The following is a 72,089-nucleotide window of genomic DNA, read 5'->3' as shown; positions in this document are numbered from 1 at the left end:
TCCATGTCTTGTTGCTTCTCTATCGACTTCCCGTCCGGTCTCAATTTACTTTTACCTCATGGTTCTGTTCCACGATAGCAGATATAGCCAACCGTGCTCCGGTATCCACCTATATCTCGCAGGTGACAGGACATCACCCGACTTCTACCAGTCTAAGCATGGCTAAGCGTATATATTCGATCCTGGACCTATATCGATTAAAGGTGTAATATCTGGACAAGGAATGTACATGCATCAAGTGGTTTCATTCAACTCTTATAACCTAATGCATCAATCATAAATACGTAAGTAAACATTTGTAAATTACTGGGAGACTTATAATGCTCCGGGGCTTGCCTCGCAGAAAGGAAGTAGGGCGATGGTCAGGACACTCCGGAAGCTCTTCAGGGTTGGGCCTTCGGGAGCTGCGGCTTGCAGATCCTCCTGCGGGTTCCCTTCCTCTGCTTCTTCGAATTCCAGCAACGTGATCTCTTCCTCCGATCCTAGATGCATGAGTATGGTATAAGTATTACGAATGCATATATGTTAACAAGTGCATCACGTTGTTTGAGTAGGTGCATATCTCTTCTCGATTACTACTTAACTACTTCTACAATGCATCGACTATGCCACAAACAGTAGCTACTTGTTTCACTCATAACTGGAGTTCTACAAATCCAAAAACAGTGATCCTAGACTTTCTAGAAAGCTTATCAAATTCTCTACAACTTTGTTATTAACCATTTTTACAGTAAACATCAGTTTCAACATGCAACTCATCACACCCTAGAATTAGTCCGGAAACTATTTAACATGCAATATAAAGTAATAACACATCTACTTCATGTAATCATTCAAAATTTGACAACATGGAACCTACCAACAGTTTAAGCATACCAAATACAGTTAAGATAATATAATGGTGAAGCCCAAACTTTTTATTTAATTACCTTTTATTATTTTATTTAGATATCTAGGTTAAATAATAAACATATATCAGATGTACTTCATAAATTCCCAAAAATTTATAGTGCCTTACTAATGCTATCAAAGGACTACTATAAAAATTTCATGTCATTTTACTAAGTAGAACATTCTGTACCAAAAATGATAAGGAAGCAAGGCTTGAAATAGCATAAATGGAAAATCCTATTGAAAAGTGTCAAGCAACAGATTTCTTATTTTTCTTAACATCCATATGGTACTAGTATTACCTCCAACAAATTTCATGAATTTTGGACTCATAAATAATTTATAAAAATTCATGCAAGGATTGACTAGCCATAAAAGAAAAATCTATAATTATAATTCTACACATGCACTGGTCTTCAAATTTTTACCCAAGCTCATATATCCTAAGACTAGATTACCACAAAAATTTCATAATTTTTGGAGCACAGGAACTCTAGATATAAAATAAACAAATTTAAATGCATTCAAAAGCACATTTCAAATCCTGATTTAAATCTCTAGAAATTTCTACGGTTGAAACCAAGAACATATTTTTCTTAAATACTACACTTCCTAAGCAACACAACCATATTTATTTCACAATTTTAGGAGCTACCAAACTGAAGATACAAAATTCACAAAACAAATCAAAAACTGGAATCAAATGAGTTAGCCTTCAAACACTGAGTCACTGATCGGTGGGACCCGGTGGTCAGGGGACCCCACATGTCATTGACTCGAAGCAGAGCAGCGGCGCTGCTGGGCACTGTGCGGCTGCGGCTCGTCGACGGCGAGCTTCGCCGGCGATGACATCTACGCTACGTGATCTACGTGACCTAGCGAACCTACTGAGCCACTTGGCCGGGCCTATTGCCGACCCTAGAGCTGACGGCGGTGACCATGGCGGAGCGGCGGGGCTGGACCACGGCGGTACGCCGGTGTGGGCTACGGTGGTTCAAATTAACGCGTGGACAAGCGTCAGCGGATGCTGGGGAACCTAGCGCGCTAGCTAACGGAGCGGGAGGAGGACTGTGGCGGCGTGGCCACGACAATGGAGTCCGCGGCGGAGCTCCGGTGAGCATTGGCACGGCGCTGGCGCTTACCGAACTCGAATGGCGGGCACGGGAAGAAGCAGTGGTTCGCTGGGGCACTAGTGGATGCGTTGCAGGGGTGGAGAAGCAGCGAGGGCGAGCTGGTGTTGGCTATGGCGACGGCGGAGCTGCGAGAGCTCGGCGGCTGCTGCTACGAGGAAGAAAGGCCGAGGCAACGCGAAAACGGAGTGCGGTTGAGTGCGGGCGGGCGCTGGCGTGATGAAGGCGCGCTCGGGCGCGTCGTGGCCTGGCTAGACAGAGCAGAGGCGACGCGCGGCCGTTTCTCCTCCACGCGGCAGCCATGGCCTGACGGCGGTCGGCCACTGAATCAGCCGATTCAGTTCGTCAGTCGCGAACGGTGATGCCTGACAGCGCGTTTTCAAGTCGACATATCTGCTAATCCGTGGCTCCTTCGTGTAAACATCCTAAACAAATTTTTTAGACTCATGTACCAGCTACAAATGTTGTTCAATGATCGTGTTCCAATTCTCAACGTAAACTGAGTAAAATCCTCCCCAAGGTGAGCCTGTCAGTCGGTCAGTGAAAAAGACTTGGTGAAATTTGCTAAGTGTGGAAATCAGTGATTTGATGATTTTTGAAATCCAATTTCACACATGTTAGGAGCTGAATCAGTCAAAGGCCCAAAAATCAAAGTTGTTCCTTATGTCAAACACTACAACATTGCTTTAGTGAACTCCTCCATGCAAGGTCTCTAACACCTAGTTCAACTTTAGTCAAACATGTCACTTTGAAATCATGATACATACTCAAACCATGGCTAAATGACCAAACTAGCCCTAGCCTTAAATACCAAAGTTGTTCATGATGATATCCTAAGCATGTTTAAGAAATTTTCAAGGTCATCCTATCATTTTATGCAGTGGTCACTCATAGAGCTATCCAGGTCAACACATGAAATATTACTTAAGTGCTTGATCATGAAAGGTGGCCTTCATGAACAAGGTTCCTTTTGTTAACCTAAGTGTAGCTAAGGTGTTTTAGTGACTAGCATTACCCACTTGCATTCATTTGCACATGATCATATGCATATGTTCCAAGAAACACGAGATAACCAGCAATGTTTCATATGTTTCTATCAAATGTTTCAATTGTAAATGATGATTTATGAATGCTTGATGCTCATGCTCATGTTATGCAAGTCAAGTTATGCAAGGCTAACACCCGAGGTGTTACACCACGTGACCCACGTCACCTAGGAGTACCATCGGGTGCGTCCAAAATGATTTCCGAGCCTATGGTATGTTCGGCGCAAACCGTGCACCTATCTTGCACCGACACTGGCTCCCAATGGACCGAAACAAGACTCCACATGACCCACGTCACCTAGGAGTTCCATCGGGTGTGTCCAAAACGATTTCCGAGCCTATGGTATGTTCGACGCAAACCGTGCACCTATCTTGCACCGACACAGGCTCCCAACAGACCGAAACGAGATTCCACATGACCCACGTCACCTAGGAGTACCATCGGGTGCGTCCAAAACGATTTCCGAGCCTATGGTATGTTCAGCGCAAACCATGCACCTATCTTGCACCGACACTGGCTCCCAACGGACCGAAACAAGACTCCACATGACCGACGTCAACTAGGAGTTCCATTGGTTTGTCCAAAACGATTTCCGAGCGTATGGTATGTTCGGCGCCAACCGTGCACCTATCTTGCACCGACACTGGCTCCCAACAGACCGAACCAAGATTCCACTTGACCCATGTCACCTAGGAGTTCCATTGGGTGTGTCCAAAACAATTTTCGAGCCTACGGTACGTTTGGCGCAAACCGTGGACCTATCTTGCCCTGACACAGGCTCCCAACGGAACGAAACAAGATTCAACATGACCCATGTCTCCTAGGAGTACCATCGGGTTCGTCCAAAACAACTTCCGAGCCTATGGTATGTTTGGCACAAACCATGCACCTATCTTGCACCGACACTGGCTCCCAACGGACCGAAACAAGACTCCACATGACCCACGTCACCTAGGAGTTCCATCGGGTGTGTCCAAAATGATTTCCAAGCCTATGGTATGTTCGGCGCAAACCGTGCACCTATCTTGCACCGACACTGGCTCCCAACAGACCGAAACAAGATTCCACATGACCCACGTCACCTAGGAGTACCATCGGGTGCGTCCAAAATGATTTCCGAGCCTATGGTATGTTCAGCGCAAACCGTGCACCTATCTTGCACCGACACTGGCTCCCAACGGACCGAAACAAGACTCCACATGACCCACATCACCTAGGAGTTCCATCGGTTGTGTCCAAAATGATTTCCGAGCCTATGGTATGTTCGGCGCCAACCGTGCAGCTATCTTGCACCGACACTGGCTCCCAACAGACCGAACCAAGATTCCACTTGACCCATGTCACCTAGGAGTTCCATCGGGTGCGTCCAAAACAATTTCCGAGCCTACGGTACGTTCGGGGCAAACCGTGCACCTATCTTGCCCTGACACTGGCTCCCAACGGAACGAAACGAGATTCAACATGACCCACGTCACCTAGGAGTACCATCGGGTTCGTCCAAAACAACTTCTGAGCCTATGGTATGTTCGGCACAAACCGTGCACCTATCTTGCACCGACACTGGCTCCCTACAGACCGAAACGAGATTCCACATGACCCACGTCACCTAGGAGTACCATCGGGTGCGTCCAAAATGATTTCCGATCCTACGGTACGTTTGGCGCAAACCATGCACCTATCTTGCGTCAAGATTAGCACCACCTCCAAATGGACCGAAACGAGCTTTCGCTTGAGCCTCATCACCTACGAGTACCATTGGGTGCGTCCAAAATGATTTCTGAGCCTATGGTACACTCGGCGCAAACCGTGCACCTATCTTGCACCGACACCAACACTGTCTCCCAACAGACCGAAACGAGATTCCACTTGACCCACGTCACCTAGGAGTACCATCGGGTGCGTCCAAAATGATTTCTGAGCCTATGGTATGTTTGGCCCAAACCGTGCACCTATCTTGCACCGACACTGGCTCCCAACAGACCGAAACGAGATTCCACATGACCCACGTCACCTAGGAGTACCATCGGGTGCGTCCAAAATGATTTCTGAGCCTATGGTATGTTCGGCACAAACCGTGCACCTATCTTGCACCGACACTGGCTCCCAACAGACCGAAACAAGACTCCACATGACCCATGTCACCTAGGAGTTCCATCGGGTGTGTCCAAAACGATTTCTGAGCCTATGGTATGTTCGGCGCAAACCGTGCACCTATCTTGGACCGACATTGGCTCCCAACAGACCGAAACGAGATTCCAAATGACCCACGTCACCTAGGAGTACCATCGGGTGCGTCCAAAACAATTTCTGAGCCTATGGTATGTTTGGCGCAAACCGTGCACCTATCTTGCACCAACACTAACACTGTCTCCCAACAGACCGAAACGAGATTCCACTTGACCCACGTCACCTAGGAGTACCATCGGGTGCGTCCAAAATGATTTCTGAGCCTATGGTATGTTCGGCACAAACCGTGCACCTATCTTGCACCGACACTGGCTCCCAACAGACCAAAACGAGATTCCACTTGACCCACGTCACCTAGGAGTACCATCAGGTGCGTCCAAAATGATTTCCGAGCCTATGGTATGTTCAGCGCAAATCGTGCACCTATCTTGCACCGACACTAACACTGTCTCCAAATGGACCGAAACAAGATTCCACATGACCCATGTCACCTAGGAGTTCCATCGGGTGCATCCAAAAGGATTTTTGAGCCTACGGTACGTTCGGCGCAAACCGTGCACATATCTTGCACCGACATTAACACTGTCTCCAAATCGACCGAAACGAGATTCCACATGACCCATGTCACCTAGGAGTTCCATCGGGTGCATCCAAAAGGATTTTTGAGCCTACGGTATGTTCGGCGCAAACCGTGCACCTATCTTGCACCGACACTAGCTCCCAATGGACCGAAACGAGATTCAACATGACCCACGTCACCTAGGAGTACCATCGGGTGCGTCCAAAATGATTTCTGAGCCTATGGTATGTTCGGCACAAACCGTGCAACTATCTTGCACCGACACTGGCTCCCAACAGACCAAAACGAGATTCCACATGACCCACGTCACCTAGGAGTACCATCGGGTGCGTCCAAAACAATTTATGAGCCTATGGTATGTTCGGCGCAAACCGTGCACCTATCTTGCACCAAAACTAACACTGTCTCCCAACAGACCGAAACGAGATTCCACTTGACCCACGTCACCTAGGAGTACCATCGGGTGCGTCCAAAATGATTTCTGAGCCTATGGTATGTTCGGCACAAACCGTGCACCTATCTTGCACCGAGACTGGCTCCCAACAGACCAAAACAAGATTCCACTTGACCCACATCACTTAGGAGTACCATCGGGTGCGTCCAAAATGATTTCCGAGCCTATGGTATGTTCGGCACAAACCGTGCACCTATCTTGCACCGACACTGGCTCCCAACGGACCGAAACAAGACTCTACATGACCCACGTCACCTAGGAGTTCCATCGGTTGTGTCCAAAACAATTTCCGAGCCAATGGTATGTTCGGCGCCAACCGTGCACCTATCTTGCACCGACACTGGCTCCCAACAGACCGAACCAAGATTTCACTTCACCCATGTCACCTAGGAGTTCCATCGGGTGCGTCCAAAACAATTTTCGAGCCTACGGTACGTTCGGCGCAAACCGTGCACCTATCTTGCCCCGACACTGGCTCCCAACGGAACAAAACGAGATTCAATATGACCCACGTCACCTAGGAGTACCATCGGGTTCGTCCAAAACAACTTGCGAGCCTATGGTATGTTCGGCACAAACCGTGCACTTATCTTGCACCGACACTGGCTCCCAACAGACCGAAACAAGATTCCACGTGTCGCAGAACCGACCAATTTATAAGAATACAAGTACAATGGCAATCCGCAAGCGGTCGCACTGTCATACTTGAACTCATATAAACCCGGTAGTCCGTCGAGTACCACGACGGGTCTCGATAAACGATTTACAACAACCAAGATCGTACAGGATTCAACATACATGCCACATGTTACATAAAGTTCACAGATACTTTTCATCATCAGAGTACGAATAAAAGTTATTACAAACCGAGTTTGGTAAATAAGCGGAAGCAAATAAGTTCGAAGATAAAGTTTCCAACATAGTTTGATACAGTGGCAAACCAGATCACGGTCCACAAAAGCAAAGATAGGAATTACTAAAGAAGCCTGCCCAAGGCTTACTCCTCATCCACGGCGGGATAGAAGCAACTCTTGCAATAACCATGATACACAGTGCCATCTGCAACAATGGGAAAATAAACCCTGAGTACGAGAAGGTACTCAGCTAGACTTACCTGTCATGAACCAGAAATAAAATGACTCCAAGGATTATGCAAGGCTGTATAAGTGGACGTAACTTGACAACATTTTGCGAAAAAGGCAACTTACCCATTGTACAATTATGATTCCTTTATCAAGTTAATTATAACTATCCATTTCTAGATTAGCAACTATCCTGTGCCAAACATGTGGTATATCATTTTAGAAACATACAATAGTAACCATAGCAGGTATTGTAATTCCATTTTCATCCGAACCATCCTGTTCCATAACACAGTTACTACGATGTTGGAGCTAGTCAAGTTTCTCACTATCCAGGAGAGACGGCGATTCGAATCGATTTCAACCAGCTGGGAATTTATTCCTAACACAAACCTAGGTCTACCAGCCACGATAGCCTTAGGTCACCTTTGATACAACTCAGGTACACATTTCGCGGGTCCGTATCGTGCCGCACAATCTGGACCACTAGATGCCAGGATGCTCAGGCCAAGCCTGCCCTTGGGCTCAGTCTGATCGTTCCCCGGAAGGAGCGCACAACAAAACGATTCCCGGCCTGAGTTGAATTACTCGGCTTCGCGGTCGGAACGAATTATCCGGCTAGCTAAGTGAGAGGCATGCGTTCAATCTTGTCAGAAGTTCCAACAACGGTACGGTCCTTAATCGACACAAACGGGGATAAGTCCACACCCAAGACCTCCATGTCTTGTTGCTTCTCTATCGACTTCCCGTCCGGTCTCAATTTACTTTTACCTCATGGTTCTGTTCCACGATAGCAGATATAGCCAACCGTGCTCCGGTATCCACCTATATCTCGCAGGTGACAGGACATCACCCGACTTCTACCAGTCTAAGCATGGCTAAGCGTATATATTCGATCCTGGACCTATATCGGTTAAAGGTGTAATATCTGGACAAGGAATGTACATGCATCAAGTGGTTTCATTCAACTCTTATAACCTAATGCATCAATCATAAATACGTAAGTAAACATTTGTAAATTACTGGGAGACTTATAATGCTCCGGGGCTTGCCTCGCAGAAAGGAAGTAGGGCGATGGTCAGGACACTCCGGAAGCTCTTCAGGGTTGGGCCTTCGGGAGCTGCGGCTTGCAGATCCTCCTGCGGGTTCCCTTCCTCTGCTTCTTCGAATTCCAGCAACGTGATCTCTTCCTCCGATCCTAGATGCATGAGTATGGTATAAGTATTACGAATGCATATATGTTAACAAGTGCATCACGTTGTTTGAGTAGGTGCATATCTCTTCTCGATTACTACTTAACTACTTCTACAATGCATCGACTATGCCACAAACAGTAGCTACTTGTTTCACTCATAACTGGAGTTCTACAAATCCAAAAACAGTGATCCTAGACTTTCTAGAAAGCTTATCAAATTCTCTACAACTTTGTTATTAACCATTTTTACAGTAAACATCAGTTTCAACATGCAACTCATCACACCCTAGAATTAGTCCGGAAACTATTTAACATGCAATATAAAGTAATAACACATCTACTTCATGTAATCATTCAAAATTTGACAACATGGAACCTACCAACAGTTTAAGCATACCAAATACAGTTAAGATAATATAATGGTGAAGCCCAAACTTTTTATTTAATTACCTTTTATTATTTTATTTAGATATCTAGGTTAAATAATAAACATATATCAGATGTACTTCATAAATTCCCAAAAATTTATAGTGCCTTACTAATGCTATCAAAGGACTACTATAAAAATTTCATGTCATTTTACTAAGTAGAACATTCTGTACCAAAAATGATAAGGAAGCAAGGCTTGAAATAGCATAAATGGAAAATCCTATTGAAAAGTGTCAAGCAACAGATTTCTTATTTTTCTTAACATCCATATGGTACTAGTATTACCTCCAACAAATTTCATGAATTTTGGACTCATAAATAATTTATAAAAATTCATGCAAGGATTGACTAGCCATAAAAGAAAAATCTATAATTATAATTCTACACATGCACTGGTCTTCAAATTTTTACCCAAGCTCATATATCCTAAGACTAGATTACCACAAAAATTTCATAATTTTTGGAGCACAGGAACTCTAGATATAAAATAAACAAATTTAAATGCATTCAAAAGCACATTTCAAATCCTGATTTAAATCTCTAGAAATTTCTACGGTTGAAACCAAGAACATATTTTTCTTAAATACTACACTTCCTAAGCAACACAACCATATTTATTTCACAATTTTAGGAGCTACCAAACTGAAGATACAAAATTCACAAAACAAATCAAAAACTGGAATCAAATGAGTTAGCCTTCAAACACTGAGTCACTGATCGGTGGGACCCGGTGGTCAGGGGACCCCACATGTCATTGACTCGAAGCAGAGCAGCGGCGCTGCTGGGCACTGTGCGGCTGCGGCTCGTCGACGGCGAGCTTCGCCGGCGATGACATCTACGCTACGTGATCTACGTGACCTAGCGAACCTACTGAGCCACTTGGCCGGGCCTATTGCCGACCCTAGAGCTGACGGCGGTGACCATGGCGGAGCGGCGGGGCTGGACCACGGCGGTACGCCGGTGTGGGCTACGGTGGTTCAAATTAACGCGTGGACAAGCGTCAGCGGATGCTGGGGAACCTAGCACGCTAGCTAACGGAGCGGGAGGAGGACTGTGGCGGCGTGGCCACGACAATGGAGTCCGCGGCGGAGCTCCGGTGAGCATTGGCACGGCGCTGGCGCTTACCGAACTCGAATGGCGGGCACGGGAAGAAGCAGTGGTTCGCTGGGGCACTAGTGGATGCGTTGCAGGGGTGGAGAAGCAGCGAGGGCGAGCTGGTGTTGGCTATGGCGACGGCGGAGCTGCGAGAGCTCGGCGGCTGCTGCTACGAGGAAGAAAGGCCGAGGCAACGCGAAAACGGAGTGCGGTTGAGTGCAGGCGGGCGCTGGCGTGATGAAGGCGCGCTCGGGCGCGTCGTGGCCTGGCTAGACAGAGCAGAGGCGACGCGCGGCCGTTTCTCCTCCACGCGGCAGCCATGGCCTGACGGCGGTCGGCCACTGAATCAGCCGATTCAGTTCGTCAGTCGCGAACGGTGATGCCTGACAGCGCGTTTTCAAGTCGACATATCTGCTAATCCGTGGCTCCTTCGTGTAAACATCCTAAACAAATTTTTTAGACTCATGTACCAGCTACAAATGTTGTTCAATGATCGTGTTCCAATTCTCAACGTAAACTGAGTAAAATCCTCCCCAAGGTGAGCCTGTCAGTCGGTCAGTGAAAAAGACTTGGTGAAATTTGCTAAGTGTGGAAATCAGTGATTTGATGATTTTTGAAATCCAATTTCACACATGTTAGGAGCTGAATCAGTCAAAGGCCCAAAAATCAAAGTTGTTCCTTATGTCAAACACTACAACATTGCTTTAGTGAACTCCTCCATGCAAGGTCTCTAACACCTAGTTCAACTTTAGTCAAACATGTCACTTTGAAATCATGATACATACTCAAACCATGGCTAAATGACCAAACTAGCCCTAGCCTTAAATACCAAAGTTGTTCATGATGATATCCTAAGCATGTTTAAGAAATTTTCAAGGTCATCCTATCATTTTATGCAGTGGTCACTCATAGAGCTATCCAGGTCAACACATGAAATATTACTTAAGTGCTTGATCATGAAAGGTGGCCTTCATGAACAAGGTTCCTTTTGTTAACCTAAGTGTAGCTAAGGTGTTTTAGTGACTAGCATTACCCACTTGCATTCATTTGCACATGATCATATGCATATGTTCCAAGAAACACGAGATAACCAGCAATGTTTCATATGTTTCTATCAAATGTTTCAATTGTAAATGATGATTTATGAATGCTTGATGCTCATGCTCATGTTATGCAAGTCAAGTTATGCAAGGCTAACACCCGAGGTGTTACACCACGTGACCCACGTCACCTAGGAGTACCATCGGGTGCGTCCAAAATGATTTCCGAGCCTATGGTATGTTCGGCGCAAACCGTGCACCTATCTTGCACCGACACTGGCTCCCAATGGACCGAAACAAGACTCCACATGACCCACGTCACCTAGGAGTTCCATCGGGTGTGTCCAAAACGATTTCCGAGCCTATGGTATGTTCGACGCAAACCGTGCACCTATCTTGCACCGACACAGGCTCCCAACAGACCGAAACGAGATTCCACATGACCCACGTCACCTAGGAGTACCATCGGGTGCGTCCAAAACGATTTCCGAGCCTATGGTATGTTTAGCGCAAACCATGCACCTATCTTGCACCGACACTGGCTCCCAACGGACCGAAACAAGACTCCACATGACCGACGTCAACTAGGAGTTCCATTGGTTTGTCCAAAACGATTTCCGAGCGTATGGTATGTTCGGCGCCAACCGTGCACCTATCTTGCACCGACACTGGCTCCCAACAGACCGAACCAAGATTCCACTTGACCCATGTCACCTAGGAGTTCCATTGGGTGTGTCCAAAACAATTTTCGAGCCTACGGTACGTTTGGCGCAAACCGTGGACCTATCTTGCCCTGACACAGGCTCCCAACGGAACGAAACAAGATTCAACATGACCCATGTCACCTAGGAGTACCATCGGGTTCGTCCAAAACAACTTCCGAGCCTATGGTATGTTTGGCACAAATCATGCACCTATCTTGCACCGACACTGGCTCCCAACGGACCGAAACAAGACTCCACATGACCCACGTCACCTAGGAGTTCCATCGGGTGTGTCCAAAATGATTTCCAAGCCTATGGTATGTTCGGCGCAAACCGTGCACCTATCTTGCACCGACACTGGCTCCCAACAGACCGAAACAAGATTCCACATGACCCACGTCACCTAGGAGTACCATCGGGTGCGTCCAAAATGATTTCCGAGCCTATGGTATGTTCAGCGCAAACCGTGCACCTATCTTGCACCGACATTGGCTCCCAACGGACCGAAACAAGACTCCACATGACCCACATCACCTAGGAGTTCCATCGGTTGTGTCCAAAATGATTTCCGAGCCTATGGTATGTTCGGCGCCAACCGTGCAGCTATCTTGCACCGACACTGGCTCCCAACAGACCAAACCAAGATTCCACTTGACCCATGTCACCTAGGAGTTCCATCGGGTGCGTCCAAAACAATTTCCGAGCCTACGGTACGTTCGGGGCAAACCGTGCACCTATCTTGCCCTGACACTGGCTCCCAACGGAACGAAACGAGATTCAACATGACCCACGTCACCTAGGAGTACCATCGGGTTCGTCCAAAACAACTTCTGAGCCTATGGTATGTTCGGCACAAACCGTGCACCTATCTTGCACCGACACTGGCTCCCTACAGACCGAAACGAGATTCCACATGACCCACGTCACCTAGGAGTACCATCGGGTGCGTCCAAAATGATTTCCGATCCTACGGTACGTTTGGCGCAAACCATGCACCTATCTTGCGTCAAGATTAGCACCACCTCCAAATGGACCGAAACGAGCTTTCGCTTGAGCCTCATCACCTACGAGTACCATTGGGTGCGTCAAAATGATTTCTGAGCCTATGGTACACTCGGCGCAAACCGTGCACCTATCTTGCACCGACACCAACACTGTCTCCCAACAGACCGAAACGAGATTCCACTTGACCCACGTCACCTAGGAGTACCATCGGGTGCGTCCAAAATGATTTCTGAGCCTATGGTATGTTCGGCACAAACCGTGCACCTATCTTGCACCGACACTGGCTCCCAACAGACCAAAACGAGATTCCACTTGACCCACGTCATCTAGGAGTACCATCGGGTGCGTCCAAAATGATTTCCGAGCCTATGGTATGTTCGACGCAAATCGTGCACCTATCTTGCACCGACACTAACACTGTCTCCAAATGGACCGAAACAAGATTCCACATGACCCATGTCACCTAGGAGTTCCATCGGGTGCGTCCAAAAAGATTTTCGAGCCTACGGTACGTTTGGCACAAACCGTGCACCTATCTTGCACCGACACTGGCTCCCAACGGACCGAAACGAGATTCAACATGACCCACGTCACCTAGGAGTACCATCGGGTGCGTCCAAAATGATTTTCGAGCCTATGGTATGTTTGGCACAAACCGTGCACCTATCTTGCACCGACACTGGCTCCCAACGGACCGAAACAAGACTCCACATGACCCACATCACCTAGGAGTTCCATCGGGTGTGTCCAAAACGATTTCCGAGCCTATGGTATGTTCGGCGCAAACTGTGCACCTATCTTGGACCGACATTGGCTCCCAATAGACCGAAACGAGATTCCACATGACCCACGTCACCTAGGAGTACCATCGGGTGCGTCCAAAACAATTTCTGAGCCTATGGTATGTTCGGCGCAAACCGTGCACCTATCTTGCACCAACACTAACACTGTCTCCCAACAGACCGAAACGAGATTCCACTTGACCCACGTCACCTAGGAGTACCATCGGGTGCGTCCAAAATGATTTCTGAGCCTACGGTATGTTTGGCACAAACCATGCACCTATCTTGCACCGACACTGGCTCCCAATAGACCAAAACGAGATTCCACTTGACCCACATCACCTAGGAATACCATCGGGTGCGTCCAAAACAATTTCCGAGCCTATGGTATGTTCGGCACAAACCGTGCACCTATCTTGCACCGACACTGGCTCCCAACAGACCGAAATGAGATTCCACATGACCCGCATCACCTAGGAGTACCAACGGGTGTGTCCAAAATGATTTCCGAGCCTATGGTATGTTCGGCGCAAACCGTGCACCTATCTTGCACCGACACTGGCTCCGAACAGACTGAAACACGATTCCACATGACCCACGTCACCTAGGAGTTCCATCGGGTGTGTCCAAAATGATTTCCAAGCCTATGGTATGTTCGGCGCAAACCGTGCACCTATCTTGCACCGACACTGGCTCCCAACGGACCGAAACAAGACTCCACATGACCGACGTCAACTAGGAGTTCCATTGGTTTGTCCAAAACGATTTCCGAGCATATGGTATGTTCGGCGCCAACCGTGCACCAATCTTGCACCGACACTGGCTCCCAACAGACCGAACCAAGATTCCACTTGACCCATGTCACCTAGGAGTTCCATTGGGTGTGTCCAAAACAATTTTCGAGCCTACGGTACGTTTGGCGCAAACCGTGGACCTATCTTGCCCTGACACAGGCTCCCAACGGAACGAAACAAGATTCAACATGACCCATGTCACCTAGGAGTACCATCGGGTTCGTCCAAAACAACTTCCGAGCCTATGGTATGTTTGGCACAAACCATGCACCTATCTTGCACCGACACTGGCTCCCAACGGACCGAAACAAGACTCCACATGACCCACGTCACCTAGGAGTTCCATTGGGTGTGTCCAAAATGATTTCCAAGCCTATGGTATGTTCGGCGCAAACCGTGCACCTATCTTGCACCGACACTGGCTCCCAACAGACCGAAACAAGATTCCACATGACCCACGTCACCTAGGAGTACCATCGGGTGCGTCCAAAATGATTTCCGAGCCTATGGTATGTTCAGCGCAAACCGTGCACCTATCTTGCACCGACACTGGCTCCCAACGGACCGAAACAAGACTCCACATGACCCACGTCACCTAGGAGTTCCATCGGTTGTGTCCAAAATGATTTCCGAGCCTATGGTATGTTCGGCGCCAACCGTGCACCTATCTTGCACCGACACTGGCTCCCAACAGACCGAACCAAGATTTCACTTGACCCATGTCACCTAGGAGTTCCATCGGGTGCGTCCAAAACAATTTTCGAGCCTACGGTACGTTCGGCGCAAACCGTGCACCTATCTTGCCCCGACACTGGCTCCCAACGGAACGAAACGAGATTCAATATGACCCACGTCACCTAGGAGTACCATCGGGTTCGTCCAAAACAACTTGCGAGCCTATGGTATGTTCGGCACAAACCGTGCACTTATCTTGCACCGACACTGGCTCCCAACAGACCGAAACGAGATTCCACGTGTCGCAGAACCGACCAATTTATAAGAATACAAGTACAATGGCAATCCGCAAGCGGTCGCACTGTCATACTTGAACCCATATAAACCCGGTAGTCCGTCGAGTACCACGACGGGTCTCGATAAACGATTTACAACAACCAAGATCGTACAGGATTCAACATACATGCCACATGTTACATAAAGTTCACAGATACTTTTCATCATCAGAGTACGAATAAAAGTTATTACAAACCGAGTTTGGTAAATAAGCGGAAGCAAATAAGTTCGAAGATAAAGTTTCCAACATAGTTTGATACAGTGGCAAACCAGATCACGGTCCACAAAAGCAAAGATAGGAATTACTAAAGAAGCCTGCCCAAGGCTTACTCCTCATCCACGGCGGGATAGAAGCAACTCTTGCAATAACCATGATACACAGTGCCATCTGCAACAATGGGAAAATAAACCCTGAGTACGAGAAGGTACTCAGCTAGACTTACCTGTCATGAACCAGAAATAAAATGACTCCAAGGATTATGCAAGGCTGTATAAGTGGACGTAACTTGACAACATTTTGCGAAAAAGGCAACTTACCCATTGTACAATTATGATTCCTTTATCAAGTTAATTATAACTATCCATTTCTAGATTAGCAACTATCCTGTGCCAAACATGTGGTATATCATTTTAGAAACATACAATAGTAACCATAGCAGGTATTGTAATTCCATTTTCATCCGAACCATCCTGTTCCATAACACAGTTACTACGATGTTGGAGCTAGTCAAGTTTCTCACTATCCAGGAGAGACGGCGATTCGAATCGATTTCAACCAGCTGGGAATTTATTCCTAACACAAACCTAGGTCTACCAGCCACGATAGCCTTAGGTCACCTTTGATACAACTCAGGTACACATTTCGCGGGTCCGTATCGTGCCGCACAATCTGGACCACTAGATGCCAGGATGCTCAGGCCAAGCCTGCCCTTGGGCTCAGTCTGATCGTTCCCCGGAAGGAGCGCACAACAAAACGATTCCCGGCCTGAGTTGAATTACTCGGCTTCGCGGTCGGAACGAATTATCCGGCTAGCTAAGTGAGAGGCATGCGTTCAATCTTGTCAGAAGTTCCAACAACGGTACGGTCCTTAATCGACACAAACGGGGATAAGTCCACACCCAAGACCTCCATGTCTTGTTGCTTCTCTATCGACTTCCCGTCCGGTCTCAATTTACTTTTACCTCATGGTTCTGTTCCACGATAGCAGATATAGCCAACCGTGCTCCGGTATCCACCTATATCTCGCAGGTGACAGGACATCACCCGACTTCTACCAGTCTAAGCATGGCTAAGCGTATATATTCGATCCTGGACCTATATCGGTTAAAGGTGTAATATCTGGACAAGGAATGTACATGCATCAAGTGGTTTCATTCAACTCTTATAACCTAATGCATCAATCATAAATACGTAAGTAAACATTTGTAAATTACTGGGAGACTTATAATGCTCCGGGGCTTGCCTCGCAGAAAGGAAGTAGGGCGATGGTCAGGACACTCCGGAAGCTCTTCAGGGTTGGGCCTTCGGGAGCTGCGGCTTGCAGATCCTCCTGCGGGTTCCCTTCCTCTGCTTCTTCGAATTCCAGCAACGTGATCTCTTCCTCCGATCCTAGATGCATGAGTATGGTATAAGTATTACGAATGCATATATGTTAACAAGTGCATCACGTTGTTTGAGTAGGTGCATATCTCTTCTCGATTACTACTTAACTACTTCTACAATGCATCGACTATGCCACAAACAGTAGCTACTTGTTTCACTCATAACTGGAGTTCTACAAATCCAAAAACAGTGATCCTAGACTTTCTAGAAAGCTTATCAAATTCTCTACAACTTTGTTATTAACCATTTTTACAGTAAACATCAGTTTCAACATGCAACTCATCACACCCTAGAATTAGTCCGGAAACTATTTAACATGCAATATAAAGTAATAACACATCTACTTCATGTAATCATTCAAAATTTGACAACATGGAACCTACCAACAGTTTAAGCATACCAAATACAGTTAAGATAATATAATGGTGAAGCCCAAACTTTTTATTTAATTACCTTTTATTATTTTATTTAGATATCTAGGTTAAATAATAAACATATATCAGATGTACTTCATAAATTCCCAAAAATTTATAGTGCCTTACTAATGCTATCAAAGGACTACTATAAAAATTTCATGTCATTTTACTAAGTAGAACATTCTGTACCAAAAATGATAAGGAAGCAAGGCTTGAAATAGCATAAATGGAAAATCCTATTGAAAAGTGTCAAGCAACAGATTTCTTATTTTTCTTAACATCCATATGGTACTAGTATTACCTCCAACAAATTTCATGAATTTTGGACTCATAAATAATTTATAAAAATTCATGCAAGGATTGACTAGCCATAAAAGAAAAATCTATAATTATAATTCTACACATGCACTGGTCTTCAAATTTTTACCCAAGCTCATATATCCTAAGACTAGATTACCACAAAAATTTCATAATTTTTGGAGCACAGGAACTCTAGATATAAAATAAACAAATTTAAATGCATTCAAAAGCACATTTCAAATCCTGATTTAAATCTCTAGAAATTTCTACGGTTGAAACCAAGAACATATTTTTCTTAAATACTACACTTCCTAAGCAACACAACCATATTTATTTCACAATTTTAGGAGCTACCAAACTGAAGATACAAAATTCACAAAACAAATCAAAAACTGGAATCAAATGAGTTAGCCTTCAAACACTGAGTCACTGATCGGTGGGACCCGGTGGTCAGGGGACCCCACATGTCATTGACTCGAAGCAGAGCAGCGGCGCTGCTGGGCACTGTGCGGCTGCGGCTCGTCGACGGCGAGCTTCGCCGGCGATGACATCTACGCTACGTGATCTACGTGACCTAGCGAACCTACTGAGCCACTTGGCCGGGCCTATTGCCGACCCTAGAGCTGACGGCGGTGACCATGGCGGAGCGGCGGGGCTGGACCACGGCGGTACGCCGGTGTGGGCTACGGTGGTTCAAATTAACGCGTGGACAAGCGTCAGCGGATGCTGGGGAACCTAGCGCGCTAGCTAACGGAGCGGGAGGAGGACTGTGGCGGCGTGGCCACGACAATGGAGTCCGCGGCGGAGCTCCGGTGAGCATTGGCACGGCGCTGGCGCTTACCGAACTCGAATGGCGGGCACGGGAAGAAGCAGTGGTTCGCTGGGGCACTAGTGGATGCGTTGCAGGGGTGGAGAAGCAGCGAGGGCGAGCTGGTGTTGGCTATGGCGACGGCGGAGCTGCGAGAGCTCGGCGGCTGCTGCTACGAGGAAGAAAGGCCGAGGCAACGCGAAAACGGAGTGCGGTTGAGTGCAGGCGGGCGCTGGCGTGATGAAGGCGCGCTCGGGCGCGTCGTGGCCTGGCTAGACAGAGCAGAGGCGACGCGCGGCCGTTTCTCCTCCACGCGGCAGCCATGGCCTGACGGCGGTCGGCCACTGAATCAGCCGATTCAGTTCGTCAGTCGCGAACGGTGATGCCTGACAGCGCGTTTTCAAGTCGACATATCTGCTAATCCGTGGCTCCTTCGTGTAAACATCCTAAACAAATTTTTTAGACTCATGTACCAGCTACAAATGTTGTTCAATGATCGTGTTCCAATTCTCAACGTAAACTGAGTAAAATCCTCCCCAAGGTGAGCCTGTCAGTCGGTCAGTGAAAAAGACTTGGTGAAATTTGCTAAGTGTGGAAATCAGTGATTTGATGATTTTTGAAATCCAATTTCACACATGTTAGGAGCTGAATCAGTCAAAGGCCCAAAAATCAAAGTTGTTCCTTATGTCAAACACTACAACATTGCTTTAGTGAACTCCTCCATGCAAGGTCTCTAACACCTAGTTCAACTTTAGTCAAACATGTCACTTTGAAATCATGATACATACTCAAACCATGGCTAAATGACCAAACTAGCCCTAGCCTTAAATACCAAAGTTGTTCATGATGATATCCTAAGCATGTTTAAGAAATTTTCAAGGTCATCCTATCATTTTATGCAGTGGTCACTCATAGAGCTATCCAGGTCAACACATGAAATATTACTTAAGTGCTTGATCATGAAAGGTGGCCTTCATGAACAAGGTTCCTTTTGTTAACCTAAGTGTAGCTAAGGTGTTTTAGTGACTAGCATTACCCACTTGCATTCATTTGCACATGATCATATGCATATGTTCCAAGAAACACGAGATAACCAGCAATGTTTCATATGTTTCTATCAAATGTTTCAATTGTAAATGATGATTTATGAATGCTTGATGCTCATGCTCATGTTATGCAAGTCAAGTTATGCAAGGCTAACACCCGAGGTGTTACACCACGTGACCCACGTCACCTAGGAGTACCATCGGGTGCGTCCAAAATGATTTCCGAGCCTATGGTATGTTCGGCGCAAACCGTGCACCTATCTTGCACCGACACTGGCTCCCAATGGACCGAAACAAGACTCCACATGACCCACGTCACCTAGGAGTTCCATCGGGTGTGTCCAAAACGATTTCCGAGCCTATGGTATGTTCGACGCAAACCGTGCACCTATCTTGCACCGACACAGGCTCCCAACAGACCGAAACGAGATTCCACATGACCCACGTCACCTAGGAGTACCATCGGGTGCGTCCAAAACGATTTCCGAGCCTATGGTATGTTCAGCGCAAACCATGCACCTATCTTGCACCGACACTGGCTCCCAACGGACCGAAACAAGACTCCACATGACCGACGTCAACTAGGAGTTCCATTGGTTTGTCCAAAACGATTTCCGAGCGTATGGTATGTTCGGCGCCAACCGTGCACCTATCTTGCACCGACACTGGCTCCCAACAGACCGAACCAAGATTCCACTTGACCCATGTCACCTAGGAGTTCCATTGGGTGTGTCCAAAACAATTTTCGAGCCTACGGTACGTTTGGCACAAACCGTGGACCTATCTTGCCCTGACACAGGCTCCCAACAGAACGAAACAAGATTCAACATGACCCATGTCACCTAGGAGTACCATCGGGTTCGTCCAAAACAACTTCCGAGCCTATGGTATGTTTGGCACAAACCATGCACCTATCTTGCACCGACACTGGCTCCCAACGGACCGAAACAAGACTCCACATGACCCACGTCACCTAGGAGTTCCATCGGGTGTGTCCAAAATGATTTCCAAGCCTATGGTATGTTCGGCGCAAACCGTGCACCTATCTTGCACCGACACTAGCTCCCAACAGACCGAAACAAGATTCCACATGACCCACGTCACCTAGGAGTACCATCGGGTGCGTCCAAAATGATTTCCGAGCCTATGGTATGTTCAGCGCAAACCGTGCACCTATCTTGCACCGACACTGGCTCCCAACGGACCGAAACAAGACTCCACATGACCCACATCACCTAGGAGTTCCATCGGTTGTGTCCAAAATGATTTCCGAGCCTATGGTATGTTCGGCGCCAACTGTGCAGCTATCTTGCACCGACACTGGCTCCCAACAGACTGAACCAAGATTCCACTTGACCCATGTCACCTAGGAGTTCCATCGGGTGCGTCCAAAACAATTTCCGAGCCTACGGTACGTTCGGGGCAAACCGTGCACCTATCTTGCCCTGACACTGGCTCCCAACGGAACGAAACGAGATTCAACATGACCCACGTCACCTAGGAGTACCATCGGGTTCGTCCAAAACAACTTCTGAGCCTATGGTATGTTCGGCACAAACCGTGCACCTATCTTGCACCGACACTGGCTCCCTACAGACCGAAACGAGATTCCACATGACCCACGTCACCTAGGAGTACCATCGGGTGCGTCCAAAATGATTTCCGATCCTACGGTACGTTTGGCGCAAACCATGCACCTATCTTGCGTCAAGATTAGCACCACCTCCAAATGGACCGAAACGAGCTTTCGCTTGAGCCTCATCACCTACGAGTACCATTGGGTGCGTCCAAAATGATTTCTGAGCCTATGGTACACTCGGCGCAAACCGTGCACCTATCTTGCACCGACACCAACACTGTCTCCCAACAGACCGAAACGAGATTCCACTTGACCCACGTCACCTAGGAGTACCATCGGGTGCGTCCAAAATGATTTCTGAGCCTATGGTATGTTCGGCACAAACCGTGCACCTATCTTGCACCGACACTGGCTCCCAACAGACCAAAACGAGATTCCACTTGACCCACGTCATCTAGGAGTACCATCGGGTGCGTCCAAAATGATTTCCGAGCCTATGGTATGTTCGACGCAAATCGTGCACCTATCTTGCACCGACACTAACACTGTCTCCAAATGGACCGAAACAAGATTCCACATGACCCATGTCACCTAGGAGTTCCATCGGGTGCGTCCAAAAAGATTTTCGAGCCTACGGTACGTTTGGCACAAACCGTGCACCTATCTTGCACCGACACTGGCTCCCAACGGACCGAAACGAGATTCAACATGACCCACGTCACCTAGGAGTACCATCGGGTGCGTCCAAAATGATTTTCGAGCCTATGGTATGTTTGGCACAAACCGTGCACCTATCTTGCACCGACACTGGCTCCCAACGGACCGAAACAAGACTCCACATGACCCACATCACCTAGGAGTTCCATCGGGTGTGTCCAAAACGATTTCCGAGCCTATGGTATGTTCGGCGCAAACTGTGCACCTATCTTGGACCGACATTGGCTCCCAATAGACCGAAACGAGATTCCACATGACCCATGTCACCTAGGAGTACCATCGGGTGCGTCCAAAACAATTTCTGAGCCTATGGTATGTTCGGCGCAAACCGTGCACCTATCTTGCACCAACACTAACACTGTCTCCCAACAGACCGAAACGAGATTCCACTTGACCCACGTCACCTAGGAGTACCATCGGGTGCGTCCAAAATGATTTCTGAGCCTACGGTATGTTTGGCACAAACCATGCACCTATCTTGCACCGACACTGGCTCCCAATAGACCAAAACGAGATTCCACTTGACCCACATCACCTAGGAATACCATCGGGTGCGTCCAAAACAATTTCCGAGCCTATGGTATGTTCGGCACAAACCGTGCACCTATCTTGCACCGACACTGGCTCCCAACAGACCGAAACGAGATTCCACATGACCCGCATCACCTAGGAGTACCAACGGGTGTGTCCAAAATGATTTCCGAGCCTATGGTATGTTCGGCGCAAACCGTGCACCTATCTTGCACCGACACTGGCTCCGAACAGACTGAAACACGATTCCACATGACCCACGTCACCTAGGAGTTCCATCGGGTGTGTCCAAAATGATTTCCAAGCCTATGGTATGTTCGGCGCAAACCGTGCACCTATCTTGCACCGACACTGGCTCCCAACGGACCGAAACAAGACTCCACATGACCGACGTCAACTAGGAGTTCCATTGGTTTGTCCAAAACGATTTCCGAGCGTATGGTATGTTCGGCGCCAACCGTGCACCAATCTTGCACCGACACTGGCTCCCAACAGACCGAACCAAGATTCCACTTGACCCATGTCACCTAGGAGTTCCATTGGGTGTGTCCAAAACAATTTTCGAGCCTACGGTACGTTTGGCGCAAACCGTGGACCTATCTTGCCCTGACACAGGCTCCCAACGGAACGAAACAAGATTCAACATGACCCATGTCACCTAGGAGTACCATCGGGTTCGTCCAAAACAACTTCCGAGCCTATGGTATGTTTGGCACAAACCATGCACCTATCTTGCACCGACACTGGCTCCCAACGGACCGAAACAAGACTCCACATGACCCACGTCACCTAGGAGTTCCATCGGGTGTGTCCAAAATGATTTCCAAGCCTATGGTATGTTCGGCGCAAACCGTGCACCTATCTTGCACCGACACTGGCTCCCAACAGACCGAAACAAGATTCCACATGACCCACGTCACCTAGGAGTACCATCGGGTGCGTCCAAAATGATTTCCAAGCCTATGGTATGTTCAGCGCAAACCGTGCACCTATCTTGCACCGACACTGGCTCCCAACGGACCAAAACAAGACTCCACATGACCCACGTCACCTAGGAGTTCCATCGGTTGTGTCCAAAATGTTTTCCGAGCCTATGGTATGTTCGGCGCCAACCGTGCAGCTATCTTGCACCGACACTGGCTCCCAACAGACCGAACCAAGATTGCACTTGACCCATGTCACCTAGGAGTTCCATCGGGTGCGTCCAAAACAATTTCCGAGCCTACGGTACGTTCGGCGCAAACCGTGCACCTATCTTGCCCTGACACTGGCTCCCAACGGAACGAAACGAGATTCAACATGACCCACGTCACCTAGGAGTACCATCGGGTTCGTCCAAAACAACTTCTGAGCCTATGGTATGTTCGGCACAAACCGTGCACCTATCTTGCACCGACACTGGCTCCCTATAGACCGAAACGAGATTCCACATGACCCACGTCACCTAGGAGTACCATCGGGTGCGTCCAAAATGATTTCCGATCCTACGGTACGTTTGGCGCAAACCATGCACCTATCTTGCGTCAAGATTAGCACCACCTCCAAATGGACCGAAACGAGCTTTCGCTTGAGCCTCATCACCTACGAGTACCATTGGGTGCGTCCAAAATGATTTCTGAGCCTATGGTACACTCGGCGCAAACCGTGCACCTATCTTGCACCGACACCAACACTGTCTCCCAACAGACCGAAACGAGATTCCACTTGACCCACGTCACCTAGGAGTACCATCGGGTGCGTCCAAAACGATTTCTGAGCCTATGGTATGTTCGGCACAAACCGTGCACCTATCTTGCACCGACACTGGCTCCCAACAGACCAAAACAAGATTCCACTTGACCCACGTCATCTAGGAGTACCATCGGGTGCGTCCAAAATGATTTCCGAGCCTATGGTATGTTCGACGCAAATCGTGCACCTATCTTGCACCGACACTAACACTGTCTCCAAATGGACCGAAACAAGATTCCACATGACCCATGTCACCTAGGAGTTCCATCGGGTGCGTCCAAAAAGATTTTCGAGCCTACGGTACGTTTGGCGCAAACCGTGCACCTATCTTGCACCGACACTGGCTCCCAACGGACCGAAACGAGATTCAACATGACCCACATCACCTAGGAGTACCATCGGGTGCGTCCAAAATGATTTTCGAGCCTATGGTATGTTTGGCACAAACCGTGCACCTATCTTGCACCGACACTGGCTCCCAACGGACCGAAACAAGACTCCACATGACCCACATCACCTAGGAGTTCCATCGGGTGTGTCCAAAACGATTTCCGAGCCTATGGTATGTTCGGCGCAAACTGTGCACCTATCTTGGACCGACATTGGCTCCCAATAGACCGAAACGAGATTCCACATGACCCACGTCACCTAGGAGTACCATCGGGTGCGTCCAAAACAATTTCTGAGCCTATGGTATGTTCGGCGCAAACCGTGCACCTATCTTGCACCAACACTAACACTGTCTCCCAACAGACCGAAACGAGATTCCACTTGACCCACGTCACCTAGGAGTACCATCGGGTGCGTCCAAAATGATTTCTGAGCCTACGGTATGTTCGGCACAAACCATGCACCTATCTTGCACCGACACTGGCTCCCAATAGACCAAAACGAGATTCCACTTGACCCACATCACCTAGGAGTACCATCGGGTGCGTCCAAAACAATTTCCGAGCCTATGGTATGTTCGGCACAAACCGTGCACCTATCTTGCACCGACACTGGCTCCCAACAGACCGAAACGAGATTCCACATGACCCGCATCACCTAGGAGTACCAACGGGTGTGTCCAAAATGATTTCCGAGCCTATGGTATGTTCGGCGCAAACCGTGCACCTATCTTGCACCGACACTGGCTCCGAACAGACTGAAACACGATTCCACATGACCCACGTCATCTAGGAGTACCATCGGGTGCGTCCAAAATGATTTCCGAGCCAATGGTATGTTCGGCACAAACCGTGCACCTATCTTGCACCGGCACTGGCTCCCAACAGACCGAAACAAGACTCCACATGACCCACGTCACCTAGGAGTTCCATCGGGTGTGTCCAAAATGATTTCCGAGCCTATGGTATGTTCGGCACAAACCGTGCACCTATCTTGCACCGACACTGGCTCCCTATAGACCAAAACGAGATTCCACATGACCCACGTCACCTAGGAGTACCATCAGGTGCATCCAAAATGATTTCTGATCCTACGATACGTTTGGCGCAAACCATGCACCTATCTTGCATCAAGATTAGCACCACATCCAAACGGACCGAAACGAGCTTCCGCTTGAGCCTCATCACCTACGAGTACCATTGGGTGCGTCCAAAATGATTTCTGAGCCAATGGTACACTCGGCGCAAACCGTGCAGCTATCTTGCACCGACACCAACACTCTCTCCCAACAGACCGAAACGAGATTCCACTTGACCCACGTCACCTAGGAGTACCATCGGGTGCGTCCAAAACGATTTCTGAGCCTATGGTATGTTCGGCACAAACCGTGCACCTATCTTGCACCGACACTGGCTCCCAACAGACCAAAACGAGATTACACTTGACCCACGTCACCTAGGAGTACCATCGGGTGCGTCCAAAATGATTTCTGAGCCTATGGTATGTTCGACACAAATCGTGCACCTATCTTGCACCGACACTAACACTGTCTCCAAATGGACCGAAACAAGATTCCACATGACCCATGTCACCTAGGAGTTCCATCAGGTGCGTCCAAAAGGATTTTCGAGCCTACGGTACGTTTGGCGCAAACCGTGCACCTATCTTGCACCGACACTGGCTCCCAATGGACCGAAACAAGACTCCACTTGACCCACGTCACCTAGGAGTTCCATCAGGTGCGTCCAAAACAATTTCTGAGCCTATGATATGTTCGGCCCAAACCGTGCACCTATCTTGCACCGACACTAGCTCCCAACAGACCGAAACGCGATTCCACATGACCCACGTCACCTAGGAGTACCATCGGGTGCGTCCAAAATGATTTTCGAGCCTATGGTATGTTCGGCACAAACCGTGCACCTATCTTGCACCGACACTGGCTCCCAACAGACCAAAACAAGACTCCACATGACCCACGTCACCTAGGAGTTCCATCGGGTGTGTCCAAAATGATTTCCGAGCCTATGGTATGTTTGGCTCAAATCGTGCACCTATCTTGCACCGACATTGGCTCCCAACAGACCGAAACGAGATTCCACATGACCCACGTCACCTAGGAGTACCATGGGGTGCGTCCAAAATGATTTCCGAGCCTATGGTATGTTCGGCGCAAACCATGCACCTATCTTGCACCGACACTAACACTATCTCCCAACAGACCGAAATGAGATTCCACTTGACCCACGTCACCTAGGAGTACCATCGGGTGTGTCCAAAACGATTTCTGAGCCTATGGTATTTTCGGCACAAACCGTGCACCTATCTTGCACCGACACTGGCTCCCAACAGACTAAAACGAGATTCCACTTGACCCACGTCACCTAGGAGTACCATCGGGTGCGTCCAAAATGATTTCCGAGCCTATGGTATGTTCGACGCAAACCATGCACCTATCTTGCACCGACACTAACAATGTCTCCAAATGGACCGAAACGAGATTCCACATGACCCATGTCACCTAGGAGTTCCATCGGGTGCGTCCAAAAGGATTTTCGAGCCTACGGTACGTTTGGCGCAAACCGTGCACCTATCTTGCACCGACACTGGCTCCCAACACACTGAAACGAGATTCCACTTGACCCACGTCACCTAGGAGTACCATCGGGTGCGTCCAAAATGATTTCTGAGCCTATGGTATATTCGGCAAAAACCATTCACCTATCTTGCACCGACACTGGCTTCCAACAGACCAAAACGAGATTCCACATGACCCACATCACCTAGGAGTACCATCGGGTGCGTCCAAAATGATTTCCGAGCCAATGGTATGTTCAGCACAAACCGTGCACCTATCTTGCACCGACACTGGCTCCCAACAGACTGAAACAAGACTCCACTTGACCCACGTCACCTAGGAGTTCCATCAGGTGTGTCCAAAATGATTTCCGAGCCTATGGTATGTTCGGCACAAACCATGCACCTATCTTGCACCGACACTGGCTCCCAATAGACCAAAACGAGATTCCACTTGACCCACATCACCTAGGAGTACCATCGGGTGCGTCCAAAACAATTTCCGAGCCTATGGTATGTTCGGCACAAACCGTGCACCTATCTTGCACCGACACTGGCTCCCAACAGACCGAAACGAGATTCCACATGACCCGCATCACCTAGGAGTACCAACGGGTGTGTCCAAAATGATTTCCGAGCCTATGGTATGTTCGGCGCAAACCGTGCACCTATCTTGCACCGACACTGGCTCCGAACAGACTGAAACACGATTCCACATGACCCACGTCATCTAGGAGTACCATCGGGTGCGTCCAAAATGATTTCCGAGCCAATGGTATGTTCGGCACAAACCGTGCACCTATCTTGCACCGGCACTGGCTCCCAACAGACCGAAACAAGACTCCACATGACCCACGTCACCTAGGAGTTCCATCGGGTGTGTCCAAAATGATTTCCGAGCCTATGGTATGTTCGGCACAAACCGTGCACCTATCTTGCACCGACACTGGCTCCCTATAGACCAAAACGAGATTCCACATGACCCACGTCACCTAGGAGTACCATCGGGTGCATCCAAAATGATTTCTGATCCTACGATACGTTTGGCGCAAACCATGCACCTATCTTGCATCAAGATTAGCACCACATCCAAACGGACCGAAACGAGCTTCCGCTTGAGCCTCATCACCTACGAGTACCATTGGGTGCGTCCAAAATGATTTCTGAGCCAATGGTACACTCGGCGCAAACCGTGCAGCTATCTTGCACCGACACCAACACTCTCTCCCAACAGACCGAAACGAGATTCCACTTGACCCACGTCACCTAGGAGTACCATCGGGTGCGTCCAAAACGATTTCTGAGCCTATGGTATGTTCGGCACAAACCGTGCACCTATCTTGCACCGACACTGGCTCCCAACAGACCAAAACGAGATTACACTTGACCCACGTCACCTAGGAGTACCATCGGGTGCGTCCAAAATGATTTCTGAGCCTATGGTATGTTCGACACAAATCGTGCACCTATCTTGCACCGACACTAACACTGTCTCCAAATGGACCGAAACAAGATTCCACATGACCCATGTCACCTAGGAGTTCCATCAGGTGCGTCCAAAAGGATTTTCGAGCCTACGGTACGTTTGGCGCAAACCGTGCACCTATCTTGCACCGACACTGGCTCCCAATGGACCGAAACAAGACTCCACTTGACCCACGTCACCTAGGAGTTCCATCAGGTGCGTCCAAAACAATTTCTGAGCCTATGATATGTTCGGCCCAAACCGTGCACCTATCTTGCACCGACACTAGCTCCCAACAGACCGAAACGCGATTCCACATGACCCACGTCACCTAGGAGTACCATCGGGTGCGTCCAAAATGATTTTCGAGCCTATGGTATGTTCGGCACAAACCGTGCACCTATCTTGCACCGACACTGGCTCCCAACAGACCAAAACAAGACTCCACATGACCCACGTCACCTAGGAGTTCCATCGGGTGTGTCCAAAATGATTTCCGAGCCTATGGTATGTTTGGCTCAAATCGTGCACCTATCTTGCACCGACATTGGCTCCCAACAGACCGAAACGAGATTCCACATGACCCACGTCACCTAGGAGTACCATGGGGTGCGTCCAAAATGATTTCCGAGCCTATGGTATGTTCGGCGCAAACCATGCACCTATCTTGCACCGACACTAACACTATCTCCCAACAGACCGAAATGAGATTCCACTTGACCCACGTCACCTAGGAGTACCATCGGGTGTGTCCAAAACGATTTCTGAGCCTATGGTATTTTCGGCACAAACCGTGCACCTATCTTGCACCGACACTGGCTCCCAACAGACTAAAACGAGATTCCACTTGACCCACGTCACCTAGGAGTACCATCGGGTGCGTCCAAAATGATTTCCGAGCCTATGGTATGTTCGACGCAAACCATGCACCTATCTTGCACCGACACTAACAATGTCTCCAAATGGACCGAAACGAGATTCCACATGACCCATGTCACCTAGGAGTTCCATCGGGTGCGTCCAAAAGGATTTTCGAGCCTACGGTACGTTTGGCGCAAACCGTGCACCTATCTTGCACCGACACTGGCTCCCAACACACTGAAACGAGATTCCACTTGACCCACGTCACCTAGGAGTACCATCGGGTGCGTCCAAAATGATTTCTGAGCCTATGGTATATTCGGCAAAAACCATTCACCTATCTTGCACCGACACTGGCTTCCAACAGACCAAAACGAGATTCCACATGACCCACATCACCTAGGAGTACCATCGGGTGCGTCCAAAATGATTTCCGAGCCAATGGTATGTTCAGCACAAACCGTGCACCTATCTTGCACCGACACTGGCTCCCAACAGACTGAAACAAGACTCCACTTGACCCACGTCACCTAGGAGTTCCATCAGGTGTGTCCAAAATGATTTCCGAGCCTATGGTATGTTCGGTGCAAACCGTGCACCTATCTTGCACCGACACTGGCTCCCAATAGACCAAAACGAGATTCCACTTGACCCACATCACCTAGGAGTACCATCGGGTGCGTCCAAAACAATTTCCGAGCCTATGGTATGTTCGGCACAAAACGTGCACCTATCTTGCACCGACACTGGCTCCCAACAGACCGAAACGAGATTCCACATGACCCGCATCACCTAGGAGTACCAACGGGTGCGTCCAAAATGATTTCCGAGCCTATGGTATGTTCGGCGCAAACCGTGCACCTATCTTGCACCGACACTGGCCTCCGAACAGACTGAAACACGATTCCACATGACCCACGTCATCTAGGAGTACCATCGGGTGCGTCCAAAATGATTTCAGAGCCAATGGTATGTTCGGCACAACCGTGCACCTATCTTGCACCGGCACTGGCTCCCAACAGACCGAAACAAGACTCCACATGACCCACGTCACCTAGGAGTTCCATCGGGTGTGTCCAAAATGATTTCCGAGCCTATGGTATGTTCGGCACAAACCGTGCACCTATCTTGCACCGACACTGGCTCCTATAGACCAAAACGAGATTCCACATGACCCACGTCACCTAGGAGTACCGGCTCCTCATTACCTATCTTGCCCCGACACTGGCTCCCAACGGAAGGAAACAAGATTCAACAAGACCCACGTCACCTAGGAGTACCATCGGGTTCGTCCAAAACAACTTCTGAGCCTATGGTATGTTCGGCACAAACCATGCACCTATCTTGCACCGACACTGGCTCCCTATAGACCAAAACGAGATTCCACATGACCCACGTCACCTAGGAGTACCATCGGGTGCATCCAAAATGATTTCTGATCCTACGGTACGTTTGGCGCAAACCATGCACCTATCTTGCGTCAAGATTAGCACCACATCCAAACGGACCGAAACGAGCTTCCGCTTGAGCCTCATCACCTACGAGTACCATTGGGTGCGTCCAAAATGATTTCTGAGCCAATGGTACACTCGGCGCAAACCGTGCACCTATCTTGCACCGACACCAACACTCTCTCCCAACAGACCGAAACGAGATTCCACTTGACCCACGTCACCTAGGAGTACCATCGGGTGCGTCCAAAACGATTTCTGAGCCTATGGTATGTTCGGCACAAACCGTGCACCTATCTTGCACCGACACTGGCTCCCAACAGACCAAAACGAGATTCCACTTGACCCACGTCACCTAGGAGTACCATCGGGTGTGTCCAAAATGATTTCTCAGCCTATGGTATGTTCGACACAAATCGTGCACCTATCTTGCACCGACACTAACACTGTCTCCAAATGGACCGAAACAAGATTCCACATGACCCATGTCACCTAGGAGTTCCATCAGGTGCGTCCAAAAGGATTTTCGAGCCTACGGTACGTTTGGCGCAAACCGTGCACCTATCTTGCACCGACACTGGCTCCCAATGGACCGAAACAAGACTCCACATGACCCACGTCACCTAGGAGTTCCATCAGGTGCGTCCAAAACAATTTCTGAGCCTATGATATGTTCGGCCCAAACCGTGCACCTATCTTGCACCGACACTAGCTCCCAACAGACCGAAACGCGATTCCACATGACCCACGTCACCTAGGAGTACCATCGGGTGCGTCCAAAATGATTTTCGAGCCTATGGTATGTTCGGCACAAACCGTGCACCTATCTTGCACCGACACTGGCTCCCAACAGACCAAAACAAGACTCCACATGACCCACGTCACCTAGGAGTTCCATCGGGTGTGTCCAAAATGATTTCCGAGCCTATGGTATGTTTGGCTCAAATCGTGCACCTATCTTGCACCGACATTGGCTCCCAACAGACCGAAACGAGATTCCACATGACCCACGTCACCTAGGAGTACCATGGGGTGCGTCCAAAATGATTTCCGAGCCTATGGTATGTTCGGCGCAAACCATGCACCTATCTTGCACCGACACTAACACTATCTCCCAACAGACCGAAATGAGATTCCACTTGACCCACGTCACCTAGGAGTACCATCGGGTGTGTCCAAAACGATTTCTGAGCCTATGGTATTTTCGGCACAAACCGTGCACCTATCTTGCACCGACACTGGCTCCCAATAGACTAAAACGAGATTCCACTTGACCCACGTCACCTAGGAGTACCATCGGGTGCGTCCAAAATGATTTCCGAGCCTATGGTATGTTCGACGCAAACCATGCACCTATCTTGCACCGACACTAACAATGTCTCCAAATGGACCGAAACGAGATTCCACATGACCCATGTCACCTAGGAGTTCCATCGGGTGCGTCCAAAAGGATTTTCGAGCCTACGGTACGTTTGGCGCAAACCGTGCACCTATCTTGCACCGACACTGGCTCCCAACACACTGAAACGAGATTCCACTTGACCCACGTCACCTAGGAGTACCATCGGGTGCGTCCAAAACGATTTCTGAGCCTATGGTATATTCGGCAAAAACCATTCACCTATCTTGCACCGACACTGGCTTCCAACAGACCAAAACGAGATTCCACATGACCCACATCACCTAGGAGTACCATCCGGTGCGTCCAAAATGATTTCCGAGCCTATGGTATGTTCAGCACAAACCGTGCACCTATCTTGCACCGACACTGGCTCCCAACAGACTGAAACAAGACTCCACATGACCCACGTCACCTAGGAGTTCCATCAGGTGTGTCCAAAATGATTTCCGAGCCTATGGTATGTTCGGTGCAAACCGTGCACCTATCTTGCACCGACATTGGCTCCCAACAGACCGAAACGAGATTCCACATGACCAACGTCACCTAGGAGTACTATCGGGTGCGTCCAAAACAATTTCTGAGCCTATGGTATGTTCAGCGCAAACCGTGCACCTATCTTGCACCAACACTAACACTGTCTCCCAACAGACCGAAATGAGATTCCACCTGACCCACGTCACCTAGGAGTACCATCGGGTGCGTCCAAAACGATTTCTGAGTCTATGGTATGTTCGGCACAAACCGTGCACCTATCTTGCACCGACACTGGCTCCCAACAGACCAAAACGAGATTCCACTTGACCCACGTCACCTAGGAGTACCATCGGGTGCGTCCAAAATGATTTCCGAGCCTATGGTATGTTCGGCGCAAATCGTGCACCTATCTTGCACCGACACTAACACTGTCTCCAAATGGACCGAAATGAGATTCCACATGACCCATGTCACCTAGGAGTTCCATCGGGTGCATCCAAAAGGATTTTCGAGCCTACGGTACGTTCGGCGCAAACTGTGCACCTATCTGGCACCGACACTGGCTCCCAACAGACCGAAACGAGATTCCACTTGACCCACGTCACCTAGGAGTACCATCGGGTGCGTCCAAAACAATTTCTGAGCCTATGGTATGTTCGGCGCAAACCGTGCACCTATCTTGCACCGACACTGGCTCCCAACAGACCGAAACGAGATTCCACATGACCCACGTCACCTAGGAGTACCATCGGGTGCGTCCAAAATGATTTCCGAGCCAATGGTATGTTCGGCACAAACCGTGCACCTATCTTGCACCGGCACTGGCTCCCAACAGACCGAAACAAGACTCCACATGACCCACGTCACCTAGGAGTTCCATCGGGTGTGTCCAAAATGATTTCCGAGCCTATGGTATGTTCGGCGCAAACCGTGCACCTATCTTGAACCGACATTGGCTCCCAACATACTGAAACGAGATTCCACATGACCCACGTCACCTAGGAGTACCATCGGGTGCGTCCAAAATAATTTCTGAGCCTATGGTATGTTCGGCGCAAACCGTGCACCTATCTTGCACCGACACTGGCTCCCAACAGACCGAAACGAGATTCCACATGACCCACGTCACCTAGGAGTTCCATCAGTTGTGTCCAAAATGATTTCCGAGCCTATGGTATGTTCGGCGCCAACCATGCACCTATCTTGCACCGACACTGGCTCCTAACAGACCGAACCAATATTCCACTTGACCCATGTCACCTAGGAGTTCCATCGGGTGCGTCCAAAATAATTTTTGAGCCTACAGTACGTTCGGCGCAAACCGTGCACCTATCTTGCCCCGACACTGGCTCCCAACGGAACGAAACGAGATTCAACATGACCCACGCACCTAGGAGTACTATCGGGTTTGTCCAAAACAACTTCCGAGCCTATGGTATGTTTGGCACAAACCGTGCACTTATCATGCACCGACACTGGCTCCCAATGGACCGAAACGAGATTCCACATGACCCACTTCACATAGGAGTAAACTTGGGTGCGTCTGAAATGATTTCTGAGCCTATGGTATGTTCGTTGCATATCATGCACCTATCTTGCACCGACACTAACACTGTCTCCAAATGGACCGAAACGAGATTCCACATGACCCATGTCACCTAGGAGTTACATCAGGTGCATCCAAAATGATTTTCGAGGCTACGGTACGTTCGGCGCAAACCGTGCACCTATCTTGCACCGACACTGGCTCCTAACGGACCAAAACGAGATTCCACATGACCCACGTCACCTAGGAGTAGCATCAGGTGTGTCCAAAATGATTTCCAAGCCTATGGTATGTTCGGCGCCAACCGTGCACCTATCTTGCACCGACACTGGCTCCCAACAAACCAAAACGAGATTCCACTTGACCCACATCACCTAGGAGTACCATCGGGTGCATCCAAAACGATTTCCGAGCCTATGGTATGTTCGGCGCAAACCGTGCACCTATCTTGCACCAACACTAACACTGTCTCCAAATGGACTGAAACGAGATTCCACATGACCCATGTCACCTAGGACTTCCATCGGGTGCATCCAAAAGGATTTTCGAGCCTACGGTATGTTCGGCGCAAACTGTGCACCTATCTTGCACCGACACTAACACTGTCTCCAAATGGACCGAAACGAGATTCCACATGACCCATGTCACCTAGGAGTTCCATTGGGTGCATCCAAAAGGATTTTCGAGCCTACGGTATGTTCGGCGCAAACCGTGCACCTATCTTGCACCGACACTGGCTCCCAATGGACCGAAACGATATTCTACATGACCCACATCACCTAGGAGTACCATCGGGTGCGTCCAAAATGATTTCTGAGCCTGTGGTACACTCGGCGCAAACCGTGCACCTATCTTGCACCGACACTGGCTCCCAACGGACCGAAATGAGATTCAACATGACCCACATCACCTAGGAGTACCATCGGGTTCGTCCAAAACAACTTCTAAGCCTATGGTATGTTCGGCACAAACCATGCACCTATCTTGCACCGACACTGGCTCCCAACAGACCGAAACGAGATTCCACATGACCCACTTCACCTAGGAGTAAAATTGGGTGCGTCCGAAATGATTTCTGAGCCTATGGTATGTTTGGCGCAAACCGTGCACCTATCCTGCACCGACACTGGCTCCCAACAGACCGAAACGAGATTCCACATGACCCGCATCACCTAGGAGTACCAACGGGTGTGTCCAAAATGATTTCCGAGCCTATGGTATGTTCGGCGCAAACCGTGCACCTATCTTGCACCGACACTAGCTCCGAACAGACTGAAACACGATTCCACATGACCCACGTCACCTAGGAGTTCCATCGGGTGTGTCCAAAATGATTTCCAAGCCTATGGTATGTTCGGCGCAAACCGTGCACCTATCTTGCACCGACACTGGCTCCCAATAGACCGAAACAAGATTCCACTTGCCCACGTCACCTAGGAGTACCATCAGGTGTGTCCAAAATGATTTCCAAGCCTATGGTATGTTCAGCGCCAACCGTGCACCTATCTTGCACCGACACTGGCTCCCAATGGACCAAAACAAGAGTCCACATGACCCACGTCACCTTGGATTACCATCGGGTGCGTCCAAATTGATTTCCGAGCCTATGGTATGTTCGGCGCAAACCGTGCACCTATCTTGCACCGACACTGGCTCCCAACAAACCGAAAGGAGATTCCACTTGACCCACATCACCTAGGAGTACCATCAGGTGCGTCCAAAACGATTTCCGAGCCTATGGTATGTTCGGCGCAAACCGTGCACCTATCTTGCACCGACACTAACACTGTCTCCAAATGGACCAAAATGAGATTCCACATGACCCATGTCACCTAGGAGTTCCATCGGGTGCATCCAAAAGGATTTTCGAGCCTATGGTATGTTCGGCGCAAACCGTGCACCTATCTTGCACCGACACTAACACTGTCTCCAAATGGACCGAAATGAGATTCCACATGACCCAAGTCACCTAGGAGGTCCATCGGGTGCATCAAAAAGGATTTTTGAGCCTACGGTACGTTCCGCGCAAACCGTGCACCTATCCTGCACTGACACTAGCTCCCAATGGACTGAAACAATATTCCACATGACCCATATCACCTAGGAGTACCATCGGGTGCGTGCAAAATGATTTCTGAGCCAATGCACTGACACTAGCTCCCAAAGGATTTTTGAGCCTACGGTACGTTCCGCGCAAACCGTGCACCTATCTTGCACCGACACTGGCTCCCAATGGACCGAAATGAGAATCAACATGACCCACATCACCTAGGAGTACCATCGGGTGTGTCCAAAACGATTTCTGAGCCTATGGTATGTTCGGCACAAACCGTGCACCTATCTTGCACCGACACTGGCTCCCAACAGACCAAAATGAGATTCCACTTGACCCAGTACCATCGGGTGCGTCCAAAATGATTTCTGAGCCTATGGTATGTTCGATACAAATCGTGCACCTATCTTGCACCGACATAACACTGTCTCCAAATGGACCGAAACGAGATTCCACATGACCCATGTCACCTAGGAGTTCCATCGGGTGCGTCCAAAAGGATTTTCGAGCCTACGGTATGTTTGGCGCAAACCGTGCACCTATCTTGCACCGACACTGGCTCCCAACACACCAAAACGAGATTCCAATTGACCCACGTCACCTAGGAGTTCCATCGGGTGTGTCCAAAATGATTTCCGAGCCTATGGTATGTTTGGCTCAAATCGTGCACCTATCTTGCACCGACATTGGCTCCCAACAGACCGAAACGAGATTCCACATGACCCACGTCACCTAGGAGTACCATCGGGTGCGTCCAAAATGATTTCCGAGCCTATGGTATGTTCGGCGCAAACCGTGCACCTATCTTGCACCGACACTAACACTATCTCCCAACAGACCGAAATGAGATTCCACTTGACCCACGTCACCTAGGAGTACCATCGGGTGTGTCCAAAACGATTTATGAGCCTATGGTATTTTCGGCACAAACCGTGCACCTATCTTGCACCGACACTGGCTCCCAACAGACTAAAACGAGATTCCACTTGACCCACGTCACCTAGGAGTACCATCGGGTGCGTCCAAAATGATTTCCGAGCCTATGGTATGTTCGACGCAAATCGTGCACCTATCTTGCACCGACACTAACAATGTCTCCAAATGGACCAAAACGAGATTCCACATGACCCATGTCACCTAGGAGTTCCATCGGGTGCGTCCAAAAGGATTTTCGAGCCTACGGTACGTTTGGCGCAAACCGTGCACCTATCTTGCACCGACATTGGCTCCCAACACACCGAAACGAGATTCCAGTTGACCCACGTCACCTAGGAGTACCATCGGGTGCGTCCAAAACGATTTCTGAGCCTATGGTATATTCAGCAAAAACCATTCACCTATCTTGCACCGACACTGTCTCCCAACAGACCGAAACGAGATTCCACTTGACCCACGTCACCTAGGAGTACCATCGGGTGCATCCAAAATGGTTTCTGAGCCTATGGTATGTTCACCACAAACCGTGCACCTATCTTGCACCGACACTGGCTCCCAACAGACCGAAACAAGACTCCACATGACCCACGTCACCTAGGAGTTCCATCAGGTGTGTCCAAAATGATTTCCAAGCCTATGGTATGTTCGGCGCAAACCGTGCACCTATCTTGCACCGACATTGGCTCCCAACAGACCGAAACGAGAATCCACATGACCCACGTCACCTAGGAGTACCATCGGGTGCGTCCAAAACAATTTCTGAGCCTATGGTATGTTCGGCACAAACCGTGCACCTATCTTGCACCGACACTGGCTCCCAACGGACCGAAACAAGACTCCACATGACCCACATCACCTAGGAGTTCCATCGGTTGTGTCCAAAACGATTTCCGAGCCTATGGTATGTTCGGCGCCAACCACGCACCTATCTTGCACCGACACTGGCTCCTAACAGACCGAACCAAGATTCCACTTGACCCATGTCACCTAGGAGTTCCATCGGGTGCGTCCAAAACAATTTTCGAGCGTACGGTACTTTCGGCGCAAACCGTGCACCTATCTTGCCCCGAGACTGGCTCCCAACGGAACGAAACGAGATTCAACATGACCCACGTCAACTAGGAGTACCATCGGGTTCGTCCAAAACAACTTCCGAGCCTATGGTATGTTCGGCACAAACCGTGCACTTATCTTGCACCGACACTGGCTCCCAATGGACCGAAACGAGATTCCACATGACCCACTTCACATAGGAGTAAAATTGGGTGCGTCCGAAATGATTTCTGAGCCTATGGTATGTTCGTTGCATATCATGCACCTATCTTGCACCGACACTAACACTGTCTCCAAATGGACCGAAACGAGATTCCACATGACCCATGTCACCTAGGAGTTACATCAGGTGCGTCCAAAACGATTTTCGAGGCTACGGTACGTTCGGCGCAAACCGTGCACCTATCTTGCACCGACACTGGCTCCCAACGGACCAAAATGAGATTCCACATGACCCACGTCACCTAGGAGTACCATCAGGTGTGTCCAAAATGATTTCCAAGCCTATGGTATGTTCGGCGCCAACCGTGCACCTATCTTGCACCGACACTGGCTCCCAACGGACCAAAACGAGACTCCACATGACCCACGTCACCTAGGAGTACCATCGGGTGCGTCCAAAATGATTTCCGAGCCTATGGTATGTTCGGCATAAACCGTGCACCTATCTTGCACCGACACTGGCTCCCAACGGACTGAAACAAGACTCCACATGACCCACGTCACCTAGGAGTTCCATCGGGTGTGTCCAAAATGATTTCCGAGCCTATGGTATGTTCGACGCAAACCATGCACCTATCTTGCACCGACACAGGCTCCCAACAGACCGAAACGAGATTCCACATGACCCACGTCACCTAGGAGTACCATCGGGTGCGTCCAAAACGATTTCCGAGCCTATGGTATGTTCGGCACCAACCATGCACCTATCTTGCACCGACACTGGCTCCTAACAGACCGAACCAAGATTCCACTTGACCCATGTCACCTAGGAGTTCCATCGGGTGCGTCCAAAATAATTTTTGAGCCTACGGTACGTTCGGCGCAAACCGTGCACCTATCTTGCCCCGACACTGGCTCCCAACGGAACGAAACGAGATTCAACATGACCCACGCACCTAGGAGTACCATCAGGTTCATCCAAAACAACTTCCGAGCCTATGGTATGTTTGGCACAAACCGTGCACTTATCTTGCACCGACACTGGCTCCCAATGGACCGAAACGAGATTCCACATGACCCACTTCACATAGGAGTAAAATTGGGTGCATTCGAAATGATTTCTGAGCCTATGGTATGTTCGTTGCATATCATGCACCTATCTTGCACCGACACTAACACTGTCTCCAAATGGACCGAAACGAGATTCCACATGACCCATGTCACCTAGGAGTTACATCAGGTGCGTCCAAAATGATTTTCGAGGCTACGGTACGTTCGGCGCAAACCGTGCACCTATCTTGCACCAACACTGGCTCCCAACGGACCAAAACGAGATTCCACATGACCCACGTCACCTAGGAGTACCATCAGGTGTGTCCAAAATGATTTCCAAGCCTATGGTATGTTCGGCGCCAACCGTGCACCTATCTTGCACCGACACTGGCTCCCAACGGACCAAAACGAGACTCCACATGACTCACGTCACCTTGGAGTACCATCGGGTGCGTCCAAAATGATTTCCGAGCCTATGGTATGTTCGGCATAAACCGTGCACCTATCTTGCACCGACACTGGCTCCCAACGGACCGAAACAAGACTCCACATGACCCACGTCACCTAGGAGTTCCATCGGGTGTGTCCAAAATGATTTCCGAGCCTATGGTATGTTCGACGCAAACCGTGCACCTATCTTGCACCGACACAGGCTCCCAACAGACCGAAACGAGATTCCACATGACCACGTCACCTAGGAGTACCATCGGGTGCGTCCAAAACGATTTCCGCGCCTATGGTATGTTCAGCGCAAACTGTGCACCTATCTTGCACCGACACTGGCTCCCAATGGACCGAAATAAGACTCCACATGACCCACGTCACCTAGGAGTACCATCGGGTGTGTCCAAAATGATTTCCAAGCCTATGGTATGTTCGGCGCCAACCGTGCACCTATCTTGCACCGACACTGGCTCCCAATGGACCAAAACGAGACTCCACATGACCCACGTCACCTAGGAGTACCATCGGGTGCGTCCAAAATGATTTCCGAGCCTATGGTATGTTCGGCGCATACCGTGCACCTATCTTGCACCGACACTGGCTCCCAACAAACCGAAATGAGATTCCACTTGACCCACATCACCTAGGAGTACCATCGGGTGCATCCAAAACGATTTCCGAGCCTATGGTATGTTCGGCGCAAACCGTGCACCTATCTTGCACCGACACTAACACTGTCTCCAAATGGACTGAAACGAGATTCCACATGACCCATGTCACCTAGGACTTCCATCGGGTGCATCCAAAAGGATTTTCGAGCCTACGGTATGTTCGGCGCAAACTATGCACCTATCTTGCACCGACACTAACACTATCTCCAAATGGACCGAAACGAGATTCCACATGACCCATGTCACCTAGGAGTTCCATTGGGTGCATCCAAAAGGATTTTTGAGCCTACGGTATGTTCGGCGCAAACCGTGCACCTATCTTGCACCGACACTGGCTCCCAATGGACCGAAACGATATTCTACATGACCCACATCACCTAGGAGTACCATCGGGTGCGTCCAAAATGATTTCTGAGCCTGTGGTACACTCGGCGCAAACCGTGCGCCTATCTTGCACCGACACTGGCTCCCAACGGACCGAAATGAGATTCAACATGACCCACATCACCTAGGAGTACCATCGGGTTCGTCCAAAACAACTTCTGAGCCTATGGTATGTTCGGCACAAACCATGCACCTATCTTGCACCGACACTGGCTCCCAACAGACCGAAACAAGATTCCACATGACCCACTTCACCTAGGAGTAAAATTGGGTGCGTCCGAAATGATTTCTGAGCCTATGGTATGTTTGGCGCAAACCGTGCACCTATCTTGCACCGACACTGGCTCCCAACAGACCGAAACGAGATTCCACATGACCCACATCACCTAGGAGTACCATCGGGTGCATCCAAAACGATTTCCGAGCCTATGGTATGTTCGGCACAAACCGTGCACCTATCTTGCACCGACACTGGCTCCCAACAGACTGAAACTAGATTCCACATGACCCGCATCACCTAGGAGTACCATCGGGTGCGTCCAAAACAATTTCTGAGCCTATGGTATGTTCGGCACAAATCGTGCACCTATCTTGCACCGACACTGGCTCCTAATGGACCGAAACAAGACTCCACATGACCCATGTCACCTAGGAGTTCCAACGGGTGTGTCCAAAATGATTTCCGAGCCTATGGTATGTTCGGCGCAAACCGTGCACCTATCTTGCACCGACACTGGCTCCGAACAGACTGAAACACGATTCCACATGACCCACGTCACCTAGGAGTTCCATCGGGTGTGTCCAAAATGATTTCCAAGCCTATGGTATGTTTGGCGCCAACCGTGCACCGACACTGGCTCCCAACAGACCGAAACAAGATTCCACTTGCCCACGTCACCTAGGAGTACCATCAGGTGTGTCCAAAATGATTTCCAAGCTATGGTATGTTCGGCGCCAACCGTGCACCTATCTTGCACCGACACTGGCTCCCAACGGACCAAAACGAGAGTCCACATGACCCACGTCACCTAGGAGTACCATCGGGTGCGTCCAAAATGATTTCCGAGCCTATGGTATGTTTGGCGCAAACCGTGCACCTATCTTGCACCGACACTAGCTCCCAACAAACCGAAACGAGATTCCACTTGACCCACATCACCTAGGAGGACCATCAGGTGCGTCCAAAACGATTTCCGAGCCTATGGTATGTTCGGCGCAAACCGTGCACCTATCTTGCACCGACACTAACACTGTCTCCAAATGGACCGAAACGAGATTCCACATGACCCATGTCACCTAGGAGTTCCATCGGGTGCATCCAAAAGGATTTTCGAGCCTATGGTATGTTCGGCGCAAACCGTGCACCTATCTTGCACCGACACTAACACTGTCTCCAAATGGACCGAAACGAGATTCCACATGACCCAAGTCACCTAGGAGTTCCATCGGGTGCATCCAAAAGGATTTTTGAGCCTACGGTACGTTCTACGCAAACCGTGCACCTATCCTGCACTGACACTAGCTCCCAATGGACTGAAACGATATTCCACATGACCCACATCACCTAGGAGTACCATCGGGTGCGTGCAAAATGATTTCTGAGCCTATGGTACACTTGGCGCAAACCGTGCACCTATCTTGCACCGACACTGGCTCCCAATGGACCGAAATGAGATTCAACATGACCCACATCACCTAGGAGTACCATCGGGTGTGTCCAAAACGATTTTCTGAGCCTATGGTATGTTCGGCACAAACCGTGCACCTATCTTGCACCGACACTGGCTCCCAACAGACCAAAACGAGATTCCACTTGACCCAGTACCATCGGGTGCGTCCAAAATGATTTCCGAGCCTATGGTATGTTCGACGCAAATCGTGCACCTATCTTGCACCGACACTAACACTGTCTCCAAATGGACCGAAACGAGATTCCACATGACCCATGTCACCTAGGAGTTCCATCGGGTGCGTCCAAAAGGATTTTCGAGCCTACGGTACGTTTGGCGCAAACCGTGCACCTATCTTGCACCGACACTGGCTCCCAACGGACCAAAATGAGATTCCACATGACCCACGTCACCTAGGAGTACCATCAGGTGTGTCCAAAATGATTTCCAAGCCTATGGTATGTTCGGCGCCAACCGTGCACCTATCTTGCACCGACACTGGCTCCCAACGGACCAAAACGAGACTCCACATGACCCACGTCACCTAGGAGTACCATCGGGTGCGTCCAAAATGATTTCCGAGCCTATGGTATGTTCAGCATAAACCGTGCACCTATCTTGCACCGACACTGGCTCCCAACGGACCGAAACAAGACTCCACATGACCCACGTCACCTAGGAGTTCCATCGGGTGTGTCCAAAATGATTTCCGAGCCTATGGTATGTTCGACGCAAACCATGCACCTATCTTGCACCGACACAGGCTCCCAACAGACCGAAACGAGATTCCACATGACCCACGTCACCTAGGAGTACCATCGGGTGCGTCCAAAACGATTTCCGTGCCTATGGTATGTTCGGCGCCAACCATGCACCTATCTTGCACCGACACTGGCTCCTAACAGACCGAACCAAGATTCCACTTGACCCATGTCACCTAGGAGTTCCATCGGGTGCGTCCAAAATAATTTTCGAGCCTACGGTACGTTCGGCGCAAACCGTGCACCTATCTTGCCCCGACACTGGCTCCCAACGGAACGAAACGAGATTCAACATGACCCACGCACCTAGGAGTACCATCAGGTTCGTCCAAAACAACTTCCGAGCCTATGGTATGTTTGGCACAAACTGCACTGATAGGATCCCGCTAGGGTGAATCCCGATCTTTCGAGGAGAGAAGATGGATAACTCGATTTGGGGATGGAGATGACATTCACGGCCCGACTACAACCATCCAAGACCGCTGCGCCTTAGCAACCGATACACCACCTCCAACAGCCGTCGCGATCTTGTGGAACACGATCAACCAAACCACTAGGGTAATTCCTGCAAGCAATCGAGGAACAAGCAAGAACAAGTAGAACAAGCAACTCAATTGCAAGTATGGAGGTGAAAAACCAATCTGAAATCACAAAGTTGGGGTTCTGGATCGAGTAGAACGGATGGTCTAGTCGACACACGCGTCTACAAGGAAGTAGCAATGGCTAAACTTGATCTAAAACAAAACCCAATCTGTTTGTGGCGGCTCTAATCCTTATTAATACCTAGGGGAACGACCAGGGGGGTGTTGGGGTCGTTCTCCAACCCTAGGACGCGTCCCTAATGGACCCAACTTGATACATGGACCATCGGCCCAAAATAGGGTGACGCAGCACCAAAGGCAGAAAAGGTCCCGGTGTTGAAATGACGACTGCGGAAGCATCAGATAAGATATAGCCATGAGTCCAGATCCGTTGGAAAATAGACTTGATAAGCTTTCCAAAAAGTGCTAGAACGTCCCAATCGGAGTCTGTATGAAGTCGTGGTGACCGTCGCAATTTGGGACTATTTTGCGGTCCGAATTCAACTTCCAAAACGTGTTGGACTTGGACTCTTTCTTTCCTTGGGACCAAAGTGACGTGGTGGCCTAGTGGAGGACGTTAGGAATACATGGATTTAGTCCCCAATCAACTTCATTAACCTTCCATGTTTTCCATATGCAATCAAACCTTCCCTTGATCCATGTAAGTAATTCTGAAAATGAGAATAAACACACATCATGGTGCAGCATCAATTCATCAAATGCATCATTGATAAGCCTCATATAGAATGGTTGCACCTTTGGTATAGAAGTGGTTGGCATGGTCATATTTGAGCCAATGACGTCCTCATCATTCTCCCCTTCTTGACAGCAAACCGTCCTCGGTTTGACCTTTGTTGGAGGATGTGTTGTAGGTAAAAGTGAACCATGCTCCCCTTCTTGATATTTATCCTGTTGCATATGGAAAAAACTAGGAAAACTTTGCAAGACATCGTTAGTGTTAGTGCAGCAATCAATTGGATCATGGTATTGTGGCCCAAAAGGATATTTCAGATTAGAGCAAATATAAACTTTATGCACCAAATATTCTCCTTTGTTGTCATATTTGCCAATTGCATGAAGCGAACAATGATTAAAACTTGGCAAACCAGAATCAAATTTAAGTTTATCTTTTAGACAATTTAGATTACACAGAATATCAAATTCAATACAACCCAAAGTATTTAAAGAGGACAGCAAATTCAGTTCATCTTGTGCAAATGTAATAGGATGAAAAAGCTTATCTTCAGCACATTTGTATGGTTCCAAACCAAAAGTATCACACTTATTCGCTACTTGTGGCATAGGAGTAAAAGAATCATCAGCACACAACTCCTCTTTATCACAAGGAACAGCGAGTAATTCATTTTGTGACAAAGGAAAATCAGTAGTGGGTTCCACTATTTGTTGCTCTTCATTAGCATGCAGAGTGGACAAATTTTGGACATTATGGGTCACATCATTCTGGCAAGTATTCACAGATAATAGAATCTCTTTTTCAGCATTGAGAGCAAGACAAAACAATTGACCAATATGGCAATATGATTTGCTAATTAACAAGGTTCGAATTTTAGAATTGAGCCCTCTCATGAACCTACTCATAACATCTTCCATGCATTCATCCAATCCACCAAACATGATACAAATCTTAAAATCATGGTAGTATTGTTTCACAGTCTTACTACCCTGCTTCAAGTTGTCTAATTTTGCAAGCAAATAATCAACATAATATGCAGGAATGAATGCATCTCTAAAAAGAATTTTGAAGTCTTCCCAAGATTCTACAACTTTCTTGTGCCTACGAATGTGTTTCCATTCTAGTAAAGCAAATTCAGTCAAAACATTGGAGGCAATACAAATCTTTTGTTTCTCGGATAGGTCATGCTCATCAAATTCATTGTCTACTTTTAACTCCCAATCAATGTAAGCTTGAGGATCAAACTTACCATCATATAACGGCAAGTGTTGAATGACATCCTGAATATGAGGGTCTAGTTTCAATAGCTCAAAAATCTCCATATCACCTGCCATGATTAGTAGAAAACAAGAAACACAAAAATAATATGTATCCTCCTATCAACTACTAGGATGTGTCAGTTGTAATTCTCTCAAACTCAACTTGTTAAAACAAGCCCTTACAAGTTCTTACCAAGCCAAACAGGAGGTGACGGCAACCAACAAGTCTATAACCGTGGAGCGAAGTGTATCGGTGCCGCAGCAACAAAAACCTCTCAAGCTGTAGTCGAATATGTGGAGCTGTAGGTGGGCTAAAGAAAGGAAGTACTAGAACCACGTTAGTTGCAAGCAAATTGAACAAATGCTCAACGACGTTATTATGCTGGTCCTAGGCTAGTACGTGCTAGAGACGCGAGCCTGGACACAAACAAAGTCACTGAGCTGCAGCAAAGAAGGATCACAAGGACAGGAATAACAACAAAAGAAAACCCTTCTCTTCTTCTTTCTCTTTCTTTTCTTTCTTTCTTTCTATCTTTCTTTTCTTTCTTTCTTTTCTTTCTTTCTTCTATCTTTTTTTCTGTTTTTTTTCAACTAGCACAAAACTGAAATTTTTGCAACAAGAATTAACAAGCTACTTACAACAATTAAATGTTTCCTTGGGAAGGGTGATTCAGTAGCAAAGTCAAACAAGTGGCTGTTTTGCAAAACCAGCAGACGCGCAAATCTCCAGGGCAATTGCGAAGCGCTCAGAATGAATTTTGGAGCAAGCTCTGATCCGTTGGAAAGAGGACAAGTTAAGGTTTCCAGATTGTATTTAAACTCCCTATTCAGACTCCTGACAAAGGAAATATGGTGCTTTTCTTTTCAGGATAAAACAGGACTCCGAATCGAATTCTATCTTGATCTTGTTGGATTTCCTTTTTGTAGATGGAAATATGGACGTGGATGAAACCTCCAAGGACGTGGCTAGGATAATGGTGGTAAACAAAACAAAGGAATTTGAAAATCCACTCGGATTCCTAGAGAGAAACAAATAAACTCAAATCTGCAATGGTGACAGAAACGTGACTAGAACTCAAAACTCTAAACGACTAGACGCTAAGACCAGCAACTTGCACGATGATGCAACCGTTAATTCAATAAGCCCAAACTAAGCAGTAATAGTATTAAGCTCAAAGGGGTTTTGGGATTATGAAGAACTAATCTACTAATTTTGTTTTGGCTTTTTCTGGACCATAGGAGATTAAAAACAGCAAAGAACTAGAAGTGTGAATCCCGATCTTTCGAGGAGAGAAGATGCAATTGATGCTGCAATTGATGCTGCACCATGATGTGTGAATCCCGATCTTTCAAGGAGAGAAGATGGATAACTCGATTTGGGGATGGAGATGACATTCACGGCCCGACTACAACCATCCAAGACCGCTGCGCCTTAGCAACCGATACACCACCTCCAACAGCCGTCGCGATCTTGTGGAACACGATCAACCAAACCACTAGGGTAATTCCTGCAAGCAATCGAGGAACAAGCAAGAACAAGTAGAACAAGCAACTCAATTGCAAGTATGGAGGTGAAAAACCAATCTGAAATCACAAAGTTGGGGTTCTGGATCGAGTAGAACGGATGGTCTAGTCGACACACGCGTCTACAAGGAAGTAGCAATGGCTAAACTTGATCTAAAACAAAACCCAATCTGTTTGTGGCGGCTCTAATCCTTATTAATACCTAGGGGAACGACCAGGGGGGTGTTGGGGTCGTTCTCCAACCCTAGGACGCGTCCCTAATGGACCCAACTTGATACATGGACCATCGGCCCAAAATAGGGTGACGCAGCACCAAAGGCAGAAAAGGTCCCGGCGTTGAAATGACGACTGCGGAAGCATCAGATAAGGTATAGCCATGAGTCCAGATCCGTTGGAAAATAGACTTGATAAGCTTTCCAAAAAGTGCTAGAACGTCCCAATCGGAGTCTGTATGAAGTCGTGGTGACCGTCGCAATTTGGGACTATTTTGCAGTCCGAATTCAACTTCCAAAACGTGTTGGACTTGGACTCTTTCTTTCCTTGGGACCAAAGTGACGTGGTGGCCTAGTGGAGGACGTTAGGAATACATGGATTTAGTCCCCAATCAACTTCATTAACCTTCCATGTTTTCCATATGCAATCAAACCTTCCCTTGATCCATGTAAGTAATTCTGAAAATGAGAATAAACACACATCATGGTGCAGCATCAATTCATCAAATGCATCATTGATAAGCCTCATATAGAATGGTTGCACCTTTGGTATAGAAGTGGTTGGCATGGTCATATTTGAGCCAATGACGTCCTCATCATTCTCCCCTTCTTGACAGCAAACCGTCCTCGGTTTGACCTTTGTTGGAGGATGTGTTGTAGGTAAAAGTGAACCATGCTCCTCTTCTTGATATTTATCCTGTTGCATATGGAAAAAACTAGGAAAACTTTGCAAGACATCGTTAGTGTTAGTGCAGCAATCAATTGGATCATGGTATTGTGGCCCAAAAGGATATTTCAGATTAGAGCAAATATAAACTTTATGCACCAAATATTCTCCTTTGTTGTCATATTTGCCAATTGCATGAAGCGAACAATGATTAAAACTTGGCAAACCAGAATCAAATTTAAGTTTATCTTTTAGACAATTTAGATTACACAGAATATCAAATTCAATACAACCCAAAGTATTTAAAGAGGACAGCAAATTCAGTTCATCTTGTGCAAATGTAATAGGATGAAAAAGCTTATCTTCAGCACATTTGTATGGTTCCAAACCAAAAGTATCACACTTATTCGCTACTTGTGGCATAGGAGTAAAAGAATCATCAGCACACAACTCCTCTTTATCACAAGGAACAGCGAGTAATTCATTTTGTGACAAAGGAAAATCAGTAGTGGGTTCCACTATTTGTTGCTCTTCATTAGCATGCAGAGTGGACAAATTTTGGACATTATGGGTCACATCATTCTGGCAAGTATTCACAGATAATAGAATCTCTTTTTCAGCATTGAGAGCAAGACAAAACAATTGACCAATATGGCAATATGATTTGCTAATTAACAAGGTTCGAATTTTAGAATTGAGCCCTCTCATGAACCTACTCATAACATCTTCCATGCATTCATCCAATCCACCAAACATGATACAAATCTTAAAATCATGGTAGTATTGTTTCACAGTCTTACTACCCTGCTTCAAGTTGTCTAATTTTGCAAGCAAATAATCAACATAATATGCAGGAATGAATGCATCTCTAAAAAGAATTTTGAAGTCTTCCCAAGATTCTACAACTTTCTTGTGCCTACGAATGTGTTTCCATTCTAGTAAAGCAAATTCAGTCAAAACATTGGAGGCAATACAAATCTTTTGTTTCTCGGATAGGTCATGCTCATCAAATTCATTGTCTACTTTTAACTCCCAATCAATGTAAGCTTGAGGATCAAACTTACCATCATATAACGGCAAGTGTTGAATGACATCCTGAATATGAGGGTCTAGTTTCAATAGCTCAAAAATCTCCATATCACCTGCCATGATTAGTAGAAAACAAGAAACACAAAAATAATATGTATCCTCCTATCAACTACTAGGATGTGTCAGTTGTAATTCTCTCAAACTCAACTTGTTAAAACAAGCCCTTACAAGTTCTTACCAAGCCAAACAGGAGGTGACGGCAACCAACAAGTCTATAACCGTGGAGCGAAGTGTATCGGTGCCGCAGCAACAAAAACCTCTCAAGCTGTAGTCGAATATGTGGAGCTGTAGGTGGGCTAAAGAAAGGAAGTACTAGAACCACGTTAGTTGCAAGCAAATTGAACAAATGCTCAACGACGTTATTATGCTGGTCCTAGGCTAGTACGTGCTAGAGACGCGAGCCTGGACACAAACAAAGTCACTGAGCTGCAGCAAAGAAGGATCACAAGGACAGGAATAACAACAAAAGAAAACCCTTCTCTTCTTCTTTCTCTTTCTTTTCTTTCTTTCTTTCTATCTTTCTTTTCTTTCTTTCTTTTCTTTCTTTCTTCTATCTTTTTTTCTGTTTTTTTTCAACTAGCACAAAACTGAAATTTTTGCAACAAGAATTAACAAGCTACTTACAACAATTAAATGTTTCCTTGGGAAGGGTGATTCAGTAGCAAAGTCAAACAAGTGGCTGTTTTGCAAAACCAGCAGACGCGCAAATCTCCAGGGCAATTGCGAAGCGCTCAGAATGAATTTTGGAGCAAGCTCTGATCCGTTGGAAAGAGGACAAGTTAAGGTTTCCAGATTGTATTTAAACTCCCTATTCAGACTCCTGACAAAGGAAATATGGTGCTTTTCTTTTCAGGATAAAACAGGACTCCGAATCGAATTCTATCTTGATCTTGTTGGATTTCCTTTTTGTAGATGGAAATATGGACGCGGATGAAACCTCCAAGGACGTGGCTAGGATAATGGTGGTAAACAAAACAAAGGAATTTGAAAATCCACTCGGATTCCTAGAGAGAAACAAATAAACTCAAATCTGCAATGGTGACAGAAACGTGACTAGAACTCAAAACTCTAAACGACTAGACGCTAAGACCAGCAACTTGCACGACGATGCAACCGTTAATTCAATAAGCCCTAACTAAGCAGTAATAGTATTAAGCTCAAAGGGGTTTTGGGATTATGAAGAACTAATCTACTAATTTTGTTTTGGCTTTTTCTGGACCATAGGAGATTAAAAACAGCAAAGAACTAGAAGTGTGAATCCCGATCTTTCGAGGAGAGAAGATGCAATTGATGCTGCAATTGATGCTGCACCATGATGTGTGAATCCCGATCTTTCGAGGAGAGAAGATGGATAACTCGATTTGGGGATGGAGATGACATTCACGGCCCGACTACAACCATCCAAGACCGCTGCGCCTTAGCAACCGATACACCACCTCCAACAGCCGTCGCGATCTTGTGGAACACGATCAACCAAACCACTAGGGTAATTCCTGCAAGCAATCGAGGAACAAGCAAGAACAAGTAGAACAAGCAACTCAATTGCAAGTATGGAGGTGAAAAACCAATCTGAAATCACAAAGTTGGGGTTCTGGATCGAGTAGAACGGATGGTCTAGTCGACACACGCGTCTACAAGGAAGTAGCAATGGCTAAACTTGATCTAAAACAAAACCCAATCTGTTTGTGGCGGCTCTAATCCTTATTAATACCTAGGGGAACGACCAGGGGGGTGTTGGGGTCGTTCTCCAACTAATGAGGACATTCCTAGCATTCACTCATCTTCAAATGAAACTCCACTTGATATAGCTGGTCCAATTACAAGAAGTAGAGCTAAACAATTGGAGAAGGAAATTCATTCTCAGGTGAACGCTAACCTTATGTTTAATAATCAGTTTATGTTGAATGAGCCTATGCTTTTGAGTTCTTGTTCCAATGTCCTTAGGAATGATGGAGTGTATGAACCAACATGGGATGAAGATGGATTCAAGCCTCTGGACATTTGAACCAAGAAGCCTATGGTGTGCAAGAATAAAATGGTGGTTCATCACCTTTGCATGGAAATGCAACCAGAAGCTAGATGACTGATACATGATACGAATTCCAAGCATCACCGCGGACAGAATACAAGGAGTTAGACGGTGTTCTATATGTGGATGGAAGCGTCTTCAAGTCTACTTTCCAGCCCATCAAACGGCTCATTATTTCGACGTCCCAATAAAGAGTTATGCTCATTTTAGTAACTGCTATCAGAAGCTGAAAAGATGCGCGAACCAGCCACGAAATCCATTGGTGCATGCGCATGCTGCCATTTACTCCAAGTTGAACGTCCCTATCTCTATATATATCTTGTACTAGACAATGAAAGGTCAGATTTGGATTGGTTGAATTCAGAATACACAAACTCGTGGAGTTTTGTTTATGCGTGAGTCTTGAGAGGCTTGCAACACTTGTTCTTTCGATTCCTGAGGGAGTTGTAGAACGCCGAACTGCGGTTCACCCAGTTCGTGCCTTCACGTCTATAGGGCGTGATTGCGTGGGCTGTTTCGTCGGTACGTGGAAGGGTGATTGTCTCGGTAGTTCGTCGTGTGGACAGCCTCGCGGTGCACTGCCTCTTCACCAGGTCACGCAGCGACAAGTTATCAAGTTCGCGGATCCTACGAGAAGATCGGGCCACCCAACTTGCTACACGCTTGCATAGGCGTGTGCACATCATCTGGTACCAGAGCCTCTGTTTCCTCAGTAGGATTGTTCTTGTTTTTGGTAGGATAGAGTTTAAATACCTACTGTCCACTGATAGCCAAAAAGAAAACCTACAGCCCAAATTCATACGTGCTACTGATTTTGTAGTTTGCTTTATCGAGTTTTAATCCTTTAAGACTTGTCTAGTTGCTGAAATTTTTTCTTTTCCACATCGTTCTAGTTGTTATCATTGATCTAATCATCAAATCGCTTGCTGCATGTACCCACCCATCCCACCCTTGTTCTGATCGTCATTGCTTGCTGCATATATATAAATCAAAAAAAAACCCCACCCGTCCCACCCTTGTTTTCTAACCGCCACAAATTCCCCAACCGAGTTTCTTGTTTTTGTGCTGCGCCGTCCATCTTAGTTGATCCTTATGTGCCCCTTTAGTTGAAAGTTGTGCTGCGTTTCTCACAAAGGTTAAAAGAAAAGATGTATATGGGTCAAAAGAAGGACTGAAAACAACGAGTTCTTGTTCAAAAAAAAAAGGGAAAGAAAAGAAATAAAAGAGAATTGTGTTCAGCACACCACAAAGGGGTTTGGGCAGCAACAAGTTTCGGTTGGTGCAATTGGTGTTCATCTATCCACTTCCTACATCTTGTTCCTTTCTTTGAGCATCTTTTCCTTTATATTCAGCAACTTAGACTTGAGTTCTTGGATTATTATTCGGTTTTGCATTACTACATTTCAGCGCATTCCATTTACATATTACCCCACCAAGCTCCACTTAAAAGCACCGTGAGCTGTTGCACCGTAGTCTCTTCACTCTTCCACTACAGATTGCAGCCCTGGTTCTTGCCCTTTCCAGGAAGAGAAAGAACTTGTTCAGCAAGTGGTGAGGGAGTGATTCCACATATATTCCACATATATATTGTCTTTTTTTTCCCTCTACTAATATGGCAGGACGTGGAGATGGTGCCGCTGTTTCGGTGGAGGAATTCCAGGAGCTGCGTACACAAATGAATGATTTGATGCAACAACTACAAACTCTCCAATTGAACATGCCTCATAGAGAACCACCACCAAATGAGGATGATGACAATGAGGATAACGAGGCACCACGTCGTGCCGCTGGTCATGGACATGGACGTGGTGGGTTTGGCCATGGTTTTGGTCGTGCTCGGCGCGTTCTAGTTGGAGGTAGAGATTATGATGGTGATGATGATATGTTGTCCGACATGGATGATCATCGACATGGTGGTGGCCATCATGGTTATCGTGACCGCCATCGTCGTCGTAATGATGATGGTTTAAGAAACGTGAAAGTGTCTATTCCCCCTTTCAGCGGACAGGAGAATGCTGATGCTTATTTTGAATGGGAGACCAAGGTGGAACAAATATTTGATTTGTATGAATACTCTGCTGAAAAGAAGGCAAAGCTTGCAGCCATTGAGTTTAAAGGCTATGCCATAACTTGGTGGAATCAGGTCCGTACTGAATATCAGAGAGTTGGGCATGTTCGTATAACTTGGGAAGACATGAAGAGAGAAATGCGACGTCGTTTTGTTCCTGCATATTATTCTCGTGATCTACATTTGAAGCTGAAACGTCTTGTGCAAGGTACTCGCAGTGTTGATGAATATTTTCAAGAATTGGAAATGTGTGTACTTCGTACAGGGATAACTGAAGATGAGGAATCCACAATGGCTCGGTTTCTAGTTGGCCTCAATAAACCTATTGCTGATAAAGTGGATATGACAACCTACACAAGTCTCACCGAGTTGGTTCATTTTGCAAAGAGGGCTGAAAGGCAAATTGCTACGTCTTACAAATACAATGCTTCATGGCGTCATTCCCAACAGCAAGGGGATGTCACGCCTCAATTCCAACAGCAAGGAGCTGCAACGCCCAAATCCTCATCTCGTGGAGCAAATAGATATCTTCCAACTTCTTCCAAACAATTGGATGTGAAAGGTAAAGCTGTGAGTTCAAGTCAGCCCACTTCTTCTACTGCAGCCACCCAACGCAAGACAAGCAAGATTGAGTGTTTTAAGTGTGGTGGTCATGGGCATAAGCAAGCTGAATGTCCCAATCGTCGTACTATTATTGCACTTGCTGATGGTTCTTATGATTCACAAAGTGAAGAGGAGGACGAGTTTACCAATGTATTTGCAGATCTTAATCTTGACACTTGTGAGTATTCAGCAGAGGATGGTACATTTGAGCTAGGTCTGAATTGTTTAGCCATTCAACCTATTCCACCTTTTGCTCACAATAACATGCTACAAGATATTATTTCTCCATCTTCTGGCGAGATTACTAGTGCTGATTTTGATGAGTTGCTTGCTGATTTTCCTGATTTGGAGCCTTCTACAATGAATACACCATCTCCTTCTTTGGTGGTTAGGAGAGTTCTTTCCACTCAGTTTGTTGCTGCTGAACAAGGACAACGCCATAATTTGTTTCAGTCCCGATGCAAAGTGAAAGGACAAGTGTGCCGTTTCATCATAGATGGTGGGAGCTGCAATAATATTGTTAGTGCTTTGCTTGTTGAGAAGCTTGGTTTGCAGCCACGTCGCCATCCACATCCATATCATATGCAATGGTTGAATAATTCTGGGACAGTTAAGGTTTCAGCCATGATTCGTTTGTCATTTTCCATTGGTGATTATCATGGAGAGGTTGATTGTGATATTGTCCCCATGCAAGCATGCCATTTGCTGCTTGGTCGGCCATGGCAATTTGATGTGGATTCGGTGCATTTTGGACGGTCTAACAAACACACTTTCATTCACAATGACAAGAAGGTGGTTCTTATTCCATTATCTCCAGAGGAGATACATGCTTCAGATATGGCTCGCAAGAAAAGAGAGGAATCTGACAAAAGCAAATTGAGTGAGATCCCCAACACAAGTAAGGGAGAGAGTTCTAACCCATCCAGCCACATAAAGACTCCTGCCAATCCTAAACAGCCACGCCACACTGAGTGTCTCTTTGTGAGCAAGAGTGATATGAGAGAAGTGAGAAACACCACAGCCCCATTTTTTGTGCTCTTGCACAAGGAGGTCCTACTTTCAACTAACGATTTACCTTCATCGCTGCCTAGTGTTGTTCTTGATCTCTTACAGGACTTCGAAGATGTTTTTCCCGATGAGATACCAGCTGGACTTCCTCCACTCCGTGGAATTGAGCATCAAATTGATTTGGTACCAGGTGCTTCTCTTCCAAATCGTCCAGCCTACCGCACCAATCCCATAGAGACAAAGGAAATTCAGCGACAGGTAAAAGAGCTTTTGGACAAAGGGTATGTTCGTGAATCCTTATCACCATGTGCTGTTCCCGTTCTTTTAGTTCCAAAGAAAGGTGGCTCTTGGCGCATGTGTGTTGATTGTCGTGCTATCAATGCTATAACTGTTCGATATCGCCATCCCATTCCACGACTTGATGACATGTTAGATGAATTGAGTGGTTCCATCATTTTCACCAAGATTGATTTGCGTAGTGGCTATCATCAAATCCGCATGAAACTTGGTGATGAATGGAAAACAGCGTTTTAAAACCAAAATTGGTCTCTATGAATGGCTTGTGATGCCATTTGGCTTGACAAATGCTCCTTCAACTTTTATGCGCTTAATGAACCATGTTTTACGAGCTTTCATTGGCAAGTTTGTAGTTGTTTATTTTGATGATATTCTAATCTATAGCAAATCATTTGATGAACATCTTGATCATATCCGTCAAGTACTTGCTGTTTTGAGGGAAGAGAAATTGTATGGCAACATTGCTAAGTGCACCTTTTGCACAGACCGTGTTGTTTTCCTTGGCTTTGTTGTTTCCGCAGATGGTATTCAGGTTGATGAAGAGAAGGTTAAAGCAATACAGGATTGGCCTACACCTACAAATGTGAGTCAAGTTCGAAGTTTTCATGGTCTTGCAGGTTTTTACAGGCGTTTTGTTAAAGATTTCAGCACCATCGCTGCACCCCTCAACAATTTGACAAAGAAGGATGTTCCATTCAAGTGGGGTGATGAACAAGACCAAGCCTTCAATGAGCTGAAAACAAAGCTTTGTGAAGCACCGCTGCTACAACTTCCTGATTTTGGTAAGACATTTGAGATCGAATGTGATGCAAGTGGTATTGGCATAGGAGGTGTACTACTGCAAGAAGGTAAACCTGTTGCCTACTTTTCTGAAAAGCTAAATGGTCCACATCTGAATTACTCGGTTTATGACAAAGAGCTTTATGCCTTAGTTCGCGTTTTGGAAGTTTGGCACCATTATTTGTTACCTAAAGAATTTGTCATCCATTCTGATCATGAAGCTTTGAAATATCTAAAAAGTCAAGGCAAACTGAACCGTAGACATGCTAAATGGATTGAGTTCATTGAAACATTTCCCTATGTTGTAAAACATAAGCGTGGAAAAGATAACATTGTTGCTGATGCCTTATCACGGAGATGTGGTTTGGTTACACAATTAGATACAAAAGTGCTTGGTTTGGAATCCATTAAAACACTCTATGCAGCTGATTCTGATTTTAAAGAACCTTTCTCTCATTGCATTGCTGGAAAAGGCTGGGACAAGTATTATGTGCATGATGGTTTTTTATTTCGGACTAACAAACTATGCATTCCAGCCTGTTCGATTCGTCAAGTTCTTTTGCAGGAAGCACATGCTGGTGGCTTAGCTGGTCATTTTGGCGTCAAAAAGACATTGGACATGCTCTCCGATCATTTCTTTTGGCCACATATGCGACGTGATGTCCAGCGACATGTTGCACGCTGCATAATCTGCTTGAAAGCTAAGTCCCACCTTAATCCCCATGGTCTTTATACTCCATTACCAGTTCCGAATGTACCTTGGGAAGATATATCCATGGATTTTATTTTGGGGTTACCTCGGTCTCAGAGGGGGAGGGATTCTATCTTTGTTGTTGTTGACCGATTCTCTAAAATGGCACATTTTATTCCATGTCATAAGAACGACGATGCTTCACACGTTGCTGATTTGTTTTTTAGGGAGATCGTTCGTTTACATGGAGTACCAAGGACTATTGTTTCAGATCGGGATACAAAATTTCTAAGCTATTTTTGGAAGACGTTATGGGCTAAACTTGGTACAAAGTTGTTATTTTCCACCACTTGTCATCCGCAAACCGATGGGCAAACTGAAGTTGTCAATCGTACCTTGTCCACCATGTTGCGTGCTGTGTTGAAAAAGAATTTGAAGCAGTGGGAAGACTGCCTTCCACATATTGAATTTGCTTATAACAGGGCAGTCCATTCCACAACAAACTTTTGTCCATTTGAAATTGTTTATGGGTTTAAACCGCATACTCCCATGGATCTTTTGCCTTTACCATTACAGGAACAAGTTAACTTGGATGCAGCAAAGAGATCAGATTTTCTCAAGAAGCTACATGATGAGACAAGAAGGAATATCGAGAAGAAATCAGCACAATATGCAAAGCAAGCGAACAAAGGTAAGAAGAAGGTTACATTCCAGCCCGGAGACCTCGTGTGGTTGCATCTACGCAAGGATCGATTTCCCCAACAGCGCAAGAGTAAGTTATCTCCTAGGGGTGATGGTCCGTTCAAGGTTTTACACAAGATAAATGATAATGCTTACAAAATTGAGCTGCCACCTGAATATTCCAATGTGAGTACAACATTCAATGTCAAAGACTTGCTTCCATTTGTTGGTGAGCCTGAGTCGAGGACGACTCCTTCTCAAGAGGGGGAGGCTAATGAGGACATTCCTAGCATTCACTCATCTTCAAATGAAACTCCACTTGATATAGCTGGTCCAATTACAAGAAGTAGAGCTAAACAATTGGAGAAGGAAATTCATTCTCAGGTGAACGCTAACCTTATGTTTAATAATCAGTTTATGTTGAATGAGCCTATGCTTTTGAGTTCTTGTTCCAATGTCCTTAGGAATGATGGAGTGTATGAACCAACATGGGATGAAGATGGATTCAAGCCTCTGGACATTTGAACCAAGAAGCCTATGGTGTGCAAGAATAAAATGGTGGTTCATCACCTTTGCATGGAAATGCAACCAGAAGCTAGATGACTGATACATGATACGAATTCCAAGCATCACCGCGGACAGAATACAAGGAGTTAGACGGTGTTCTATATGTGGATGGAAGCGTCTTCAAGTCTACTTTCCAGCCCATCAAACGGCTCATTATTTCGACGTCCCAATAAAGAGTTATGCTCATTTTAGTAACTGCTATCAGAAGCTGAAAAGATGCGCGAACCAGCCACGAAATCCATTGGTGCATGCGCATGCTGCCATTTACTCCAAGTTGAACGTCCCTATCTCTATATATATCTTGTACTAGACAATGAAAGGTCAGATTTGGATTGGTTGAATTCAGAATACACAAACTCGTGGAGTTTTGTTTATGCGTGAGTCTTGAGAGGCTTGCAACACTTGTTCTTTCGATTCCTGAGGGAGTTGTAGAACGCCGAACTGCGGTTCACCCAGTTCGTGCCTTCACGTCTATAGGGCGTGATTGCGTGGGCTGTTTCGTCGGTACGTGGAAGGGTGATTGTCTCGGTAGTTCGTCGTGTGGACAGCCTCGCGGTGCACTGCCTCTTCACCAGGTCACGCAGCGACAAGTTATCAAGTTCGCGGATCCTACGAGAAGATCGGGCCACCCAACTTGCTACACGCTTGCATAGGCGTGTGCACATCACCAACCCTAGGACGCGTCCCTAATGGACCCAACTTGATACATGGACCATCGGCCCAAAATAGGGTGACGCAGCACCAAAGGCAGAAAAGGTCCCGGCGTTGAAATGACGACTGCGGAAGCATCAGATAAGATATAGCCATGAGTCCAGATCCGTTGGAAAATAGACTTGATAAGCTTTCCAAAAAGTGCTAGAACGTCCCAATCGGAGTCTGTATGAAGTCGTGGTGACCGTCGCAATTTGGGACTATTTTGCAGTCCGAATTCAACTTCCAAAACGTGTTGGACTTGGACTCTTTCTTTCCTTGGGACCAAAGTGACGTGGTGGCCTAGTGGAGGACGTTAGGAATACATGGATTTAGTCCCCAATCAACTTCATTAACCTTCCATGTTTTCCATATGCAATCAAACCTTCCCTTGATCCATGTAAGTAATTCTGAAAATGAGAATGAACACACATCATGGTGCAGCATCAATTCATCAAATGCATCATTGATAAGCCTCATATAGAATGGTTGCACCTTTGGTATAGAAGTGGTTGGCATGGTCATATTTGAGCCAATGACGTCCTCATCACTAGGAGTTCCATCGGGTGCATCCAAAAGGATTTTCGAGCCTACGGTATGTTCGGCGCAAACCGTGCACCTATCTTGCACCGACACTAACACTGTCTCCAAATGGACCGAAACGAGATTCCACATGACCCATGTCACCTAGGAGTACCATCGGGTGTGTCCAAAACAACTTCTGAGCCTATGGTACGTTCGGCACAAACCATGCACCTATCTTGCACCGACACTGGCTCCCAACAGACCGAAATGAGATTCCACATGACCCACTTCATGTAGGAGTAAAATTGGGTGCGTCCGAAATGATTTCTGAGCCTATGGTATGTTCGTTGCATATCATGCACCTATCTTGCACCGACACTAACACTGTCTCCAAATGGACCGAAACAAGATTCCACATGACCCATGTCACCTAGGAGTTACATCGGGTGTGTTCAAAACGATTTTCGAGGCTACGGTACGTTCGATGCAAACCGTGCACCTATCTTGCACCGACACTGGATCCCAACGGACCAAAACGAGATTCCACATGACCCACGTCACCTAGGAGTACCATCGGGTGCGTCCAAAATGATTTCCGAACCTATGGTATGTTCGGCGCAAACCGTGCACCTATCTTGCACCGACACTGGCTCCCAACAGACCGAAACGAGATTCCACATGACCCACATCACCTAGGAGTACCATCGGGTGCGTCCAAAACGATTTCCAAGCCTATGGTATGTTCGGCACAAACCGTGCACCTATCTTGCACCGACACTGGCTCCCAACGGACCGAAACAAGACTCCACATGACCCACATCACCTAGGAGTTCCATCGGGTGTGTCCAAAATGATTTCCGAGCCTACGGTATGTTCGGCGCAAACCGTGCACCTATCTTGCACCGACACTGGCTCCCAACAGACCGAAACGAGATTCCACATGACCCACGTCACCTAGGAGTTCCATCGGGTGTGTCCAAAATGATTTCCAAGCCTATGGTATGTTCGGCGCCAACCGTGCACCTATCTTGCACCGACACTGGCTCCCAACAGACCGAAACAAGATTCCACTTGCCCACATCATCTAGGAGTACCATCGGGTGTGTCCAAAATGATTTCCAAGCCTATGGTATGTTCGGCGCCAACCGTGCACCTATCTTGCACCGACACTGGCTCCCAACGGACCAAAACGAGACTCCACATGACCCACGTCACCTAGGAGTACCATCGGGTGCGTCCAAAATGATTTCTGAGCCTATGGTATGTTCGGCGCAAACCGTGCACCTATCTTGCACCGACTCTGGCTCCCAACAAACCGAAACGAGATTCCACTTGACCCACATCACCTAGGAGTACCATCGGGTGCGTCTAAAACGATTTCCGAGCCTATGGTATGTTCGGCGCAAACCGTGCACCTATCTTGCACCGACACTAACACTGTCTCCAAATGGACCGAAACGAGATTCCACATGACCCATGTCACCTAGGAGTTCCATCGGGTGCATCCAAAAGGATTTTTGAGCCTACGGTATGTTCGGCGCAAACCGTGGACCTATCTTGCACCGACACTAACACTGTCTCCAAATGGACCGAAACGAGATTCCACATGACCCAAGTCACCTAGGAGTTCCATCGGGTGCATCCAAAAGGATTTTTGAGCCTACGGTACGTTCCGCGCAAACCGTGCACCTATCCTGCACTGACACTAGCTCCCAATGGACTGAAATGATATTCCACATGACCCACATCACCTAGGAGTACCATCGGGTGTGTGCAAAATGATTTCTGAGCCTATGGTACACTTGGCGCAAACCGTGCACCTATCTTGCACCGACACTGGCTCCCAATGGACCGAAATGAGATTCAACATGACCCACATCACCTAGGAGTACCATCGGGTTCGTCCAAAACAACTTCTGAGCCTATGGTATGTTCGGCACAAACCATGCACCTATCTTGCACCGACACTGGCTCCCAATAGACCGAAACGAGATTCCACATGACCCACTTCACCTAGGACTAAAACTGGGTGCGTCCGAAATGATTTCTGAGCCTATGGTATGTTCAGCGCAAACCGTGCACCTATCTTGCACCGACACTAACACTGTCTCCAAATGGACCGAAATGAGATTCCACATGGCCCATGTCACCTAGGAGTTCCATCGGGTGCATCCAAAAGGATTTTCGAGCCTACAGTACGTTCGGCTCAAACCGTGCACCTATCTTGCACCGACACTAACACTGTCTCCAAATGGACCGAAACGAGATTCCACATGACCCATGTCACCTAGGAGTTCCATCGGGTGCATCCAAAAGGATTTTCGTGCCTACGGTACGTTCGGCGCAAACCGTGCACCTATCTTGCACTGACACTAACACTGTCTCCAAATGGACCGAAACGAGATTCCACATGACCCATGTCACCTAGGAGTTCCATCGGGTGCATCCAAAAGGATTTTCGAGCCTACGGTACGTTCGGCGCAAACCGTGCACCTATCTTGCACCGACACTAACACTGTCTCCAAATGGACCGAAACGAGATTCCACATGACCCAGTCACCTAGGAGTTCCATCGGGTGCATCCAAAAGGATTTTCGAGCCTACGGTACGTTCCACGCAAACTGTGCACCTATCTTGCACCGACACTGGCTCCCAATGGACCGAAACGATATTCCACATGACCCACATCACCTAGGAGTACCATCGGGTGCGTCCAAAATGATTTCTGAGCCTATGGTACACTCGGCGCAAACCGTGTACCTATCTTGCACCGACACTGGCTCCCAACGGACTGAAATGAGATTCAACATGACCCACGTCACCTAGGAGTACCATTGGGTTCGTAAAATACAACTTCCGAGCCTATGGTATGTTCGGCACAAACCATGCACCTATCTTGCACCGACACTGGCTCCCAACAGACCGAAACGAGATTCCACATGACCCACTTCACCTAGGAGTAAAATTGGGTGCGTCCGAAATGATTTCTGAGCCTATGGTATGTTCGTTGCATATCATGCACCTATCTTGCACCGACACCAACACTGTTTCCAAATGGACCGAAATGAGATTCCACATGACCCATGTCACCTAGGAGTTACATCGGGTGTGTCCAAAATGATTTTTGAGGCTACAGTACGTTCGGCGCAAACCGTGCACCTATCTTGCACAGACACTGGCTCCCAATGGACCAAAACGAGATTCCACATGACCCACGTCACCTAGGAGTACCATCGGGTGCGTCCAAAATGATTTCCAAACCTATGGTATGTTCGGCACAAACCGTGCACCTATCTTGCACCGACACTGGCTCCCAACAGACCGAAATGAGATTCCACGTGACCCACATCACCTAGTAGTACCATCGGGTGCGTCCAAAATGATTTCCGAGCCTATGGTATGTTTGGCACAAACCGTGCACCTATCTTGCACCGACACTGGCTCCCAACAGACCGAAACGAGATTCCACATGACCCACATCACCTAGGAGTACCATCGGGTGCGTCCAAAACGATTTCCGAGACTATGGTATGTTCGGCACAAACCGTGCACCTATCTTGCACCGACACTGGCTCCCAACAGACCGAAACAAGACTCCAGATGACCCACGTCACCTAGGAGTTCCATCGGGTGTGTCCAAAATGATTTCCGAGCCTATGGTATGTTCGGCGCCAACCGTGCACCTATCTTGCACCGACACTGGCTCCCAACAGACCAAAACAAGATTCCACTTGACCCACGTCACCTAGGAGTACCATCGGGTGGGTCCAAAATGATTTCCGAGCCTATGGTATGTTCGGCGCCAACCGTGCACCTATCTTGCACCGACACTGGCTCCCAACAGTCCAAAATGAGATTCCACTTGACCCACGTCACCTAGGAGTACCATCAAGTGCGTCAAAATGATTTCCGAGCCTTGGTATGTTCGTCGCAAACCATGCACCTATCTTGCACGGACACTGGCTCCCAACGGACTGAAACAAGACTCCACATGACCCACGTCACCTAGGAGTTCCATCGGGTGTGTCCAAAATGATTTCCCAGCCTATGGTATGTTCGGTGCCAACCATGCACCTATCTTGCACCGACACTGGCTCCCAACAGACGAAAACGTGACTCCACATGACCCACGTCACCTAGGAGTACCATCGGGTGCGTCCAAAATGATTTCTGAGCCTATGGTATTTTCGGCGCAAACCGTGCACCTATCTTGCACCAACACTGGCTCCCAACAAACCGAAACAAGATTCCACTCGACCCACATCACCTAGGAGTACCATCGGGTGCGTCCAAAATGATTTCCGAGACTATGGTATGTTCGGCGCAAACCGTGCACCTATCTTGCACCGACACTAACACTGTCTCCAAATGGACCGAAACGAGATTCCACATGACCCATGTCACCTAGGAGTACCATCGGGTGCGTCCAAAACAACTTCTGAGCCTATGGTATGTTCGGCACAAACCATGCACCTATCTTGCACCGACACTGGCTCCCAACAGACCGAAATGAGATTCCACATGACCCACTTCACGTAGGAGTAAAATTGGGTGCGTCCGAAATGATTTCTGAGCCTATGGTATGTTCGTTGCATATCATGCACCTATCTTGCACCGACACTAACACTGTCTCCAAATGGACCGAAACAAGATTCCACATGACCCATGTCACCTAGGAGTTACATCGGGTGCGTCCAAAATGATTTTCGAGGCTACGGTACGTTCGACGCAAACCGTGCACCTATCTTGCACCGACACTAGATCCCAACGGACCAAAACGAGATTCCACATGACCCACGTCACCTAGGAGTACCATCGGGTGCGTCCAAAATGATTTCCGAACCTATGGTATGTTCGGCGCAAACCGTGCACCTATCTTGCACCGACACTGGCTCCCAACAGACCGAAACGAGATTCCACATGACCCACATCACCTAGGAGTACCATCGGGTGCGTCCAAAACGATTTCCGAGCCTATGGTATGTTCGGCACAAACCGTGCACCTATCTGGCACCGACACTGGCTCCCAACGGACCGAAACAAGACTCCACATGACCCACGTCACCTAGGAGTTCCATCGGGTGTGTCCAAAATGATTTCCGAGCCTACGGTATGTTCGGCGCAAACCGTGCACCTATCTTGCACCGACACTGGCTCCCAACAGACCAAAACAAGATTCCACATGACCCACGTCACCTAGGAGTTCCATCGGGTGTGTCCAAAATGATTTCCAAGCCTATGGTATGTTCGGCGCCAACCGTGCACCTATCTTGCACCGACACTGGCTCCCAACAGACCGAAACAAGATTCCACTTGCCCACGTCATCTAGGAGTACCATCGGGTGTGTCCAAAATGATTTCCAAGCCTATGGTATGTTCGGCGCCAACCGTGCACCTATCTTGCACCGACACTGGCTCCCAACGGACCAAAACGAGACTCCACATGACCCACGTCACCTAGGAGTACCATCGGGTGCGTCCAAAATGATTTCCGAGCCTATGGTATGTTCGGCGCAAACCGTGCACCTATCTTGCACCGACTCTGGCTCCCAACAAACCGAAACGAGATTCCACTTGACCCACATCACCTAGGAGTACCATCGGGAGCGTCTAAAACGATTTCCGAGCCTATCGTATGTTCGGCGCAAACCGTGCAACTATCTTGCACTGACACTAACACTGTCTCCAAATGGACCAAAACGAGATTCCACATGACCCATGTCACCTAGGAGTTCCATCGGGTGCATCCAAAAGGATTTTCGAGCCTACGGTATGTTCGGCGCAAACCGTGCTCCTATCTTGCACCGACACTAACACTGTCTCCAAATGGACCAAAACGAGATTCCACATGACCCATGTCACCTAGGAGTACCATCGGGTGCGTCCAAAAGGATTTTCGAGCCTATGGTACGTTTGGCGCAAACCGTGCACCTATCTTGCACCGACACTGGCTCCCAACAGACCGAAACGAGATTCCACTTGACCCACGTCACCAAGGAGTACCATCGGGTGCGTCCAAAATGATTTCTGAGCCTATGGTATGTTCGGCACAAACCATGCACCTATCTTGCACCGACACTGGCTCCCAACAGACCGAAATGAGATTCCACATGACCCACTTCATGTAGGAGTAAAATTGGGTGCGTCCGAAATGATTTCTGAGCCTATGGTATGTTCGTTGCATATCATGCACCTATCTTGCACGGACACTAACACTGTCTCCAAATGGACCGAAACAAGATTCCACATGACCCATGTCACCTAGGAGTTACATCGGGTGCGTTCAAAACGATTTTCGAGGCTACGGTACGTTCGACGCAAACCGTGCACCTATCTTGCACCGACACTGGATCCCAACGGACCAAAACGAGATTCCACATGACCCACGTCACCTAGGAGTACCATCGGGTGCGTCCAAAATGATTTCCAAACCTATGGTATGTTCGGCGCAAACCGTGCACCTATCTTGCACCGACACAGGCTCCCAACAGACCGAAACGAGATTCCACATGACCCACATCACCTAGGAGTACCATCGGGTGCGTCCAAAACGATTTCCGAGCCTATGGTATGTTCGACACAAACCGTGCACCTATCTTGCACCGACACTGGCTCCCAACGGACCGAAACAAGACTCCACATGACCCACGTCACCTAGGAGTTCCATCTGGTGTGTCCAAAATGATTTCCGAGCCTACGGTATGTTCGGCGCAAACCGTGCACCTATCTTGCACCGACACTGGCTCCCAACAGACCGAAACGAGATTCCACATGACCCATGTCACCTAGGAGTTCCATCGGGTGTGTCCAAAATGATTTCCAAGCCTATGGTATGTTCGGCGCCAACCGTGCACCTATCTTGCACCGACACTGGCTCCCAACAGACCGAAACAAGATTCCACTTGCCCACGTCATCTAGGAGTACCATCGGGTGTGTCCAAAATGATTTCCAAGCCTATGGTATGTTCGGCGCCAACCGTGCACCTATCTTGCACCGACACTGGCTCCCAACGGACCAAAACGAGACTCCACATGACCCACGTCACCTAGGAGTACCATCGGGTGCGTCCAAAATGATTTCCGAGCCTATGGTATGTTCGGCGCAAACCGTGCACCTATCTTGCACCGACTCTGGCTCCCAACAAACCGAAACGAGATTCCACTTGACCCACATCACCTAGGAGTACCATCGGGTGCGTCTAAAACGATTTCCGAGCCTATCGTATGTTCGGCGCAAACCGTGCACCTATCTTGCACTGACTGACACTAACACTGTCTCCAAATGGACCGAAACGAGATTCCACATGACCCATGTCACCTAGGAGTTCCATCGGGTGCATCCAAAAGGATTTTCGAGCCTACGGTATGTTCGGCGCAAACCGTGCACCTATCTTGCACCGACACTAACACTGTCTCCAAATGGACCGAAACGAGATTCCACATGACCCATGTCACCTAGGAGTACCATCGGGTGTGTCCAAAACAACTTCTGAGCCTATGGTATGTTTGGCACAAACCATGCACCTATCTTGCACCGACACTGGCTCCCAACAGACCGAAATGAGATTCCACATGACCCACTTCATGTAGGAGTAAAATTGGGTGCGTCCGAAATGATTTCTGAGCCTATGGTATGTTCGTTGCATATCATGCACCTATCTTGCACCGACACTAACACTGTCTCCAAATGGACCGAAACAAGATTCCACATGACCCATGTCACCTAGGAGTTACATCGGGTGCGTTCAAAACGATTTTCGAGGCTACGGTACGTTCGATGCAAACCGTGCACCTATCTTGCACCGACACTGGATCCCAACGGACCAAAACGAGATTCCACATGACCCACGTCACCTAGGAGTACCATCGGGTGCGTCCAAAATGATTTCCGAACCTATGGTATGTTCGGCGCAAACCGTGCACCTATCTTGCACCGACACTGGCTCCCAACAGACCGAAATGAGATTCCACATGACCCACATCACCTAGGAGTACCATCGGGTGCGTCCAAAACGATTTCCAAGCCTATGGTATGTTCGGCACAAACCGTGCACCTATCTTGCACCGACACTGGCTCCCAACGGACCGAAACAAGACTCCACATGACCCACGTCACCTAGGAGTTCCATCGGGTGTGTCCAAAATGATTTCCGAGCCTACGGTATGTTCGGCGCAAACCGTGCACCTATCTTGCACCGACACTGGCTCCCAACAGACCGAAACGAGATTCCACATGACCCACATCACCTAGGAGTACCATCGGGTGCGTCCAAAACGATTTCCGAGCCTATGGTATGTTCGGCACAAACCGTGCACCTATCTGGCACCGACACTGGCTCCCAACGGACCGAAACAAGACTCCACATGACCCACGTCACCTAGGAGTTCCATCGGGTGTGTCCAAAATGATTTCCGAGCCTACGGTATGTTCGGCGCAAACCGTGCACCTATCTTGCACCGACACTGGCTCCCAACAGACCAAAACAAGATTCCACATGACCCACGTCACCTAGGAGTTCCATCGGGTGTGTCCAAAATGATTTCCAAGCCTATGGTATGTTCGGCGCCAACCGTGCACCTATCTTGCACCGACACTGGCTCCCAACAGACCGAAACAAGATTCCACTTGCCCACGTCATCTAGGAGTACCATCGGGTGTGTCCAAAATGATTTCCAAGCCTATGGTATGTTCGGCGCCAACCGTGCACCTATCTTGCACCAACACTGGCTCCCAACGGACCAAAACGAGACTCCACATGACCCACGTCACCTAGGAGTACCATCGGGTGCGTCCAAAATGATTTCCGAGCCTATGGTATGTTCGGCGCAAACCGTGCACCTATCTTGCACCGACTCTGGCTCCCAACAAACCGAAACGAGATTCCACTTGACCCACATCACCTAGGAGTACCATCGGGAGCGTCTAAAACGATTTCCGAGCCTATCGTATGTTCGGCGCAAACCGTGCAACTATCTTGCACCAACACTAGCTCCCAATGGACCGAAACGATATTCCACATGACCCACATCACCTAGGAGTACCATCGGGTGCGTCCAAAATGATTTCTGAGCCTATGGTACACTCGGCGCAAACCGTGCACCTATCTTGCATCGACACTGGCTCCCAACGGACTGAAATGTGATTCAACATGACCCACGTCACCTAGGAGTACCATTGGGTTCGTCCAAAACAACTTCTGAGCCTATGGTATGTTCAGCACAAAGCATGCACCTATCTTCCACCGACACTGGCTCCCAACAGACTGAAACGAGATTGCACATGACCCACTTCACCAAGGAGTAAAATTGGGTGCGTCCGAAATGATTTCTGAGCCTATGGTATGTTCGTTGCATATCATGCACCTATCTTGCACGGACACTAACACTGTCTCCAAATGGACCGAAACAAGATTCCACATGACCCATGTCACCTAGGAGTTACATCGGGTGCGTTCAAAACGATTTTCGAGGCTACGGTACGTTCGACGCAAACCGTGCACCTATCTTGCACCGACACTGGATCCCAACGGACCAAAACGAGATTCCACATGACCCACGTCACCTAGGAGTACCATCGGGTGCGTCCAAAATGATTTCCAAACCTATGGTATGTTCGGCGCAAACCGTGCACCTATCTTGCACCGACACAGGCTCCCAACAGACCGAAACGAGATTCCACATGACCCACATCACCTAGGAGTACCATCGGGTGCGTCCAAAATGATTTCCGAGCCTATGGTATGTTCGACACAAACCGTGCACCTATCTTGAACCGACACTGGCTCCCAACGGACCGAAACGTGATTCCGCATGACCCACGTCTCCTAGGATTATCATCGGGTGCATCCAAAACGATTTATGAGCCTATGGTATGTTCGGCGCAAACCGTGCACCTATCTTGCACCGACATTGGCTCCCAACGGACCGAATCAAGACTCCACGTGACCCACGTCACCTAGGAGTCCCATCGGTTGTGTCCAAAATGATTTCTGAGCCTATGGTATGTTCGGCGCAAACCGTGCACCTATCTTGCACCGACACTAACACTGTCTCCAAATGGACCGAAACGAGATTCCACATGACCCATGTCACCTAGGAGTTCCATCGGGTGCATCCAAAAGGATTTTTGAGCCTATGGTATGTTCAGCGCAAACCGTGCACCTATCTTGCACCGACACTAGCTCCCAACAGACCAAAACGAGATTCCACATGACCCACGTCACCTAGGAGTTCCATCGGGTGTGTCCAAAATAATTTCCGAGCCTATGGTATGTTCGGCGCCAACCGTGCAACTATCTTGTACCGACACTGGCTCCCAACTGACCAAAACAAGATTCCACTTGACCCACGTCACCTAGGAGTACCATCGGGTGTGTCCAAAATGAGTTCCGAGCCTATGGTATGTTCGGGGCCAACCGTGCACCTATCTTGCACAGACACTGGCTCCCAACAGACCAAAACGAGACTCCACATGACCCACGTCACCTAGGAGTACCATCGGGTGCGTCCAAAATGATTTCCGAGCCTATGGTATGTTCGGCGCAAACCGTGCACCTATCTTGCACCAACACTGGCTCCCAACAAACCGAAACAAGATTCCACTTGACCCACATCACCTAGGAGTACCATCGGGTGCATCCAAAATGATTTCCGAGCCTATGGTATGTTCGGCGCAAACCGTGCACCTATCTTGCACCGACACTAACATTGTCTCCAAATGGACCGAAACGAGATTCCACATGACCCAAGTCACCTAGGAGTTCCATCGGGTGCATCCAAAAGGGTTTTTGAGCCTACGGTACGTTCCGCGCAAACCGTGCACCTATCCTGCACTGACACTAGCTCCCAATGGACTGAAATAATATTCCACATGACCCACATCACCTAGGAGTACCATCGGGTGTGTGCAAAATGATTTCTGAGCCTATGGTACACTTGGCGCAAACCGTGCACCTATCTTGCACCGACACTGGCTCCCAATGGACCGAAATGAGATTCAACATGACCCACATCACCTAGGAGTACCATCGGGTTCGTCCAAAACAACTTCTGAGCCTATGGTATGTTCGGCACAAACCATGCACCTATCTTGCACCGACACTGGCTCCCAACAGACCGAAACGAGATTCCACATGACCCACTTCACCTAGGACTAAAACTGGGTGCGTCCGAAATGATTTCTAACCCTATGGTATGTTCGTCGCATATCATGCACCTATCTTGCACCGACACTAACACTGTCTCCAAATGGACCAAAACGAGATTCCACATGACCCATGTCACCTAGGAGTCACATCGGGTGCGTCCGAAATGATTTTCGAGGCTACGGTACGTTTGGCGCAAACCGTGCACCTATCTTGCACCGACACTGGCTTCCAACGGACCAAAATGAGATTCCACATGACCCACGTCACCTAGGAGTACCATCGGGTGCGTCCAAAATGATTTCTGAGCCAATGGTATGTTCGGCGCAAACCGTGCACCTATCTTGCACCAACCCTGGCTCCCAACAGACCGAAACGAGATTCCACATGACCCACATCACCTAGGAGTACCATCGGGTGCGTCCAAAATGATTTCCAAGCCTATGGTATGTTCGGCACAAACCGTGCACCTATCTTGCACCGACACTGGCTCTCAACGGACCGAAACAAGACTCCACATGACCCACGTCACATAGGAGTTCCATCGGGTGTGTCCAAAATGATTTCCGAGCCTATGGTATGTTCGGCGCAAACCATGGACCTATCTTGCACCGACACTGGCTCCCAACAGACCGAAACAAGATTCCACATGACCCACTTCACCTAGGAGTAAAATTGGGTGCGTCCGAAATGATTTCTGAGCCTATGGTATGTTCGTTGCATATCATGCACCTATCTTGCACCGACACTAACACTGTCTCCAAATGGACTGAAACGAGATTCCATATGACCCATGTCACCTAGGAGTTACATCGGGTGCGTCCAAAACGATTTTCGAGGCTATGGTACGTTCGGCGCAAATCGTGCACCTATCTTGCACCGACACTGGATCCCAACGGACCAAAACGAGATTCCACATGACCCACGTCACCTAGGAGTACCATCGGGTGCGTCCAAAATGATTTCCGAACCTATGGTATGTTCGGCGCAAACTGTGCACCTATCTTGCACCGACACTGGCTCCCAACAGACCGAAACGAGATTCCACATGACCCACATCACCTAGGAGTTCCATCGGTGTGTCCAAAATGATTTCTAAGCCTATGGTATGTTCGGCGCCAATCGTGCACCTATCTTGCACCGACACTGGCTCCCAACAGACCAAAACAAGATTCCACTTGACCCACGTCACCTAGGAGTACCATCGGGTGTGTCCAAAATGAGTTCTGAGCCTATGGTATGTTCGACGCCAACCGTGCACCTATCTTGCACCGACACTGGCTCCCAACAGACCAAAACAAGACTCCACATGACCCACGTCACCTAGGAGTTCCATCGGGTGTGTCCAAAATGATTTCCGAGCCTATGGTATGTTCAGCGCAAACCGTGCACCTATCTTGCACCGACACTGGCTCCCAACAGACCGAAACGAGATTCCACATGACCCACGTCACCTAGGAGTTCCATCGG

General features: G+C 48.0%; 1 pseudogene; it reads left to right on the top strand.

Moving 5' to 3' along the window:
* Positions 1–53,177: 53,177 nt before the first annotated feature.
* LOC136534189 (uncharacterized) lies at positions 53,178–58,516 on the top strand (annotated as a pseudogene).
* Positions 58,517–72,089: the final 13,573 nt, after the last annotated feature.

Source organism: Miscanthus floridulus, unplaced genomic scaffold (genome assembly GCF_019320115.1).
Source record: "Miscanthus floridulus cultivar M001 unplaced genomic scaffold, ASM1932011v1 os_1632_1, whole genome shotgun sequence".
NCBI classification, from domain to species: domain Eukaryota; kingdom Viridiplantae; phylum Streptophyta; class Magnoliopsida; order Poales; family Poaceae; genus Miscanthus; species Miscanthus floridulus.
This window is presented reverse-complemented; position numbering and strand designations above follow the sequence as displayed.